The 57,708-nt window shown below is 37.5% G+C and overlaps 4 protein-coding genes and 1 non-coding gene across 6 annotated transcripts; 2 read left to right on the top strand and 3 right to left on the bottom strand.

Moving 5' to 3' along the window:
• Nucleotides 1–10,324: 10,324 nt before the first annotated feature.
• On the top strand, nt 10,325–12,569 carry LOC114160556 (dexamethasone-induced Ras-related protein 1-like). Its single transcript, XM_028043209.1, has 2 exons — nt 10,325–11,571; nt 11,683–12,569. Exons 1-2 carry the CDS (start codon nt 11,301–11,303, stop codon nt 12,204–12,206), a joined length of 795 nt encoding a protein of 264 aa, XP_027899010.1. The 5' UTR covers nt 10,325–11,300; the 3' UTR covers nt 12,207–12,569.
• Nucleotides 12,570–12,736: 167 nt separating this feature from the next.
• Nucleotides 12,737–14,744, bottom strand: med9 (mediator complex subunit 9). The gene is made up of 2 exons (XM_028043210.1): nt 14,609–14,744; nt 12,737–13,289 (listed from the first exon to the last, which is right to left on the bottom strand). The coding sequence occupies exons 1-2, from the start codon at nt 14,686–14,688 to the stop codon at nt 13,064–13,066; spliced, it is 306 nt and encodes a 101-aa protein (XP_027899011.1). The 5' UTR covers nt 14,689–14,744; the 3' UTR covers nt 12,737–13,063.
• A 6,902-nt stretch (nt 14,745–21,646) lies between these two features.
• On the top strand, nt 21,647–50,752 carry LOC114160021 (ubiquitin carboxyl-terminal hydrolase 22). 2 transcript variants are annotated; one of them, XM_028042361.1, is made up of 14 exons: nt 21,647–22,107; nt 22,856–22,888; nt 35,581–35,713; nt 38,917–39,030; nt 39,139–39,240; nt 40,290–40,456; nt 41,581–41,740; nt 42,161–42,266; nt 43,235–43,393; nt 44,746–44,872; nt 45,360–45,451; nt 46,638–46,700; nt 48,681–48,830; nt 48,912–50,752. In XM_028042361.1, the coding sequence occupies exons 1-14, from the start codon at nt 21,988–21,990 to the stop codon at nt 48,952–48,954; spliced, it is 1,569 nt and encodes a 522-aa protein (XP_027898162.1). In that variant the 5' UTR covers nt 21,647–21,987; the 3' UTR covers nt 48,955–50,752. The 2 variants fall into 2 exon arrangements, with proteins under 2 accessions (XP_027898162.1, XP_027898163.1); XM_028042362.1 differs by lacking the exon at nt 22,856–22,888 and having other exon boundaries at nt 21,648–22,107.
• Nucleotides 34,621–34,692, bottom strand: trnad-guc (transfer RNA aspartic acid (anticodon GUC)). The gene has a single exon. It is a non-coding gene; the product is annotated as a tRNA-Asp (tRNA).
• Nucleotides 50,753–52,928: 2,176 nt separating the features above from the next.
• LOC114160022 (somatostatin receptor type 2-like) lies at nt 52,929–57,032 on the bottom strand. The gene is made up of 2 exons (XM_028042363.1): nt 56,646–57,032; nt 52,929–55,086 (listed from the first exon to the last, which is right to left on the bottom strand). The coding sequence occupies exon 2, from the start codon at nt 55,047–55,049 to the stop codon at nt 53,937–53,939; it is 1,113 nt and encodes a 370-aa protein (XP_027898164.1). The 5' UTR covers nt 55,050–55,086; nt 56,646–57,032; the 3' UTR covers nt 52,929–53,936.
• Nucleotides 57,033–57,708: the final 676 nt, after the last annotated feature.

Raw genomic sequence — 57,708 nt, 5'->3', positions numbered from 1 at the left:
CATTAGTAATGGCTGCTCAGGGCCCAGGAGTTCCAATTAGGAAATGACACACAGATAGTAGAACATGACCTTGTGTTCCTTTGTGGGCTAAAAACCTACAAACATTACTGCTGTTTTATTTTTAGCAGCGAGAGCATGAGAGGATATTCTATTTTAGTAATTCCAAAATGGAAAAGGGGGTAATTTTAGCCCTCCTCTCAAATTAACCTTCTCTAATGGTATCCATTCTTGTCCTGAAACACAAATTATATCTGCATGTGTTTAGTAATTGCTCCCTGCATTGTCCTTGCATCTATCAGCACGCTAAGATAAATAGATGCCAAGAGAAGGACAGACCTGCTATTTTTATCACACAGCCTGTGGTCTTTTTCCTCTTTTGGTTTTAACATTCTGAATTCATCTGCTGTTATTTGTGTAAAATGTTTTCTGTCAAAGCACAGGTATGCAACCTTTACAATCCAGAGATCCATTTTGATCTCAGTCCACAATAATGATAAAGTTAAAGCTGCAAATGTTACATAATCTTTTGAAAATAGACAACTTGTAATTTTTGATAAGTGTCTAATAAAAAAAAACATTGGCATCTTTATAGAACTACCATTTTGATTTCATTGTCAGTGTTCTAAGCTAAAAACAGCCATTAAAATTATGCTAAAACAGGATATGGGATGCTGATATTCATGAAAAAGGAAAGTAGATCTTAAAAAATATTACAGGTACATAGTGTCATTCTATTGTCATGCAACTGTCATGTCTGATTCATTATTTAATTATTGAATTGGGGCATAAGAAGCCATCAGAAGGTGGGCATAAAGGGATGAATATAGTAGGCAACAACAATAACATTGGTTGCGGTGTTTAGACGTTTTTCATTTTTTAGAAAGTGGCCCAAAATGAGCTAGAAAATATTGCCCTCAGTGACAGAAATGGGATGTATTCATGTCTTAACGTTGTTTACAAAGAATTCTCATCTGAATGTTGGCAGCAAGACCGCCCAGCACTAAGGAGGGGAAACCACATTACCAGACCACCAGGTGAGCTAGCCTCTGAAATGTCAAGGGAGAGTGACGCCCACCAAATTGCATAGCCCCTACAGTCCACTGAACACATACTACAAGACATAATAAAGCAACTTTGAAAAACAAACACAATATAATTATTGCTCCTTTTCATAAGGACTGGACTATGACCACTCTTAATTGTGAGTGGTTTAACTCAGAGTTAACAGTTACCACAGTTCCTCTATTACTGGGATCATAGATTAAACCCAGTTTTAGTACTTCCCAAAGATCACTTTGCAAATGTTTTAAACCAAGAGAGGAAACAAACAACACCCACAAAAAAAATAATCATAGGAAGATAATTGTTTGTTTTTGTGACAAACAGAAGGTGGACAGATGGTTCCCCAATACAGCCATCATACATGTGTCATATGTGCTATTTTGCTGGGGAAGCTGTTGTACTTTATACAAACTTTAAGGCACTGTGAAACTGTTACAGCAGTTTCACAGCAGGGTGTAACTGCTGTAACCAAAGTCCAAAACATGCTTCAGTCTTAAGCACTAAAAGCTTTAATAATAGTAGAGTAAAATATTTAAAACTCATGTTTTAAAGAAACAAAATATTTTATGTGCATTAATATTTTGGTATGCTGATTTGTCTATCAAAATGTAATTAGCTGTCATCCACTTGAAGCCCTCCTGAAGGACATTAAGGAGGAAAGCTTTTGGCTTTCATGTAATACGTCATTTGAAAATGATTTTGTCACAGGAGGGTGAAACTGTTAGTCACAGTTCATTTTCATTTATTAAAAAGGTCAAAAGCTTTGTTTTCATTTTAACCATGTGGCTAATAGTTTACATCTGCTCCACTCATAAATGAAATGTAGAGATTTTTTTTTAATTATTTTGTTTTTAATCTTCGATATTGTACCTCCTTGGGTACAATTTAAACAACACCCTCTGGAAACATCTATAATATTTTCTGGTACGTTTCTTAATCAAAAAGCTTTTAAAAACAAGTCAATATGTAAATAAGAAATTGCAGGATCTTTCAAACAAATCATGAATCATTACTGAAACAGATAGCTGCATTAACATTAACTGCCTCTCTTATCATAGCCACATGTACTTTGATATCCTTGTGATGCTTTTCTGTTTACACACTTGAGAAATCATACAGACAGACAGGGACACACACTTTGTGGATATCAGCTGACAATTCCAAGACTCAGTTATGTTTCCAGCATGAAGATCACCAATGTAGTGACTATGCTTGTGCATGCGTCCTATGTAATTATTTGAATGCAGTATGCATATATTTCTTATTAGCTGAACAGCAGGGATATCTGAGTATGCTGCTGTGTAGTAATTGCCTGAGCGGTTTGCTAAATCAGCATCAAACTGGGTTGGAATAGGCACCAGTTACACAGCATCAAGGTAAACAAAAACAGAGAGGATGGGCCAGTACAGACGGGGTCTGATATTCGTCTTGTGTTATGAAATACTCCTTGTGCTATGTGAGTCATATCAGTGACGTGCGGTCAGGGGAGGCAGGTGAGGCAGTGCCTCACCAGCCATCATGGAAAGAAAGAAAATATATAATCATAAAGTAATTTAAATTGTTATATTCATCCGGTGGTTTGTACTAAAAAATATTTATTTTTCATGTAGCTTCACCAATTTCGATTTTTATTTGTTCAAAATCGCTGAATTTTCTTATTTTCCCATTGAAATGCTTGGAAGCGATGCCGGTGAGGCAGCAGCGAGCTCTGCCTCACCTTGGATTGCGCAACCCCTGGCTCTGCGCTGGCTGCTAAGCGGAGAGAGCATGTTGCTGTACGGCGTCAATAAAATGGTTTAAACAAATTTAATATGTGAACTTATTTCCAATAATTTAGCTTATGTATATAATGTACAGTGCTTTTTGTCACCAACTGTGTTTGTGTAACGTGTTTCGTGTAATGAGCGATTATAAACGGCAGAGAACAGGTTCGAGGTGAGGCAGGCAGTTCTCTTGCCTCATGGCAGGGGGCGCTCAAGATCCCAGACGTTCGTCTTGTTCACTCCTCAACTGCCGAGTAAGTGACAGCGAGCTAGGCTAAACGATTCGGGAAGCAAGTCAAGTGCAGCGATAGATTATAATAGAGATAGTGATTTTTTTCCTCTCGCTTATCCCGACTTTCGACATGGATGACTACATTACAACACTAAAAAAGTTTTCTCAAGTGGACTTTCAATCGAAGCAGGAGATAATAACCAAAGGAAGACCAACGCCGGAGCTGAAAGGTTTGTATGTGTAAGGATGCAGAAGTGAAACATAACCTGTAAACTGCTGTCAATCTATGCATCTATTTGCAAATCTGATTCTGATGACGTCAGTGCCTCACCAGCTATGAACCTCACCGCACGTCACTGATTAGGGGGGTATTTTTCTATTGATGGAGTATGAAAATTTTAAGATTAATATTAATTTAGTCTTAGATTTCTTTTTCTTTAAATGCAAGTAAATTAAATGGATTGGCAACCTTTAAGGGTGTGCCCTGCCTCTTACTCAATCATTATTGGAGATACATACGGACGGACGGGCGGGCGGGCGGACGGAGTTGAGTGGTTTTGGAGATGATTGAATATGCCAAGCTTTGAACATCTCACAGAGTATTGTTTAATCCATCATGTGAAAATTGGGTTTGTCAAGGCAATCATAGCTTACATATACTGTAGTAAGTCCATAGTAACTCCAAAAAAGCTGTAAAGACCCACAACTCAGGAGGGGAATCAGTTCAACTTTATCAAGTCAACTTTATGTCATACAGTTTACATATTTGGTCTTTATGGTGGAGAGACAACTTGAATATTGATGCTCACAGACACGCTCTCTGCCCAGTCTTGCTAAGACTGAACTCTTTAAAGAAGATAGTCTCCATAAATACCCGCAAAGAGTTGCAGTTGTAACTGAGAAAAATGGTGATCCTAAAAGGCATTGGCTCATGTGAACTGAACTCAACATCAAAACATCAAAAGTTTCAGATTTTTATCTGTAAAATAATTTTGAATTGTGCACCATGATTTTGAATTTGTTTTCCAATTTAAATGCATCAGATTTGTATCTACAACATGGCATAATGTAAAAACATGCATAAATACCATTGTGCTGTCCTCGCCCTGAGATTTCAGGTTTTCAGCAGCTAGACAGCTAGACAACGACGCTCCAATAACCAAACTTCTTTCTTTTCTACTAGTTTATTGAAGAGTGGCCTCTGACCACTTGATTGACCACAAGTTGATTTATTCTTTGCTTCAAACAGCTGAATGCTCTTCTGACTCAAAATGAAATTGAAGTGCATCAAAGCTTATCACAAAAACATGTATATATATATATATATATATATATATATATATATATATATACAGTAGTGGATAAACAACAGAGTAAAGCCGTTGTGGTAGATGTAGCAATACCAAGCGACTGCAACATCAGGATAAAGGAGCACGAGAAACTAGAGAAATACCAGGGCCTCAGGGAGGAACTGGAGAGGGCCCGGAAGGTGAAGACCACAGTGGTGCCTGTGGTCATCGGGGCCCTCGGGGCAGTCCCCCCCAAACTGGACCAATGGCTACAACAGATCCCAGGAACAACATCAGACATCTCAGTCCAAAAATGTGCAGTCCTTGGCACAGCCAAGATACTGCACAGAACCCTCAAGCTCCCAGGCCTCTGGTAGCAGACCCGAGCTCAGAGGATAAGAACCACCCGGGGTGGGTGAGAAGGGATTTTTTATATATATATATATATATATATATATATATATATATATATATATATATATATATATATATATATATGAAGAATATATTTTTACTTCATGCACTGTTTTCTTTTTTTTCTCTGTTAATTCAGTTTCAAATGTTTGTGCGAGACTTCTTTTTTCCTGGTTGTCTTTTTTATGTAAAGCAGTTGGGTCTTGATACTGTTTTTCATATTTCCGAGATGGGAAACATGTTCGATAAATATTTTTGGGAGGGTTATAATATTTGTTACTTATGCTAATTTATAAGGGTTTTATGTAATTCACTGGATGAATTTCTGTTAGTAAAAGTCACTGTGAGAAGCACAGGTATCATGTGTGCTTCTCACATTTATACCTGTGAGAAGCAAATAAAAGTATTTTTCCCCTTTTTTGCTTCTTTCTTTTCCCATTTGTTGACCATTAGCGTTACATAGACCGAGCTCCAAAGGGCAGTGGTTTTTTGACGTCTACAGTTAAGCATTTATAAGATCACTCAGTTGTCGCCATATTTCCTGATGGCGGTGCTCAATGAAGTACACAGAGCTGGAGGTGACTGTTCCCACTTTCATAAGTCAGATTAATGCTTAAGGGAAATATATTAAATCACATAAAGCCAATTTTCCAAAAGCACTTTTACTGAGTCTCTTTGTATACGGACTCACTTTCTGCTGTGTATTCATTAAATAGACTTTTACAGTCCACTTGTCACTATTTTTGCCAAAGCATTTCAGCACAATGTCTTATGCAAACTTAACCTTCTTAACCAGTGTTGCTTTCTCTTCATCTTTTGATTTTGCTTTATTGTACAAGAAGCAGATTGCACCTCTACTGGCATTCAGTGATACATGCCCCCATTTACAGATTGTGTGCTTAGTGAATATCTATGCACTCTACCATTTTCAAAAAACTGCAAAAAAAATTAAATAAATAAATAATGCACTTAATTACTGCACTGGTTTGCACCAAACACTATGCTTTTTTTTTTTTGCTGCAGGCTTAATGCCAAACTAGCAGTCTCAAAGGAACCTAAACAAAATCTATAGATATCAAAATACCATCTGATATCTGTAAGTAGACTAATGACAAAAATATCCATGTTTCCAAATAAAATACATTTTGTCTGACCGTTTTCAAGAAGGGAACATGAATATTGATCTGACTGAAATCTTTCCAGCAAAGACTCTGAGCCAAGGATAATGAGATGAATCTGCACAGATTGCTTGTAAATCCATTATGAAAATAACCACCTGGCAAAAAGAAGTTCTTAGTCAAAAAGGTCAACTGAGGCGAACCCTGTGAACTGCTGTTTGTTCAGTGCAAGTGAGGTCGACAAGTATTCACAAATCATTTCTGACCCCACGAGGTTGTAATGAAATGAACTGGAAAAGTGAGGATTCAAACATATTATGTATTCAGCCCCGAGCAGAGGTGCAAAGAATACCCAAATGTTCTGTAGTTAGAATAGCAGTAATAAAACATATTTTTGTTCAAGTAAAGTAAAAAGCAGCTGTTCATTAAATTACTCAAGTATGAGTAAAAAAATATCAAAAAACAAGGTTATTTGATTGCAAAGGAGCTGATAACCATCTGCTTTTAAAACAGATTTTTTTCAATATTAATCAACATATTAATCAATGATAAATGCATATATAAATTATATATATATATATATATATATATATATATACATATATATATAGTATATAAATATATATACTGTATGTATATATATATATATATATATATATATATATATATACAGTATATATATATAGTTTATTTAATTTATATTTATATTAATTTATATCATTCTTTTTTAAAGTTACTCAAGTAAATGTAACTAATTAAATGTAATTAGCTACTACCCACCTCTGGCCATAAACTGATACATAAAAGGCTCATGAAGATGTTTATGTTTACCTTCATATATTTACAACCTTACACACCATGCGTAAAATCACTGCTCATGTTGCTGATAAAAACACAGCTGACAGATTTTCAGACCACCAAAACACACAGGTGTTCAGCAAGCTAAAGCCTAACTACAGTCTCTAAGCTGATTGGCCGTGACGTTTTTAGGCTTTTGTCCTGGAAATCAAAGGATCATGCTTCATTCATCGGATTCTCTGCAGCGTGGCCCTGACTGACACGCAATGGACTGAGAGCACACGCCATGTAAACACACCATTCAAAACATATACAGCATGAGGTGGCCTTGTCTGTTTTCTCCAGAATCTCACTGAACACAGGCAGCCCCTATCTTTCTGTATTCAACTGCTTTCCTCTGACTCTGCTGAGTTAAAACTGATAATTTAGACTTACATTGTGGAACATGATTTTATTTCCCAGAATGTTATTTTCTTTGTTGCCATAATACAAACGCATGACCAATGTTGCTGGTCAGATAACTTAACTTAAGTCTATTACTTTGATTTTTAACCAAATGCGGTTGCTGTGGTTTATATGTAGTTACAAATCATACTTTTGTAGACCCAGGTATAATAAATACTCCTATACATCTTTTTAAAGAATTTTGTTTGTGCTAAAGACTTTAACTTCTGTCACTAGCTACTTGGGTCCAGGAGTTCTAGTGCCTGTCATGACAACAATGGCATTGCCGACACTGTAGGTATCTCTTAATAGAGTGCAGAAGACTACCATGTAATAGTTGCCACTCCTAAAACTACTGAAAGGTTAACTTTTGGGTTTGCAGACATGTCCAGATCAAACCTGTCTGCCCAGTGAGAGTCCAGTTGGTGTTGGAAGTGCTTTCCTGAATATGCCAGACCATATGATAGCATACCGAACTGCACCGGCTAGTGCTATACCGCACAGTGGTGATGAGGTACTAAATCCTTATTTTCTCTGTAAAATGGGAAAATAAAAATAATTTTCATTTCCTCGCAAAGTCTTAAAAGAATGCTGATAGGAGTTCTTTCCCAATACATCACAACCTACGTTTGGTGAGAGGCTGTGAAAGCTTGACCAAAACAACAACAACAACAACAAAAATATGTTTCTTCAGCTGTGAAGCGTTTTGTCCTCATACAAGAACTCCAAATGTTTTGCCTTTCAGAGCTTTCCTGTCCTCGTTGCTAATCTGTGAAGGCAAACATTGCTGAGAAGAAAATTAGTATAATGTGTATAATTGTTCATGGCGTAAGCAGGCTGCCACCGGTGTGTTTGCTCTTCTGGACCATGTTGCCAGGATGGTGAGTGTGCAAGAAGTCCATCTATCTAGAAAAAACAAGACTGGAGATTAGCTTAGGCACAAAAACACATTTTAAGAGACTAAGCATGAGGACACTGAAGTCTATACTGAAGTCTGTTTCTATATAAAGTATCACAGCATCAGTACAGTGTGAGGCATGTAATTTTTTGCCGATGAGATCCAAATTTTAATAAACAATAAAAAATCATTCTATCACTCTTTATGTAGGTTAATGCTAAGCAAATTTAAAGTGTTGATACTAGTCAACTGAAATGCACATTTCTGTTTCCATGTAATATGTTTATAAAAGCAGTATCATGACAATGGTGTCATTCTGAACGTGATATGTTTTATGCAACTCTGGGAACACACTGGCTTAAATTTTCAACCAATAGTCAGGGATGTAGCACAGATTCACTCCACCTCACATGCACAAATCCATCACTGAGGCTTTGAACAACCCTGGCTTAGGTGTATGCGTATCACATTTCAACCTGTTGCCCCACAGAAGGCTAAAAAAGGTCACCAATGTTGGCAGGTATGAGGTTTCACAAAATATAATTAGATAAACACAGAGACTTATACGGCTAAGCTTGTCCTCAACTTAAGTATCAAGAATAAAGATGTTTTTGCTTTTTTCTGGAGCAGTTACAGGATACTTGAAGCAGAGAAGGCGACATGAAACTGTGGTGCAGAATGTTTACGATGAACAATGTCAACGTCTTGAACGCGGCTGACATTGGCTGTACTGCTTCGATAAACAATAAAACAATGACGCAGGTTTGTAAACCCAGTGAAAACACGGGAAGCAGTAGGTTGGCCTACAAATTACACTGAGAACTCCCAGCAACACAGGGCACCTTCAGTTAAATTAAAAACATGTTGACAATAGTCTCAACAACATTATATGGCTCAACATCAGCAGCCTCAGAATAGCCAATGAGTGTTGTTGTCTGAGGTTCTTTCTTGGTTGGTATTACAGAACATTTCCATAGTATTCAAATGCCTGCGACATTTTCACATTCAGTCTCAAGCTTCACTGCATTTTATTGGAATTGCATGTGATATGATATGATAAAATGTTGTTGCCTATGATAGGTGTTCTTGCTGATGCATTCAGCTTCAGCCCTTCTCTCAACTATGAACAAAAGTATCCCCATTGTTTGATACTGTCACTAACATGTTTTTTTTGTTTGTTTGTTTGTTTGCTTTGTTCTGAGTGATGCACAGTTAGTTTTCCACTAGTTATGCTGTCAAAATATTCTTCTACCTTCTACATTCAAACAGTATTATCTGTGACTTGTCTGGCAAGTTTCTTTGGTGCAATGTATTGCTTCAATACAATAAAACAATGACGCACCCCACAACATTGTGTGTGGGGTGTGAATACTTTTGTGATGCACCTTATCTAAAATGTTGTTCTACCCAATATATAGAAGCTGAACACATTAATTAAGTGGTCAAAAATCAGACTTTGAAAGAGAAGAACTGAGTTCCACAAGGTTTATCACATGTGCCAGCACACTCGACACCTAAATCATTTTCAAGGCTGTCCCTTTTATCAGAAATCTCTCTCTTCTTCACACTGATTCACAGGTGAGAGGATAGGTTAAAGGTGATGAGTGCTTAAAGCGGAAAAGTGGATGAGCAGAGGCTGAGTCACAAGCGGCAGGCTCTATCTTGGGCTACCTTAATTAATAGGCCATATGAGAAAGTCGATACAGATTGGATTGAATGGCTTGCAGGCAGTAGTTAAAACCAGCTGGACTTCTCCTTAGATTTTTTTTCTGCCCTTCGAGCCACTATGACGTTTGCTGCCACTGTGTTTGCATTCTGACATTTTGTAAAACAGTAACAGTGATGAAAGAGCCAACTACTGGGATGTGATGAATAACTGGGCTAGTTTTATGGCTCCTAAAAGAAATGCTTAAACATATGTGGTTTGCATGCTGCACCAGTTTTTCCTCAAAAGGGTAATATGTGTTTTTGTTTTTGCTCATGCATGGTGGCCCATCAAAGGGGGACGCCATCAGAATCTGTACTGACTTACTTCATGTATTTAATCACATTTGTTCTTTATTGTTTTGATTTTACATGGAGATAAAGGGCACATATTTAGATACATTCACAAGAAAAACTTTTTTTCTCAGCATAAAAAAACATTTAAAAAATATTTCACTGCCCTGCGACAGACTGGCGACCTGTCCAGGGTGTACCCCGCCTCCCGCCTGGAACGTAGCTGGAGGTAGGCACCAGCAACCCTCCCGACCCCATTAGGGACAAGGGTGAACAGAAAATGGATGGATGGATGGATGGAAAATATTTCACACTATTATTCAGATGAATAGAGATAATTAATTATATATTCCTGTCTTTAATTGATCTTAAAGTTTCCACTATAACTGCTCAATGGGATTTGCTGCATAATCCTCTCAGGTCTACCTTTATCCATGCTGTTTGTCAAGGTTTGGTCACCACAGTTTTTTCTTCCACTCAACTTTTCATTATATCTGAATACCACTTTCTCTTAACAGCTAGACTCTTTATTAGAAACAATACTTTTCTTATATTACTAGGGCAGGGTTTTAGTGACTACTTTCTGGACAACTGTACATCTGCAGTTTTCTCTGTGATTGTTTAAGCCTCAACATTTATCTTTTTTAATTATTCAGTTTGTCTAGTATTCCAATTTTCTAGAACACTGAATCTTCGTGTAATAGCTTTATGCCACAAATATCAAATCCGACAGAAACAAGTGCTTAAAACATGTGATTCAGGATGTGAGTTAAAGATTCTTCATTATTATAAATACATACATTTTTAATAAAGTTTACAATTCACAGAAAATGTCGTCTCAAGGCAACATTCAATTTATACACAGAAATGCAGTCAGTACAGTCAATCCAACCCAACCCAATCCATTCAAATTAAACATTTTTAACAAATGCTGAAATAAACCAAATTTTCGATGATTTTCGAACTCGGTGACATGTGTATGAGAACATAAGTTTGTATCTGATCAGTTTCTCTTTTGATATGGACAGAACTGACGCAGAACCGCAGCCTTACTAAACACTAAATCACTAAAGTTGATTGCCGCTCTCCGCTCTTGCTCCTACGGTGCTAGGGTGACGCATGACGCAATGGAGGCGCGGCGATCTTCTCCAATAAATTCTCAGCCAGCAGTCCGTCTCAGCTTCAGACAGAGCGCATTCAGACCTTCCCCATCACTGCTTGGATTTAAAACTATCCCCACACTGACAAGGCACCGCTGAAGACGGGGTGCAACTTGCTGCAGCTATGATTAAGAAAATGTCTTCATCCGAGAATGACTTCGACATTCCTGCCAAGAATTGCCACAGGATGGTGATTCTTGGCTCCACTAAAGTTGGGAAGACGGCCATTATCTCCAGGTTTCTCAACGAGAGGTTTGATGACCAGTACACACCGACTATTGAAGACTTTCATAGAAAGTTCTACAGCATCAGAGGGGACGTTTACCAGCTGGACATCCTGGATACATCTGGAAACCACCCGTTCCCTGCAATGAGGAGACTTTCGATTCTCACTGGTGAGTTTAGAGTTAAATCAAAAATCCAAATTACTCTGTTCGGTGGTTTAGATCTGACTTTGTGAACTCTTCTTGATATTAAAACATGTTCCTTTGTGTTTGTTTTTACAGGTGATGTTTTTATCCTGGTGTTCAGTCTGGACAACAGAGACTCGTTCCAAGAGGTGCAGCGTCTGAAGCGCCAAATACACGAAACCAAGTCCTGCCTCCGCAACAAAACTAAGGAAAAAGTGGACGTCCCGCTCGTTATCTGCGGCAACAAGTGCGACCGGGACTTTTACAGAGAAGTGCAGGACGAAGAAATCGAGAAGCTGGTAGGGGGGGACGAGCACTGTGCGTACTTTGAGATCTCTGCAAAAAAGAACACCAACGTCGACCAGATGTTTCAGACGCTCTTTACCATGGCCAAGTTGCCCAACGAGATGAGCCCTGACCGACACTGCAAGGTTTCCTTGCAGTACTGCGACGTTTTGCACAGAAAGTCATTCAGGAATAAGAAGTGCAAGGATGGGAACGCATACGGGATAGTGGCACCGTTTGCGCGCAGACCAAGTGTGCACAGTGACTTAATGTACATCAAAGAGAAAACAATAGGTGGCAGTCAGGCCAAAGAGAAAGGCTGCGTTATTTGCTGACGTCTTTACCAAATAGACTGCTCAAAACTCTTGCAGCCAAATAAATAAATAAAAATCATCCGGGCTGCAAAAAACACGAGACCAAATAGAAAAAAAAAAACAAAAAAAACTGTAGACTGCTTGACCAAATAGAGGTCGAGACGCGGTGCAGTAAATGCTCTGGAAATGCTGTAAATGTGACTGCGTTGTCTCTCCAAGAGCAGCATTGAAGGGAAGAAATGTTTACATTTTGCTATCGTTCTCACGTAGAATGGCACTTTGAATGTTTTGCAGAACGAACAAAAATAAATTCATATGTATTTATCATGTCCTTGTCAACATTTTTTTGGACAAAGAGAAAATAAAACACTTGATACTTTTTTAGCCTCTTGTTTCTCTTGTGATTAATTTCATGCATAACGCACTATATTATGTACTATTTCATCCCGTTCTTTCCATTTTTTTTTAATAAAAAGAAATCTTCAGTATTAAGATTACAATATGTTAAAGACAGAATTTACATTTCTTTATAAACAAGTTCACTGCCTTCCTTAACATCTAGGCACTTTAATTTTGTGCCAACAGTGGATTTGTTTACAATAAACACAGCAACTCATAAGTGGTAGTAGATTATGTTAATAACAACGTCTAGATAAGGTTTTCAAAATTGTTTTAATACAAAAAAAAAAACAAGATTGGAAAATCCAAACAAAATCTACAGAATCAAACACATCCAAAAATAATAAAATAACTAATGATCCTCAAAATTGTCGTGCATTGTAGGAAAAAAAATCCCGTGTATGCCATGTCCTTGACCAGCATGAGTTTCAATTTACTTTTCCCTCCAGTTTGTGAAGTCCAGTCCAACCTAACTAGTGTTATGATGCTTTGGGGACATCGAACATGCATAGGCTTTTGTATTTCTGAAGCAGTTGGTTCTTGGTGCGCACCTGCTCTCTCAGAGTGGCCAGCTGCTGCTGCTGCTCCTGTGGACTGCTGTCTATCCCGGGCATGTTGGAGATTTGCTCCCTAGCTTTCTGAATCTTTGTTTTCAGCTTCATCAGCTCTTGATGAACATCCTGGCCATCCTTATCCTTGTCCATGCTTGAAAAGACAAAGACAAAAGTAAAATAAAACAAAACCTAAATGTCAATCTGTTGCATTTTTAACCTGAGAGCTTCCTATAAGAGTAACATCTAAACATCTGTCCAATGTAGTCCGGTTAAAACCCAGACTACATTGGGCTTACAAATGAAAATGATGTTGAAATGGCATGGATGCCTAAGACTTGTTAAATTCCTGAAACACTTAAAACAACATCAAATGCATTACCACAAAATAAGAGGGTTGTCTAAATCTTTAAAACAACGAAGGAAGTTGTATTTTTTCTTATTTTTTAACTGCTGGCAAAACAAAAAATTTATTTATGGGCAAACAAAATTACACTCCAACAAATACAAGTGAAATTAAAAGCTACGGTAATTGTTTAATCAATATATAAATGTGTCAAAGTGACATTTATTGACCGTTTAAATTCATTTTATAAGCTTGATGGAAAAAGACATCTGATTGGTCAACCAGTGGAACAAGTCTTTGGGCATCGAATATTGATCTGAATAAAATTACAGTCTTGCCAGTTTCACCCACATGTTTTGTAAATTCATCATTTAGAATAATCCTGGAACCATTAGTGACACTGTGATTTTTAAATAAGAAACTGAATATATCATCAAACTTATTTTGATGGCAGTAAACAGGTTGTTAAATGGATCGTGTTCTAAATAGCAGTAATATGTTACGTGATGTTTGCTATTTAATACATCACGTACCGGGTATTTTTGAGTCTTTAAAATCTTCTGACAAAGTTGACAGAAAACTGAATTGCTGTGGAACAGATGTGCTTACGAGCCAAAAGAGCAGCTGTAGTGACAAATAATAAATTTTTTTTGCTTGTTGAGATGATTCATCAGATGTGTTTGCAGTAGATACAAAGCAACAAACCATTAACACAGTTAAGCATTTGATTGTACATCGTAAATCTTAATATCTCCGCAGCATTCCACAAGTTTGTTTTCCAGCGCAGTACTAATATCAATATTGCACCTTACAAGTCGCGCTTCCTACAGTCACTTTGTTTGTATATGCGATGATGACAAATAAACAAGTGTTCCAAAATTAGCCAGACATATGCAAATCTAAACGAGCTTTATTGCCTTACACAGGTCCAAAATCGAATCTGCGGCTCAATGAGACTTGCTACGTTACATTTCCAGCTGAGAGGTAGCCATGTTAGCTTTAGCTAACAGGTCATCAGTATGCTCTGCAACGCCACGAAACCATTTCTTTCAGACGGAGTGAAGAATGAAGGTGTACAAATGTTTACACACATAGGAAGCACATTCTCAATGTAACCTTGCTCTTACCATTTGATAACATCGTGAACTAAAGGCAAAAGAGAGCAATCCTCGCTGTCTTTCTCCACCCTCGGTTGAGACACCGCCATCGCTCGTTGCGCAGCTTTTTCTCGTCACATTACGGTCTGCTGACGTCAGAGATGGGGAATCAGGCTCTTTTCTAGGATCCAAGTCATTTGGCTCAGTTCACAAACGAGATGATTCTTGCGGTTCCCAAACGGATTTTCCTTTATTGTTTTTTTGAGTATGCTTTAAAAAATGTATATTTTGATAACATAATTTTCGACACAATATTTTCATATTAAATGAGTGTATATGCAAACTGTCACATTTGATTTCACCAACCCGCCAACTGTAACTGTTTTCGTTCCACACAAACTCCAACCATTTTTTAAGCTCATTGTCTGATCTCGTTATATCACTGTACCTGACGGACTATTAATATTATTAATGAGAGCCTTAAACCAATATCAAGCAATGTGGTTAATAGTACCCTAAAATGCATAAGAACATCATACAGCATTAGGTGGAAAAAACGGGCAGCCAGCCAGCCGTATGCGTTGGCTCGGTCATGAACGACCCATCACTAGATGAAACAACTACTTACAGTTCACCAATAATCTAACCCAGAAAATAATACAACACAAATTAATTCACCATCAATGTATATATTAGTATATTTCTAGCGATACTAATTTAATTACATCATTTAAAATATCACAAAGTAGATTGTAAGTCAGATTTAAATTGCTCAATTTATGACTGTGATGCTTTCACTTGTCCTGAATGCATGCTTAATAATAAAGTGTGGAGCACCAGTCGTCTTAGATATAATAGCTTTACACACCAAAACTATTAGACCATAAAAAATGTGTGTCTGTAAATGATTTCTTAAACATACTTAAGTAGAATGGTGTCCTTTGTTCTGATTTTATTCTTAATGATCATGGGGGGAAGGCAAATTACATCTAAGCCATAGGGTTCTCACTTTTTGTGTGTTCCACACATTTTTCTTAGAAGTGACATAAAAAGTTTGTTTTTTTCCCCCAGTTGTTTGCAAAAAAGTCTCAAATGTAATGTTTTGTGCTAAGAAATTTACAACTTTACAAAAAGTTTAGTATAGGCAAAAATATCTTCTCTGTGGAAACATACAAACTTTAAAATATCAAACATAGCTAAATGAAAACAGAACATCAGATAGAAGTGGTAGTATAATCAAAAAATGATAATAAATACTCTAGTTAGTTTGTCAAATAAGGCATTTGACAGACTTAAAAAGAAAATAAAGCTATGATTAATTCTAAACTGCAATTTGGATTTTTCCACAAGTTATGCCCATACATAACCTCAAGTAAATAGGCCAACAACTGTCTACCATTGCACTTTGAAGGAGAAGGGGAACTTCACAGCCCTATATTTTGCTCCCTGGCAACTTTAAGAACATTGACCTAAAGCCACTGCACTATGTTCACATGCTTGACACATGATACACATATAAAGTCCAACAAGGGAGTCTATGTAAGTCTATGTAAGGGCAAATCTAGTCTATCAGGTGGCACTATGTTGTAAAATATGCCTATTCTACAGTCAATTGACGTGATGTATTTAGGTCATACTTAAGTTGTTTTTACTTGGTTTCTCATCTGTTTTGAATCATCATTTTGTATTTATTCTAATCATCTCTGATCTCAAAATTAAAAAAAAGGTATGCTTCCTGTTTACTATGATGTTTTCAATATAACATTCAATACCACAAGGTGCAGCTGAAGCAGACTATTTCGGGAAGCAGTGATTCTGTAAGGACTATAAGCTCTGAGCTCTGATTAAATCCTAAAATAGGCACACAGGAGGTCTCTAATGGCATTAGGAAGATATTTTTTTATTTATTTATCATCAATCAACACATTCTGTTCATATCCATGCACTCCCTCCAGGTCTCTTTTTTACTTCCACCAAACTTGGCTCATCTCAAGAAACAATATGTGGAGGAGGAAATTTTTTTCCGTTGAAATTTTAGTGGGTCAGGTTTTGTTTTTATAAGTATTTGATTAGAAGGAGCTGAATAAATATACCCTCCACACTTTTCAGTTTTTTCCTCGTCAAAACTTTATATTCTTTTCAATCACACACTACGTTTTGTTGGTTATTCTGTAAAATTTGAGACATATATTGAAATAGGGACGGCGGAGTCCCAGCTCGAAATTCCGTGAAAGAGGTGTACGGAGCCTTGTGCCAGAAGCCCATTAAAATGCTGTCTGAAAACTGTGTGATTGTGAGCGTGAGTGGGAATGAAAATAGCAATAGGTATTTTGTTCCATATAACAACGTAAGTAGGAGTGTAACAGGTAAACCTTTTATGGATGAAAACTCGACTAAAAACCCACCTGTTTAGGATTGTATTTGAAACGTAATCAATTACAAATTTATTGATAGAACCTGACTTAATGTCGTATTTTGATTGTTGATTCTATGTTGCATTGTGTTTCTGTGTTTGATATGATGTAAAGCACTTTGAAATGCCTTGCTGCTGAAATCTGCTATACAAATAAAATTTGATTGATTGAAATATTTTTAAAAAGGGACAGAAGTTCACTTGAATGAATGCATATTGAATGAATGCATATTGGCATGATTTATGACATAGTTATGGTGAGTATTACAGTACGGTAATGTATATTTGAAATCCCTTTTTAAAAAATATACTTTTTATGGTTATTTGTGGTTCATGTTTTGGCCCCTGCAGAATTTCCCATGTTTGAGAAAAAGTTAAACATCTTGTCTCACATGCAGTTCAGAGGCCTTATGACTATCAGGGGAGTTTTGGATAACTTTTTGGCCTGGGTGACATTGGGAGACTTCCGTTTGAACCCATCCATAGCACTCCCCAAGTGACTGGGCTTGCCCTGCCCACACCTTGTAATGACGTAAAAGAGCAGCTGACAGTTTCCAACAGATGGGTCATATCCCAGCATCTCTGGCTGACAGCCAGCAATATGCAGATGTCCTGTCTGACAATATGCTGGCTAATCTTAGCACGCTTTTCTATGTGAAAGATGTGGCCAATCACTGTTGTTATACGCTATTAAAATCAGTGTTTAAATTTTGTTTTCGGGACTATTTCAATTAAATGCATCCTATGTGACAAATTAGACACAATCAAGCCCTTTGTAAACACTTGATTGCAAATATGAACTTAATTTTACTTTGAGTGAATATCCAGTATTTATAGATTAAGATGGTCAAGTTTCCTGTTCAGTGCCACTAAAAATAATTGAACCTTATTACAACAGATTTCAAACTTAGGCTTGATTATTTAACAAAGTTCTCCACTGATTCATGGTTCAACTTTTTCTCTTGTTCATCCATTCATTGTTTGTGATTGCTTCGGTCTGTAAAGGCACAATGTGAAGAAATAATTTCAAAATCTTTCTGGAGTAGCTTTTTGCAATCCAGTTATGTGATCTGAAAAGAAGTTTCCTTTGTGATCTATTGTATATATACAGTATATGTATCACTCTTACAAAGCCTACAACATAAGTTATTACATTCACTTAGGCAACTATAGACTCTTCTGTAGTTAGTAGCTAGAAGCAATGCAAAACAGACAACCATCTTTGTCTTTCCAAATCAAAAATATGCACCACTTTGTGTTAGTCTATACATAAAATGTCATGTGTGTGTGCATGGTTGCTTGTCCTGCATGTCCTGTGTTGGCTTGTGATGAAATGGTGAACTGTCCAGATTGTACTCTACCTCTTGCCTGATGACTGCAATCCTGTGAGGATTTTATTGTGTTGCACAGTTTTATTGTGTTCAGCAACAAGGTAGTTCAAAGTGATTTGCATGATATAGATAATGGATGGATCAATAAATGGATATTGAAGTTTGTGATTGTAACTTCACAATATGTGAAAAGTTATAGCTTGTATGAATGCACTTTACACTATGATTCTGATACTTTGTCTCTTATATTTCACCGATTCTGATTCTAAATAGCAGATGGGCTGTTTTGTTCCTTCAAGGCTTTGACAAACAAAATATATTGACAAGAGGGTTTAATCTGTTCTCTTTCCTGGAAAATCACAATGAAAAACATTACATAGAAGATTCATCAGGTTTTTTTATTCATTCCACGTTCGCAGTCTAACCCCAAACTCCAGCTTTGGTTTCTTCTTACATGGTAAAAAAAATAAAAAATACACACACACACACCCACCCACGCACGCACGCCCTCGCCCCCCCCCCCCCCCCCCCCCCCCCCCCCCCGCCCCCCACACACACACACACACACACAGGCACACACAGTGAAGATCGTCCAACATGTTTCCCGGAGCGAAACTTTATTGGGTGCGGTTAGGAAAGTTTTGCTCAAAAACATGAACTAAAAATGTCAGCTTCAATCTAAACAGTAAATGTCATTGAGGAAAGATGTGGAGATTGATTAAAACTTATTTATTCAGGTTATATTTAAAGGACGTAAAGGTTGCCAAATAACATGTTTGATGCTGATTTGTATTACGGACAATGAGTAGCCAGTAAATGTGGGCGTGAGTGTCCATTGATTGAAAGAACGCATGAAAAATCTATGTGTCCAGACAAACTCAAAGTAGTAGGCTATTTCAGTTTCTTGTTGCAGACTGACAGCAACTTATTAACTACAAAGACCTATCGGTAAAATAAAATTGACACATTATTTAAAAACTAAAGGATGCTCTTTTTCACGAGAGTCCAAAATTTAAACTAGATCCACACTGCCCCCAAGTGCAAAAACCTGGGAACAACACGACAAAATGCATCGCAATTCTTTCTTTCTTTTTTTTCTATTATGTTTTCATTTGTTTATTTTTTGTTTCTTATCCCAGAGTCTACCCTCTTTGACGTATAATACAGATATGGCAGTAAATATATTTTGTGAATTAAATAAAGGCCAATAACTTCAATATTCCCAGTTTACTTTATCTACCAACCATCTGACATTTCCCAGGAGACAGTCATAAATTAAAACTGACTTCCAAACAGTATTCTATTCTGAGTATCTTTCTTGTAGCTAAAGGTCTTTTATTGTACTGTAAATTTAGGATTTACATTTAATCACCTGAATATTAACATGCTACTCAGTTGTTAGTGATATCTTTACCACAATAGACTTTAATCTTAAAGTTAAAGCGCTCGTTTTATGCAAGTTGTTCCTGAAAGTAGAGAGTGCTGCTATTTAAGATTTACTTGACATTTCAAACTGAGACAATAGTGACTAAATTTTCTCGTTTATGCCTCGTTAAGGCGACCTTACTAACCTCCACTAGGTGGTAGGCTTTAACTAGTGAATCCAAATATCGTCCCCCAAGTGGATATGAGGATTCTCTTCAGGTTTTCATTGAATCTGTGCCTCTGATTTTTCGGCAGAAAGAATTGGTTAGTGAAACTCATTAAACAGGATTTGTGTAATGAAACAGGCCGTTTTTAAATGGTGAGCATAATTATGCGAGGTTAGATCTGAGAAATAAACCTTGGACTGAATTAAAGTTAAGTTAATTCAAGTCAGGTTTATTTCTTCAACAAAACAGGTCAATGTGCCTTACACCATAAAAACACAATACAGTAACTAATTATGAAGCAGCAGTAAATATTAAATTTTTGTCAAATGCAGTAATCAAAATCATCAAGCAAATATTAAAAATATTGATTTTTATTTATATATATATTCCAGTTATTATGAATCAAAGGCAATTCTAAGCAGGTGTTACTTAGCCTAAATTTAAAGGAACTCATTGTTTTAGCTGTTCTGCAGATTTTTGGAATTGTATTCCAGATAAGTGGAGCATAGAAACTGAATCCTGCATCTCCACATTTGGTTCTCTGAAAGTCTAAGTGCTACAGCAAGAATCTATGTATATATTTGGTATGAAACTCTGCACTAGAAAATGACATCCCTTTAAAAAGAAAAAAAATAAACTTTACTGCTAGTGAACACATCAAATGTTAGTTTATTTACTTCTAATAGTATTGTTTGTGCTCCTTGTTTATGTGAACTTAATTGTTTGGGCTAAAAGATACCAAAAGTCTCTCAAAAATTAAAGTCCAGCAGGGAATCAATGCTCTCCTGCTCCAATACAACCAAATAAAATGATTGAATTATTTCTTCAGTATGTCATCAAGTTTGCCAGGGTCCTGGTAATGAGCCATTTGTTTGTTGGAGCAGTTACAAAACATTTGTAAATCAATAAAAACCTATTAAGTCAATTTAAATAAATAAATAAATAAATAACTAAATAGCATGTTTCACAGAATGGGGTTATTAGAAAATAGTTTAAAATTACTACCACTACTCTATCTCATAGCATAACAGTACAAGTTATATATAAAGAACAAACAAACAAACAAGCAACTATTTAAATAAAAAAGTAAATCAGGGGACAGAAAGAAAAAAATAAGAATTGATTGACTCAGTCAAAGTAAGTGTACAAAATAAAGGAAATGGCCAACAACATTATAAGAAAGAAAAGCTTGATTTGGACAAATTAATGAATAAATAAACTATTTTCAAGTTAAATGTCAAGACTTTAAAATAATCTTCGCACTTTCAAGGGTATTCTGATCAGCAAACTATAAATATATTTACTTTTCAATTATTTTTAACATCTGGATGAGACACCTAGAGGAATATGTAAAATAATTGGGTTAGGAAACAAAATTGCAACAACAACTAAGAAACCTGTCAATCTGATAGAACCACGCGACCTTTCCTTATTGATGATTGGGCTGCGATGCGACTCTTAAATTAAACGGGGCAAACTCTTGTACTCATGGAAGCACTTTACACCATTCAAGAATAACACTGTTACAAATTCCTGATTGTCCATATACTCCCGGTTATCCTGAATGGGAGGTGTGTCATTTCCCGCAAATGAAAACGTCATTGATCAAATTCCAAACTCCGAAAGACGGAACACGCCGGGCGAAAAACCCAGCGCACCAAGCGTGCAACAAAGTTGAACGTAGCTACGTCACATCTTTGTGTTGACAAATCATGATCCACATGGGCGGGCATTGTGAAGCTATAGTTGAGAGTTAGCAGGCTAACTAATCGTGAGAGTGGAAGTGGAGCTAACGTTAAAGGAAAAGACAACTGTCAAAAGAGAGAGGAGAATAGGAGTCTCAGAGGACTCAGGATTCTGCTAGATGGCTACATGAACTGATTCAGAGTTAGCTGATAACGACTGAGTTTATCAGATGCCTGAGGAGCATTTTGGATACTACACCGATTGTCCCGTTTCCAAACGGAAACCGTTTCTGGACACAGACAGTAGTGCTAGGTAGCCTAGCTGAGTGAATAACCCAGGAGACTCCTTATTGTCACCTCAAACTCCATCCTGAATGTTTTGTCTGTCATGAGTCCGGCCGGGTGCTCCCATGTGAACGGTTATAAGGTGGACAATTGGAAACAAAACCTCCGAGTCATATACCAATGCTTTGTTTGGAGTGGCACTGCTGAGACCAGGAGACGCAAGGTAACAAAATAAAAATAAAACACATGGAAACTGTAACGTTTGCCACTGAAACAGAAGGGAGATGTATTTTATTTGGCACCGACACGCGTAGAGCCGTGGTGTCCCGCATGAAGCACAGCCACAGCTGAACAGAATTACTGTATAACTGGAACTGCTCAAGTAGCTAGCTCCGCTGTTAGCCACCGGTAAGTTAGCTGCTGTGGGTCTGAACTGCGGAAACCGGTTGCTTGTTTGCAGCATTAGAACTTAAAAACTTCAGTTTGTCTTAATGTGGTGCAGCGGAATGTCTTCGGTTTCGCTGGGCGGTGATGTTTGCTGGATAAGTAAACTTGGGGTTTGAACAATTGTGGCCACGGACTAACATTACCTCACCAAATATGAACCCATTGTGTTCCCCCTTCCTCTTCCCCACGCACGAGTAGAGTGGAGTTCTTCCTCTGGTCGGCGTGGGTCAGATCTCTTTCTACCCTGTCCCTCCTTCATTTTAACAGAGCAAAATGAAGGAGGGAGTTTGAGTTGATTACCTTATTATCACAGTTTGTGTCTGAGCCCGGCCTGCACCACTCCCTGCAGCTCTCGACAATACGATGTCACTACTTCACCCTTTCTGTTCCCCTTTCATTTTTAAATCTTACTTTATGATTTCAAACCCCGTCATTGCCTTACTGTAGTAATTTGTTGTTTATTAGACCAGAACTGATCTTCTCTCATGAGTGTTGTACATTTTTATGTCGTTGTGATAAATCAGGTGCCTCAGAGTGATGCAGGATGGACAGATCTGGTGAGTTGATGCTGCTTGTACCCCACCTCATCTTCACTGACATAATGCAGGTAGAGCAGATGCATAAGAGCGAGCTTGCTCTCTCTTCCCAAGCATACCCGCCTTCTCCAGTACCTCTTCACTGAACGGATTAAAAAAAAAATAAATAAATAAAAATAGGTGTAACCTAATGTAGGCTGGAGGAATCTGACCGGAAGGTTGCACTGTTGAAACCACAAATACACAATGAGATATGACTAAGTTGAAATGTGTACCTTCAAAAGAATCTCCAAATTTGTATTTTAAAGGATTACACTTGAAAGTGTATTTAAAGAACTTTTAAGTTATATCAAGATTGTGTATGTAGGTTCAAATTTAAGACAGGGCATCTTAGAAAAAGGAATTTCAAAGGGAGTTATTCTCATTTAATTTATATTTAAAACATGGAATAAAAGGGTTCAGTTCAGGATGTTGTAGATATGGCTGGGAGACATTTAAAACAGACCTTTTGATGGATGGAGGGGGCTCAATAAGTAGCAAACAGACTTTCACAGCACAAACCTGTGATGTAATTGCTGTAGTTAAGACCATAAGCAAAACTGATTATGCAAAAATATTAAAACACATTTACTATAAAAGTTGTAAAATGTATGGATATTAATTTTGTGGTATTTTGATATTGGATTTTCAAGAGTTTCTTGATGCAAGGCAGGATAGGGCTCCTGTTCTGGTAGGTCATTCCAGCATTGTGGAAAACATGGATCCTTACATTAATTCACAAAATTTTCAGACAGCTGTCAAGATTTCCGAACTCATCATAAATTAACATGTCATAAGAGGTTTAAAGCTCAAACGATCCAAACAGACCTGCTTTTATGCACTGTGTTTAGCCACTGAATCCCATTCTCGTTGCCTGAATGAACCACACACATTTTCTATTTACATGCAATAGAAAATGGTTACTTTTCAAATAGATTAGTAAATTTCAGTGATCCATCTGACATAATGTTTAGACATCCTATTGATGCAGAAAGCAGCAAGCTGCGAGTCTTCTTCATTCCGTAATGGCGTCCATGTTGTCAGCATAGCGTGGTAGTGCTTATATAAGCTGCATTCACTAATCAGGAAAAACATCCAGTTCCACAATGGCCGATCGAGCTGAAATGTGAGATTTTTCATTGCATTTCTAATACAAACTCTGGTGAAAAATGTCTACATTTTTGTCTCTCACCCCAACCACCTCTGGACATTCTAATGTCTTGGGCTAGATTACTCCACAGTTTGGGATTTTCCCCTCCATTAGTTCATATAATTTGTCAGTGCATTTGCCAGAATCTCTCTAATCAGCACCAGTTGTTAATTTAACTAGATGCTGCAGTAAAAAAGCCAAGCAATAGGTTTTCCATTGCTTTACGAGCAGCGTACGTTTGCTGAGATAAAATGAGTAAAGTCGAAAAGGAAGACATTGAAGCTGGGTCTGTTTAAATTCCATGTTGGTGATGGAATCAGGAGTCTTGTGCCTCACACCCTCTCACTGAGCCTTTTAGCCGATGTGACATGCAGAGCAGCAGTCGTGCTGCACACAAGCAACGTGCTCTCGAGAAGCGAGGCATTCATCTATTTCATCCTTGAGTTCTCAGTTCTCTGGGATCTTATTATAAACGCATACACTAAACCCGCATCGACGCTTTCAGAAGTGAGAGAAATGGATGACAGTATCATGAAGCGTTATGATCACCGTCTGTTGTTGAAAAGACAAGCTTTATCGCTGTATTGCTCACCGCTTATTCATCCTTCAACAATGGCACAAATGAAAATCAGCTCAAATTTAGCACTGCGTTCTCCATCGTGGATTTTAAGACTCAATGATTTGTTTTGTTGCTAAATTGCTGTTCCACATATATATTTTTTTCTCATTTCATTTTGTTTTTCTCTTAAAGTTTGTTCTTGGCTGCTATCATCCTCTGTTCCCTGAGGCTTAAATCAATTCCCAAGCAATGTGCAAGAGCTAATCTGTCACCTGCTCTGTTTGCACAGTTAAAAGACTGCTTGGGTACTATAGGTTCACTGGAAACCTAAAGTAACCACATCATTTGTTTCCTTGCCCTCTGAGTCTATGAAACCTCATGCTTTCATTTTAAGCTGCAGGCTTTGTGCTTGTGTTTGTCATTGTTGTTGAAAAGAAATTTCTGCATGGCCATAAAATGTTTAATGCTTCAGGTTTTAGAGAGAAATGTGAGCGTGTTGCATGTGATTTTAATGGCTTTGAAGCTGATTGTTATGCTTACATAATTTGATTCATTATGTCCTGCATATTGGAGTTAAATCGCATGGCCTATCAGGTAGTCAAAGGTCTAAACTTAGTCATACCTGAGAGAGACTACACCCAAGTTTACCAAAGAGACTGGTAAGGAGAAGAAAAAAAAAACATCCAATAACCCTTTTGGCCTTTTCCTTTTGTTTTTCTTTTATTCTGTTCTTAAGTAAAGCTGTTTCTCAGACTACTGTCATGTAATATATTGATGAGATTTCTGGGCAGCTTTTCATCAGAAATGTTTTTGATTTAGGTGAAACAATGTTCTGTAACAATATTGGTTAGTGATGTTGCAGTATATTTTTGCTTGATCTATATGATGAAGCGGTGAATAAGAAAAAATTATTCAATTTTAACTTTCACAATTTATAACATTATGACTACAAACTTCCATGTATTTTTATGGTGATTTGATGTGATAGACCAACACCAATTGTGCAAAATTGTAAACTGGAAGAGAAATTACTTAGTTTTCAACTAAGTCATGATATATTTTTGCAAATATGCAAGTCTTTTGAGGTATTACTCTACCAGCTTTGAACAACTACATTATTTTGGAAAAGCATGAATGAACCAGTTATTAAGCCTGGCTAGAGATTAGATCTGTTTTCAGTTTTCAGTCTGTTTCACTGTAGCTCCTGTTGTATGTTCATGGTTGTTGTCTTGCTGAGACTTCCACACCAGTCTCAGGTCTTCTGGAACCTATAGGTTTTCATCCAGGATTGACCAACCATATAAAATCTATATAAACCCAACCATCGTCTAATTGACTCTGATGAGCTTTATTGGCTATGTTAGAAAAAGAAAAAGTGTCCCCTGAAGCATAATGCTGCGACCACCATTGGTTCATGGTAACGTAGAGTGCATTACTAATGGTTGTCATGCCAACAGTATTTCAGCCTTGAGTTGTAAATCTCTTCAGCTCCTTCAAAATTACCACAGACCTCTGGACTCCTTCTCTGATTAAGCCTCTCCTTGCCTTGTCTATGTCTTGGTGAACAGTCATACCAAACAAGTGAGGTCTTCACAGAAGAGCTAATTTTATGTCTATATTGAGTTGCACACAGATTAACAATTGAGTTCTGTACTACTAATAGTTACACAGAACTTAATCTAAGGATTTCAGAGGAAAGGGGACTGAATATCTTTGTACTCTACAAACGCAATGTACAATATATCTTCTACTTCACAGTCTCGTAAGTGTTGGCAAACAACATAAAGTCATAATTAAATAATTAGTTCATGGCTGTGACTTGAACAAATGTTAGCTATAGGGTTACGTATACTTTTGCAAGGCTCTATATGGAACATGCATAAATCTTACTATTATCAAAAGGATTGACCCCATCTGTATTTGAAAGTGATAGTTTCACATTAAAGATGCACTTCAAAGTATTGGGTTAGCTTGTATATGACATAAGATGAAAGTGGGTTAGCTGGTACTGGCAGTATTTAATGTCATATCTGCTTTGAAGAGTTTGCTGTCACTTTGATTAAAGCAGTGAAGTTTTGATTACAGACCTCTCTGAACTAGAAAGGAAAAAAAAACAAAAAACATCTCCACCCCCAACCCTCAAGTGTTAAACAAGATGCAAGATAGAGCAGGGATTGTTAGGGGTAGAAATGAATATTTTCTTAAGGATAAAACATTTATGTTGCTCCTCCTCCCCCTTCTTTTACTTCACTTGACGCGTGCATTCTCAAACATAAATGAGATGAGGCATGATTTAATCCACAGAGTGGTTGGTTTTGGTGCTGTGAGCAGATCTTTGTCAGATCCGACTCCATCACATCGCAGGCCTCCTGCTCTGTGACTCATCGGCATACATTTGGAGCAGCGAGATCTATTCCTACAGACTGTTCATACTGCTTGCTTGTTCCTCTTCTTGCTTCACTCCCACGTTGTGGCTTCCTCCTTTATTTTTTCCCCCTGCTTTCATTTTTTTTTTCTTTTCATTGTCAACCTAGTTAAAACCATGATTCATGTTGCTTCCTGCATATCTTCTTTCGGATTTTTGTGCCGGGAAAAAAATACTCATACAGCTCACATTTTATTAAATGTAATGCAGTTTGCCCAAGACCAAGAATGGTTATTCTGAAATGTAACAGAGGTTTTTATATGGTATTTTTATACGGTATTTTTGTATTTCTCTCACACACTATAGCTGTGGTGGTGCTGGATTTGGCCCCTATCCAGATCTGATTCCTTCATCTCTGTATGCTCTCCATCACCCTGTCTTGTCTGTTGTGGCTTTTGGTTTGTCAGTCATAGTGACTCTGGTAGAATGACTCAGTCTAAACAAATGTAAAGCCCTCTGGGGGTAATCGGTGTCCTGATGTGTCTTCTCGTGCTGTCCTATTTGCGGTCCAGTTCTTTAGATATTCCATTGTAATATGTATCTATATTCAGCATTTTATTGTGGTTTTAGGACACTTCCTCTTCTGTCACTGTTGTTTGATTTTATCTTTCTATATGTTAAAGTCCTCTGAAAAAAATCAGTATGGACATGTCAGACCTTGAACTGAAACTTTGTTTCAGCCAGGAAGTGCATGATTGGTGTTTCTCATTGTACCACAAAAGAACAATACCAACCAATTGTTTTTATTAGTTGGTATTTTGTAATGAGCATCATTGTCTGAGCTAATGAATAAGAAACTTGTCTGACTGGAAAAAAACACAACTGTCTCCATATGACTCAATCCTGCTTTTCTTCTGTCTTTTTTTGTTCCTTTGACTTTCCCCGACTTTAAATGATCCTCCCGATTTGACTGTTCAGACAGCTTTGGAAAGGCATTGTTGCTACAAAACATGGTGGTCATGGTTTGAGCCGGCCCTAGGCAGCCATCCAGCCCCCCTCAGAACTGCCATCTGGCTAATGAGCTGTCCATCACTTGTCCATGACTGTCCAAGCCCAGAACCTAGAGGTAATCAATCTCTTTTAGTGTGGACACTCTGTTATTCCACTGGTAATGCCTCGAAAGCAAGTAAAAGTTTCTTTAAACTGTCTAGAAATGGTTGTGTTTATGGAAAATGTGAGAATACGTGGCAGTAGACTGTTGAAAGATAATTAAATAGGACTTCTTTTTATATTTTCACTTTTACCGCCATTGTTAGCCGCTAATAGTTCCATTGTGCCTCTATGCTGTGCGGCTTATAGATTTTCCAGAAGGTAATAGCTAAGGCCTGATTGATCCTAATTGGTACTATGGGAATGCACTAACATTGAGTCTCATGTTCTTGATGCTCATTCAGACCAATGGCACCTTCCTTGTAAGTCATTTTGTTTGTCCCTCTTTAGTTTGTGTGGATGAACTGGTCTAATTTTTGTAGCTCACCTAGGTATGGACATGTAGGAATTGTGTGTTGTAGATTTTTCTGTGTTTTACTTTTTGCAAGTACATTTTTTATGAATTTGCAAGAAGTGTTATGAACAAACACTTGTGTGTTAAAAAACCTGAATTTCTTTACCAAACACTTTAATCTCAATGAGATTGGATGGAGACCATCTATGAAGATCTGTTTACGTTTTGACAAAGCATCACCATGGTAACACATAAAAATGCTTTCTGTTAAACCATTTTGTTTTTAACTGTATTGGTATGAAAAGCATTACAGAACTATTGAAAGACCAACCTCAGCTCCAGTGTCAAATTTTTCTGCATATTGTCACAGGCTTTCTTGAGGGATTACCCAGCTTCACATTTTAAACTGAAGAAAAGCATCTCCACCAGATAATGCTGCCACCATCTTGTTTCACCTTGAGGATGGTGTGCTCAGATGGTGTGAAGTATTAGTTTTCTTCACTATAAAATGTTTTGCACATCGGCATAAAAATATATTTTATGGCTGTAAATTCCATACTGTGGCATAAGATCAGAATAGACTGAATGCATAGATTTTTTTATTCGAAAGACAAATCAATAATTTGCCTTCCCTTTCACATGAGGGGAAGGCAAAAAGTGGCAGTTTTTTAGTTCCATAAAAAAACTGCCACACTTGGCATACTTAATTTTGTGGATTAAGTGTGCCAAGGTTTAAAAATGTTGAGAATGAATGGTTGTTCACAGTAGTGTCTATAACTTCAAAACTCCTGAGCACCATCATCAGTTCACTTCATATGTTTTTGTTCCATGGAGCTTTACTTTATGGGCTGGTGTTTATGGATCACTTTGACACAGTACAAGGAGAAGCCACACACTCCAGCAATCCCTCACATCTCCCAACTCCCAAATTCATGTGGACGATGCGGAAAAGCGTTCTCACGCAAAGCCTCACAAATTGTCAACAGAGATCACAATGAGCAAATGGAAGGCAGACAAAAGGAAAAAGGGAATCACATAGAAAATTTGTCTCAAGGGCGTTTTACTGGCAGCGCATATTGATGACATTTTGTGAAGGGAGGAAAGACGGGTTGCAGTCCATAACACCGTCCTGGTAAGGCGCTGACAGACACCATCCCATGGGATCAGTTGGCTGCATAAAGCATCACTGCCAGTTTCCTCATTCTATTGTTTCTTGCTCATATTAATACCGATTCAGAGGCTGATATGTGTGCTGTTTTGTACATATGTGTTTGGATTTGGATTCTCCCAACAAATATCTTAACATGTGGGCTTATTGTGGAAATATTTTGTAAGTGTTTTTAGGCCTTTAAACACATTTCAGCTCGATGCATTGTTAATGCAGTTAACGGTTGAGCTTGTGTGTTTTGCATACATTCAGAGGCTTATAAATGCTTGGCAGAGTGGTGACTCACTGTTCTCATATAGCAATGCGCTCAAGCCTGTATCAACTCTCCTCCACTCCCCCCCTCCCGTCTGTGTTTTTTGCAGCAGCCGGAGCGTGCTCAGTTGATCCAGACCTTCATCCACAATGTAACTGTCATTTTCTCTCCTCCTTAGTTTCAGCGCATCACATTACTGCCTACATGAATGCATTAAGTTGAATACTAATAGCGGGAGGGTGTGCCTATGTTAAAAATGCACGCAAAAGAGCAGAAGATCCAATAGAGAGACATTAAAGTGCTATTAAATAAAATTATACGATGCTGGATTGAGAACGTTGGAAGATTTATAGATTTGCTCCCGCATCGTCTTAGCCAAGATCACTCAGAACCTCAAAGGAGCCTTATTCTCTTTTTATTAACAAAATGATTTATTCATTCAAATAATGCGTCTCTTATATAGATGCTCCAGCAATCAGCAGCACTAAGCTTTTATACAGCCATGCAAAAGCATTCACTCCCTTTGAGCTTTTTTATATAGCAGAACAAAACATTTCAGTTGATTTTATTTAAATTAAATGCGATACAATTCAAACTAGAGTATAAGTGAAGTGGAAAGGGTAGTCATACACAGTTTAGATTTTTACAAGTGAAAATGTAGCATTCTTTTGAATCCCTTTTTCTCTTGTACCTTGAAATAAAATCCAGTTCAACCAAGTAGTTTATGGACAAGTGGCAACAGTAAACTAGTTGCCACAGTAAAGGAGCCATAAGACGATCTTAATTGCCCCAAGCTGTGTCAAGGGCACAACATACATGTAGAAAAGAGGCCAGATGGCCTGCATGTGCAACGCTGTGGTGGAAAAGTAACACTGCACATCACCTTAAACATACCATTACCCAGATGTAACATGGTGGTGGCTCAGTCATGCTCTGGGAATGCTATTCTTTGGCAGGGATAGTGAGTTTTAGAAGAAATCTGTCAAGAACAGCTCTTAAAGCCAAGGTAAAAACCTAGTACAAGCATTAAATTAGTGTAAACCTTACACAAAATGCTAAACTTTTCCAGAGTTCTGGTCTTCAGGAGAATTCTGTAAATTCATTCTTCTGCTCTTGAAACGAGCTGTTCAACCACAAAGAGAGCATCCCAAATGGGATGCAGAGTTACACAGTATGAACAGAAGGTTGCTACCTGTGCGACGCTGGTCTCAGTAATCTGAGCTACCGGCTGATCAATAGCCGATCTAATAGAACATTAAAAGGCCCCCGGCACAGACATAGAGGCAGGACTGCTGAAACTGAGGAAGAGATGGCCACTGAACCATTGTCAGGGGAAGAAGGCAGAGATAGATTTTCTGCTCTCTGAAGAGGTGTAAAGGAAGATAAGAAGGAGGGCAAGGCGTGGCACTCACTGGCTTTTTTGTTTTGGACTTGTGGTGCATGGAGGGGAAAAGGGATGAGTAGTCTCCCTCAAGTACTGCTTTGGAATGATGCGCTTAGACAGGCAGTGGAAAGCACCCATTTAGGGTTTTGCTCTTTTTACTTTTAACAGATGCAGGCATGTTCTTTGATGAATTGAATGTCATGTTTTATGTCCTCCAGAAAATCTTTTTTTTTTCCCACTAATTCTTTCTGGTTTTGCTTGAGTCACTGTTTAGCCAGTTTCAATAAAACCAAGCTTAGTGTTAAAGAACTTAAATATCCACTCAACTGCAGTGTTGTTACAATCCATGCCTCGTACCGATATACAAACCAGATTGGGAGCTTTTCTGTGAGCCTCTGTACGCCACTGTACGTAAAATGTGACCTAACATGTAGTTCAGTGAGGTGTGTCATCTTTAACACTATGAACTAATTTGCAACATTTATTTTAAACTGATCTCATAGAGGCAATTGTTTTGATTAATTGTGCAGGAACTTGCGTACTGAACACACTTGTTTTTGTACATTAAAGCTTATAGCAGCACTCTCACAAGGCTTGACATGGTGAAGAGCGGTCATGAATTTCAACATATCTCAGTCAAACAGAGTAATCACGTTAATGGGTAGCTAAGCACATTAGCATTGGGTTAATGTGTTAAAAGAAGTATGATGAACTGTGATTAAATGAATAAAGCACAATCAAAACTCTGCCACAGTGGTTTTACAATTTCAATCACCTACATTTATTATTTTATTCACAGCGCTACAGCCAAATAAGAATTAACATGATTTAACACAAGATATAAATGTTGACTGATGTTGGCTCTAATGAACTTATGAAGCTGTTTAATGTTATTTTTCATGTGTTATGATGGTTTTAGTATTCAAAGAAGATGTAGATACAGAATGTTAGCTGAAAAACATAAACATGCATGTTGTGTGGTAAAGTGTTAAAAAAGGCAAACTAGTTGTGCTAATCTTATATAAGTAGTAGCTTGTTTACACTATAAACTGCCCACATCAGCCCTCTATTACTTTGACAACACACCAGAATTCCTCAGATTCTCACACTTTTACTTTTCAAATATGAATTGCTTATATCACACTACTCTTCAGGTGTATAGAGTGTATTAATTGATCTTGTGTCCACGTACATATTTTTTGACATTTGCTTTTTGGTTGCATGGTGCAAGAAACTGCTGCCTGAGTGGTGTCGCCTCAGGTCAATGGGTAGCCAATGTACATGCCCCTGGACATATTGTGTTCAGACAAATGCATGCAGTTGTCTCAAGCCACCCCTGATGGCTTGTGAGGAAAACCATCCTAAAGTATATTCACTTGCCAAAGTATCAATGCAATCGGATCACTTCGAATGTGAATGTCTCCATACCATGCACAGAAGAAAAACAGATTTAGCTGTCTGGAAAGATTTCTGATCACAAAACCCCCAGTGTTTATGTTCTACTAAGTACAGTCGCTCTGCCCATCTCTGCTATTGTGGTAACATTTTTAAAATGACTGAGTAAGCTGTTTAACAGCTGAGTACAGGCTCGGAGCAAATGGCACTACTAATTACCCTGCTAATATTGGTTCTTTTTATACTTGTGCATTGGGTTAATGTATTAAAAGAGCCAAACCCCCCCCCCCCCAAAAATCCAATTTCTATGTAGTGCGATTTAAGTCAAATTCTGCATAAGCCCTAAAACTATTTACTTAAGTTTGTGTATGTTTAAAACTTAAGTCTACGAGTCAAGATAATGTTGAATGCTAAAGACAATGTTATTAGAACAGAAATAATCACTGCTTTTAATATTTCTTTTTAGATATATTTTGATAATACTATTAAGTGAGTTTGTGGTATATTAACTAGGAATGTACCAAAATGAAAATGTGCTAAAATCAATATCTGGTGTTAACATTGCTAATATGGCTACTAATCTATATTTACCAGTGTTATTATATTTTACAACACCTTTGAGAAACTGATATTACTTCTCTGCTTCAGTTAAAATCACCCACAATCACTGTTACATGTCCAAATAAAAACCACATGGCCAACTCCTTCCTCTGACTATACTGCTGCAAATTTTTGATGAGGATATATTGTGCATCCCTAATTTCAAGTCAAGTGTGAGAATCTCGGCTCTGCCCATGGCAATTTCAGTTGTGTTGCACACACTTCTAATATAATTATACATTTTTTATAAATTATACAATTGTAATTTGCATCTCCTATTAAAAAAAACTTTGGTTTGTGTACACTGTTGCAACTTTGGCAAAATGAGATTTGGAGAAACATTGACACAAAGAACCTCTATCAAATATATGGTATTAGCATGGAAACTATGTTTTAAACTAGGTTTTAATATAATAATTTAAATCTAATCTTGAGTGCAAAAACTCTCATATATAATAAAGATAGATGAAGTCAAAATGAAAAGGTTTGTGGAAATATTAACCATTAAAAACAATAGAAATTGGGAAAAATTTAATTTTCATGTGATTATCTTTAAGAATATTCAATTATTTTAAATTTTTTTTGTTTAATTGAAAATGCAATTGACTTAATGAATCAGTTATATTAAAATGAGACAAGTTTTCTACAGAACAGCCATAAGTCAAAAAACAGAATCTTTGCAACACTGGTGGTTTTTATGAGACAGAGACACATGCATGTAAAAATCAACTAAAAAGAAATGCAGCATTTTTTGTTGTAAAAGACAGATTATACCTCACTTTTTCCACTACTCAAAATGTATAACTTGATGAACCATTGGCGATGATTCCTTAGTTCTTCATGAAGACAGCTAATGTAGTTATGAATTTCCTTGCCGAACATACGTAACTCTTATTTTGGAGATATTGGGGTTTTTTTTTGCTAATCTTGAGGGAATATTTAGAGTTTTTAAATGATTGGTAATTACCACTATCAAAGAGAAGTATCTATTGTACAGTTGATTTTCTAAATTATGTCTTTTGAATCATGCACGGAGAAGAGGATGAAAGGGATGACTCCTTGTTTTCCCATTATACCAAGGGTTGATGTTCAGATGGAGTTTAGTTACTCTATTGTATCTCTAGACAAAAGTGAACAATATGTAGATAATGCTGGTCAGATTCACTGAGCTTGTTTTCAAAAGCTTTAGATGTTTTTGGGTGCAGGTTCATCTTGCACTAAATTTCCACTGTTTATTAGTAATGGGTAACTGATAATATAATATTCCTTTATTTAATCAGGTAAACCCCATTGAAATCTAGATCTCATTTTCAAGAGGGACCTGAAACAAACTTCACTCCCCGTCGGGGAATCGAACCCCGGTATCCCGCGTGACAGGCGGGGATACTCACCACTATACTAACGAGGAGATATGATGATATCTGAGATACGAGATGATAACTGGCTTGTATCAGATTTAGTTTTTTCTGTGCATCTTCACCTGCTTCACACCTACTTTCCTCAGTTCTCACCCTCTTTCTTCCTTACAAAGCAGACATTCTGGTGACTTTTCTGCTCTACCATGACTCTGAATGTGCTTAAAAAGGATAATTGGCATAAAACTGTAGAGAACACAAAAACACAGATGTCTTTATGCTACTCTTATAAGCCTTAATTTGAAGTTTAATTTGAAGATTTAGCAATGTCTACTGTATTTAACAACTTGCCATGTCTTTCTGCAACATTTGTACACATTAACAGTTGTACTGCTGAACGCAGTGGGAATTGGCGGGACTTGGACTGGCTCTCGGCACGTTTGCCAGTAGTGTCAAGCTTTCAGATGCACAGTTTTGCAGATTGCTTCAACGATATAAGCCAAACCTATCACCCACACACATACGCGCACACAGCCACTGCTGATGTGGTGCCTGTTTGCCTCAGACAGATCTTGCTCATCTCTTGCAGTGCGCCTGCCAAGCAGTAAATCCCATCATCGTCTGTGTGTGTTTTGGAGAGTGAAAGATTCTTCGTGGAAATATGTTGTTTTTCGACTGTATTTGATTTGTCAACAGGCAGAGCAGTCGTCAGTCTGCTTTCATGTCAGGTTTATTCAAGCAATGTGTTCTCTGAAGTGTTTACGGGAGCAACTGGAAGATAGAAATCTGTTTCAGCTGGCAAACAGTTCCTCTCTGTATACTTCCCACTTACCATGAGTATTCTGTTGTCTCCTCCTTCACTCTCACTCACTAGCTTCTCTCCCTTGTTTTGATCCAAACCCCCATCCTCCCTGTTTTTTGTTTGTTTGTTTGTTTTGCAGGCCAAGTCGTGCATCTGTCACATGTGTGGCGCCCACCTGAACCGACTCCACTCTTGTCTCTACTGCGTCTTTTTTGGCTGTTTTACAAAGAAACACATTCACGAACACGCAAAAAGCAAAAGACACAATCTAGGTAAGTGGCCCATTCTTCCATACATACTACTGCCCACAATATGTTTTACAATAGATACTTTCTGGAAGTTACCACATTCAACAGAGTTACACTGAAAGTTTACTTCACATTTTTGTTTCTGTCTTGCTGTAGAATGAGCCATCATTATATCAGACTAGTATTAAATTATGTTGGTGTCCACATGAGACCAATGTTCCCAATCCAATTTAAGGAATGTCAGATTTCACTGTATATACAAATGCAGTGCTTGCTTCTCAGCTATCTTGTGATGTCTCCCAGTCGACTCTTCATATAGACATACTGGTGGATGTCAGTAAAATAGAGCATTATAAAAAACATTAAACTCACTGATAAATTTAATGGCTTTATGTCTTAATTTTTACATTAAACTCCTTAAAGTCAGTTTTTCAGAAATGTATAATATCTCACACAACCAATGGTGTTTATTTTATTTTTTTTATTTATTAATTTTTTTTATGTTGTTTTAAATAAATGTATTGCATACAATCACGGGTTAAAACGCCGACTCTGCAGATTTCCAGTATACTGTGAATGAGACCTTCCAAAATGATGGTACGCAACAAAATGTCATTAAGTTAAATCTTCTGGGTGAGTTCTGTACACTACCCTATTAATAAAAAGTTTAAAGAAAGGAAGAACTTGCAGAAAAAGGATTACAAGCAGCAGATGTAATGCAGATGACGCCCTTAGAGGTGCCATTGGCCAACTGCCACACACTGAAGTGCTTTTAACATTTCTCTATTAAATTTCACTAATTGCTCAATTCAAATAACTTTTTATGGTCCTTTTTAATAAGGTTCAGATTTTTGTGGGATTTTTTTTTAATTAGCCATGAGTCAACATTTTGAATTGAATTACTGAAATAAATTAACTTTCCAGTAATATTGTCATTTATTGATATGAAGCTGTACATTCTATTTGAAGTAATCGGTGTTGTCTTCATGTTGTTGCTTCTGGTGATGTCTTTGTACTACACTGTTGCTATTTCTCTCACCGATATGATGTCAAAAGGTAGGCTAGTCTTCAGTGCCATCTGAAGTGAGATCTTCTATACTGATCAGCTTTTTGGGATTGGGCGAGCCCAATCAGCATTTACAAAAGGCATTTTAATATAAATGTTTCATTGTCCCAAAAATGTCTTATTTGTCAGCCATTGGTACACCGTCAACACTCCCTGGCATTCTAAAGTTAAAGGCATTTTAACTTTGGTACTCCAGAAGTTATAAAACAAGCTATATGTCTTTGTTTTTATCCATCAATGAAATTTAATGTGGAAACAATTAAAAATGCATTAGCACCACAAGTAAAACATTTTATTTATTTATTTTTCTCCCACTCGATTTGTTTTTGCCTCTTTTGAAAAGGACTTAATGCACATTACAGGTATTGGGGCTAACTAATGCAAGTTTGTGCTGTCTTTTACTCAATTTGCTTACTGTTTGTGAAATGTTAGTAATTTTTTAAATTGTTTGAATTAAAAGAAATCTCCAATTAATAGACATATGATGATCATCGCAGTCTGTTGCCTGAACACAGGAGAAACAGGTTTTACTAGATACTTAGATTCTTTGAACCTTTCCTTTTTAATTCTTCACTTTTGTGCCTTCTTGTTCACATATTACTTATGTCTTTCCACTACTGTATGGTGCAATAAGATGTTAACGTTTTAACAGGTGTTTCAAGTATCATAATTATAACTTCTGCTTCTAAATCTCATGTTGCAATTGGAGAGGAACAGCCAAAGTCAGTGATGTTACATTCAAGTTAATAGAGCACATCTTAAAATAACAGAAGAAATTGGTTAAAGAAACGAAACTAAATCTTCCAAAAGCCTTGCTATATATGAACATTCTAATTGTGTTAAAAAGATGCTAATGTCTAAGATTTAGATGTCACTCTGATGTAGGCAAATTAACACATAGGGGCAATACTCTTACTTTATTGTCTTTAACAGCTTGAATTGAATTAATGCTGCTTAACAGTTTGGTTAAACACATATACCTCAAGTGAATGGTTATGGTGTTAATTAGCTTTGAGCTACACAGAAGCTGCTCTGACATTGGCCCTCTGCTCATCTCTGCTTCAAATCAAATTAATCCAATCTCCCCTGTGTGCAAAACGGCTTGATGGCAGCTTTACTCTTAGGGCTGCTTTCATGCTGCTTCGACGTGTTTGTTCTAAACAGCCTCACTCTTAGATCTCTTCAGATCTTCAGCCCTTTTCACATCAACTTTTTTCCCCCTCATGTTCCAATCTTTTCATTCGCTGTTCTTGTGCTTCGCTCAGGTGAGGAAAAGTAATCGATTTTTGTCTGTCAGTGAAGTTCTTGTAGTCAATATATTCTCCTCTTCCATCGCCACTTCATTGTGTTGCATTTCTTTTTGTCCTAAATCTGCACATTCGGTTGTTGAAAGGTTTCTGAATAACGCTGAAGCTTACTTTCTTAGTGTGGGTAGTGCCAAAAACAGAAATGCGTCCAGTTAAACTAAAAATAGGTTGTCATGGCAACAGAGCTGAGGTATTGTTGCTGTGGACTTGGAGGATGGAAGATGGTGGCGTATGTGTTAGTACATGGGTGGGAGAGGTGAAACAAGTATGCCTATACCATCACTGCTGCTGTTTCATAGTTACTCAGTTTTTGTAATGTGATCACAAATAGATTCTGGTGAACTTTGACCAATATTACTAGTTTCATGGTACTGAAACACATTTTTTCATAAACATGATCATCTTTATGAAAATCAGATGTATTACTTATTAAGTTTGAAGCATGGATATACACTAAGAGGGCGATGATTATAGTATTTCCACTCATGTTCTTATGTTTCTACTTTTTAAATCAATGTCAATTATATTACTTTGAAGATGAATGTTAAAATTTTTCGTCAAGCTGAAGTTTGGAGGCCTTCTAATATAACTGAGGCAGAAGGCTGCTTAGAACTTCTTTTTTTTTTTACTATTGTATCTTTGTTCACTTATCTATTTTGCACATTTTTAGTAGCTGGAAAATCTAAACAAAAATACAGGATGCTTAAATAAATTAGGACAGATTTGTAGTAGTTTTGAAACTTTCACTTTTAAAGACGACGTAGGGAGAGTTTCTCCTTTAAGTTTATCTGCCTGAACCTCAAACTCAGAAATATGTTATAATGAATTTGTAATGTCCTTTCTTTTCTTTCCAGCAATAGACTTATTATACGGTGGAATATACTGTTTTGTGTGTCAAGACTACATATACGACAAAGACATGGAACAGATTGCCAAAGAGGAACAGAGGAAGGCCTGGAAATTGCAAGGTATATCATTCTGCTTATATCATTCAGGAAACACAAAGGCAGCTTTTTAGTCCGTTTTGTCTTAATATTTCACTGCTGTCATATTTTTGTTTCTTGTGTGCTCAACAGGCATTGGGGAGAAATACACAACGTGGGAGCCGACTAAGAGAGAGCTAGAGTTATTACGACACAATCCAAAGCGAAGGAAAATCACTACAAACTGTACCATAGGTAGGCAATAGAGCGCACTTGTTCAGCCTGCGTATCATAACCAGAACAGTTTTTCATTTTTTGACAGTTATGAGTTGTCATGGTATTTTGTATTTTTTGTGCAAGTGCGCTTGGGGTTAGTCGTGCATTTAAGTGCAATACTCAAGGTCAACTGCACAGAGCAACCCCACAGGCAAAGCACAGCGAGATGCAGAACTCTGTGTTCCGAGTTAGAAGCGCATCACAAGCTTCGTTTTGTCTCTGTTATTCACTGAAGCTACTGTTTTACAGCAATCTGTTGCTTTCTTGTACTCTAGGTCATTTTGTTTTATCCGTTTGGACCTTTTTTCCCCTCAAATTTTAGACAGAATAACTGGTCAGCCTGACTGACTGATAGATTGTGTGTTGTTTGGACAGTTTGCATGCCAGAACCAGTGTAAAGTGTTTAACATCTTACTGAGCACGCTCCTCTAGCACCAAACCTTACTCGGTTTAGATCGCATCCAGAACCTGGCTGTGTTCCACCTGTTCAACCGGCCATCAGAGGAGGACGCTAAATGAATTGTTCACAGCTTTGTGGTCTTCTCCAGGATTCACACGGTTTGCTGGCTTGGACATCTAAACCAAAACCATATTATTAAATCACAAGCCATTTATTAATTAAACTGTTTCAAGAAACATTTGAACACACGTGAGTGGAAACGTCCACAGAGTCCACAGGGTCACAGTTCACCTAGCATGTCCTAACGCAATCTAAACTGTGATGTCCAGGGGAAAATGTGAAATGTTTTTTTTGCAAATATTAATATGAAAAGTAAAGTGTATTTGTGTTCAGATCTTGACAGAGAGCTGATCTAAGTTAGCACAGATGACAAAAAAGCGATGAAATAGGCCTTTACTACACCTACAGCTCGAAAGCCAGCTTCAGTATCACACTGTTTTTGAGCTACCTATCTGATTCCTAAATGAAATAAATGCTTACAGGTTAAGCCAGCAGTATGAAGTCAAATATGTGCAGTTTCCCTGCCATGTCGTTCTCACACTTCTGTTTTTGTATTTTCGTCCTGCAGGTTTACGAGGGCTAATAAACCTGGGCAACACGTGTTTCATGAACTGTATCGTCCAGGCCCTAACACACACACCGCTGCTGCGAGACTTTTTTCTCTCAGACAGACACAAGTGCGAGATGCAATCAAACTCCTGTCTGGTGTGTGAGATGTCGCAGCTTTTTCAGGAGGTATGATGCACTGCTTGCTTATAGGAGGTGTTTGTGAACTTTTAACTTTAAGTAAGAAAAGAAGAATTATTTCACGCAGCCGTAATCTGGGACTTTTAAGAACCATGTTTTTTATTTTTTTTCCCTTTTGGATTTTGTGACTCAGCCTTTTGCAGCGGATTACACTCAGACAGGGAGAGGAGGAGAAATGTTGCCCGAAAGGAATACGAGCAGCTGTTGAAATGAAAGAAAAGGAAGCCCTGTTAATTTTTTGTTGTACCAATTAGTAATTAGATGTCATGCAGCTTTTTCCAGTTATTTTAGCAAACTATTTTTACTTAGTATGTACTTTGAGATCTTGCGATTTAAAAGTATTACATAATGGGTAGCTTGTCTTCTCCCACACTGCCTAACTGTCTTCCTACATCCTCTCTGTTTGCAGCATACATACAGGCCCGCAGATGGCAAGTGGCGCTCTAAAGTATTATGAGTTGATTTGCCACCCCCATCTCAACACCTTTGCAGTCTTGCAACAACACAGACTAGCAGGGCTCTCTCACTTCTCAGTTGATTGATCTGTTAAAATGCATTGGAGTGGTGGGGATGGAAAAAATGATGTAAATTAAACTCTTAAGGTGGATTCTGATCATAGTGATTGTGTGAACCTAATAGTCAGTGTGCCCTTGCTTTATATTTGTATTTTGGAAAAAAAAAAAAGAGTAAATCACATAAAAAGCTAATGATCTCAGTAATTGAATGTCTGTGCTATTTGTGTTTATGAATAAATTATTCCTAAAACACATAGTCCTCATTGGTAAACATGATGGTGGCAGCAGCATGCTGTGGGGACGTTTCTCTTCTGCAGGGATGAGAAAGCTGGATGAACATGGATGGAGCTAAACTGGTCAGAGGTTGTAAAATACTTGATACTGGGACAAAGTTTCCCTTTTTCAGCAAACCAACAACACTAAATATAAATATACAGTGGGAGCTAAAATCAATTGCTTTAAACCAGCATATTGATGTACCCTGTAACAATGGGTCCAGAGGAATTCACTTAATCATAACACAACCATAACACGACAAAAGGTGAAGAGGTAAGAGACATTTTCAAAGCACTAAGCATCTTTCCTTTGTGTCCTCAGTTTTACTCGGGCCACCGTTCGCCCCACATTCCCTTTCGGCTGCTGCACCTGGTGTGGACTCATGCACGTCACCTCGCAGGATATGAGCAGCAGGATGCCCACGAGTTCCTTATTGCAGCATTGGATGTTCTACATCGACACTGCAAAGGAGACACAATAAGTAAGCTCTGCTTGAATCCCTCTGACCCTTGTTTCAAATGAAATGTTTTTTTCGGTTGTACAATAAAAACATGACTTGATTTCTTCTGACATCCTAAAACACGATTTTCAGAGAATAGTTTGCATAGAAAATTGTATAGTGGTAGTCTTAAGTGTAAGAAGGTTGTACCTGATATTATTGGAAACGTACTGAAGGAGACTAACAATGGTTTATACCAAGGGAATTGGATAGTAAGCGGTATGCAGAATGTAAATAGGCCCTGCTGCAGTGTGATGTCAGCCTCACTCACCTCCAGACATGGCAATAATGGTTTCTTTGAGAACCTGAGAGTATTGAAGTAGAGAAGTGATACTGCTACCGGTGAAGTGTAAACTGAGAAAGAAGTCGAACCAGTTTTTCAGATTTCTCTGTTTCCGGCAGGAGATGACAACGGGAAGAAGACCAACAATCCAAATCACTGTAACTGCATCATTGACCAAATCTTCACCGGAGGCCTGCAATCTGATGTTACCTGTCAGGTTTGCCAGTAAGTGTGCAAGACTTGTTTATGGCTTGTAATAAAGGCTTTTTATTCCCTTGGATTTACTTGTCTATCCACCTTTACCTACCTCTCGCCCACGGGCAGATCAAAATGGACGCTGCCCATTTTCACATGGTGTTTAACCATGTGTCTCTCCTTCTCCTATTCAAAGAGCCCGGTCCCTGCAGAGCTACTTTAATGGGGGTTGTCTAGACAGCAGCACGATTGAAGCGCTGCCCGCCTGCCCCCTAGAGCTGTCCTGTCGCATTAATACATGCACGCTGCACTGAACTGCAAAGCACCTTCCCCAAACTAGGAGACAAACCTTGCCCATTGTGATGTTTTCTGCATTGTCTGCTTTAACAATTAATCATTCTTCTTAATTTTCTAAGAAGGCTTTCTGCTTAAAGACTACAAGAGGATAAGCGATTAAGGAACAGAATACATCAGTTTTTTGTACAAGGGAGGGAGCCAAATGGTGCCAGGTTACTGCAGGGTGGCACTCCCATCACCATAAATGCATCCCTATTTGATTTATTGGCCTTCCACTGCTATCCTTTGAGAATTACAAAATCATGACTCATCTTATCAGTATTAGTGATGTGCAGCAACTCTTCTCTTCTGTCACACTATTCATATCAGCCATTAGAAGCATCCATTGTGGGCTGCAGCGCTGCCATTAGGGTGAAAGACAAAAATCTTTGAAAAGTCAATTTTCTTTATAGCCTTACCTATTAAGTGTAAATATTATACACACACACAGTTTACATCTCCCAGCAGAATAAAACAAAAACATGATTCAAATCTAGAGAGGATGGCTGGATTTAAATGTGTAAGTTGCAGCATATGTCATCATCCTTTCATCACTTGCAATAAGTGACAAACAGACCAACAGTAAAACCTCACTCCCATTTATTATACATCGTCCTGGACTAACCTCTCTTTCTTGTGTTTGTTTGCTTTTTTTTCCGCAGTGGAGTTTCAACAACAATAGATCCATTTTGGGACATCAGTCTGGATTTGCCAGGCTCATCTACGCCTTTCTGGCCTCTCAGCCCTGGAGGGGACGGCAGCACGGTCAACGGCGAGAGCCACCTGTCAGGATCCACCACACTCACAGACTGCCTACGCAGGTACAAACTCATTTCACCCCACAAATTACATTTTCTCTCTCTTTTTTTTCTTTCTTTCTTTTTTGTTATTCAGGGGTAGAAGAGAGGGACATAAAGTTTGAAGAGTTTGCACTTTATTATCTGTGTTTCAAAATATATATCTTGTTGTTGTGACAAAACATATTTTAAAGGAAAAGCATAAATTGAAGAATAACGTTGACATAAATTATAGTAATTTTAACCTACGAGTTGTCGGTCTTGTTATCTGACGTTAGATCAGTCAATCTGAGAAGCAAGAATGCAGACAACTGCATAAATAGCGTAAATGTTCCTGTCCCACAGAGAGGAAAAATCTAACCAATATCAGTACAATGGACCAGTGGAAGCACAGAAATAAAGGGAATTTTCTCAAACTCCACTGACGACACAGTCAGAGATCGTAACTAGCTAATATCATAGAACGGCTTTTTTTACTCATTAAATTCATCCGAAATGACAATTTCCACCATCTCACTAACCTCCCATCATTCAGTGTAATAAAAATCAGATAGGTTTAAAGACATTTTCATTCATAACCCTAATTAATTCCTAATTTAGATTGATTTAGAACTACCAACTCTGTCCAAAACTCTGCAGCACATTTCTCTTATCAGACTGAAATCGTTATTTGTCCTGAAAGGCCAGATTAGTGCATCTCTACCACTGATTTATACTGCTGCTACTGGTAATGTTCTCTTTTCTGTTGGACTGGAACACTAATCCTATTTAGACACGGCTGAATAGAGGGAAAAAAAAAACAAAAACATGTTGTTATTCTTACTTATTGCCTTTTGCAGTAGTAACCAAACAAATTTCATTTGTCCCCCCAACTCCCCATGCTTGTACAAAGGGTCACATGTGGTGTCTGCTCAGTCACAACAACCTTGTTATGCTTGGATCTCATCTTCTCCCATCACCAGGTTGACGGAGCAGGTGTGACCTCTCAAATCTCCTCCGCAGCCCCCTCGTTCTTGCGGTTTCTTTTTCACTTTTCCTCATCTTGTTTCATTTCCCTGCCTCTCTACCTAATTCCCTTTCTGCCCATGCCCTCAATCTCTACCTCTCCCATTTGTCTCACCCCAACTCTTTTTTTTTTCCCTTCTTTTTTTTCTTTTCTCGCCTCCATTTTTTTTTCACTGCAGCACCTCACACACCCCTACTTGCTGCAGCAAGTCTCTTAAAGGTACAGAGCAGGCTGAAGCTGTTGCGCTTACTGAACTGAGATGCAACAAAATCTACACTCTGGTTAATGATAAAAGCCTAAGATCATGATTCTGTGATCTGTAATCATGCAGATTTACAGTTTGTTACATGTTCTGTCTTCTGGTCTGCAGGTTTACGCGGCCTGAGCATCTTGGAAGCAGTGCCAAAATCAAGTGCGGCGGTTGCCATAGTTACCAGGAGTCCACCAAACAGCTGACAATGAAAAAGCTCCCCATTGTAGCGTGTTTTCATCTCAAAGTGAGTCAGTAATGATGTGTTGCCAGTTTATTATTGGTCTTCACTCCAAGACAGTTGGTTTCTGCACAGAAACGTTATTATGGACTGTGTATTGTAAGATTGTATTATTTTATTTATACGTGTGGTTGAGTCTTTGTGCGTAGGTGTGTTCATCATCCCATATAGCTGTTGTTGCTTTACCTCCTACTGTTTTAGTGCTTTCATGCTCTGTCCCAGGACACCCATGAATCCTATGACTCATACAGTCCTCCACTGTCCATGTTTTATTTATTATATGGCAGTGGAGACATATAATCTTTGTAATATTCATAGGAACACGCTGTAAAAGGATTGTGCTAAATAAGTACAAGACCATTTCTAGCTTGCCATTATTGTGTTGAAAACATAAATCTAATTATAAATTGTGTTGTAAAATTAATTCATTTTAATTATAAATTTACTTCCTTTTCCCCTTTTTCTCTCGTCATTCCTGTCTGGCCCTCTCCAGCGGTTTGAGCACTCTGCTAAGTTGCGGAGGAAGATTACTACCTATGTTTCCTTCCCTTTAGAGTTGGACATGACGCCCTTTATGGCATCCAGGTGAGGCTGCAGTGAAAACTTGAAGTGCTTTGTTTTACAAAAACTCTGATCTTGTCTGACTTATGATGGACAGATCATTTTTTTTCTTGTGTTCATTTAAGCTATTTTTAGTCTGATAAACGTATCCAAGTCTGAAAACGTATGGGGGGGGAGTAACTTCACAAAAATATTATAAATATGGACATAAATAGCTTTAAAAATTACACATTGTAAGGCTAGATATACATATCTGTGAAAAGTAAGCACAGTTGTACTTATTGTGTAGTTACTGTCTTTGGGTTCATATTTCTTAAATAAAAACTCTGTAATTAAACAGTTTTTTAAGATGGCAGGATTGTAGTTTAAACAGTAATTTTTACACACTTGACTAGAATGAATTCATCCAACTTGAACCTTTCAGCGTCTTTGTCATGACTTGTAGTTTGAAATATGAATGTTAATCTGTTATCCTAAGAATTTGAGACTTCATACACACCTTATCAAAGTTTGGGGAAATCACATTAATTACTGATGATACAATTGTTTCAATAATCATAAGAATGAGTCTTATGATTAATGATAATGAAATTGAGCTTGAATCCTCATATGAAGAATGTAGAAAAAAACCTGACAAACACTGTAATTTTAACTTGATCTAAAGACGAGTTTCAACCAAAAACATGATATATGCTTTGCTGCTGTATTAGCTGGGGTATTACATGTAGACATAACAATTAATGTGTTTCATATAAATTATTATTTTTTATTGAAACTGAACAAAGTGTGGCCTTAGAGGGATAAACATGGTAATGACTAAGATTAAGAATTATTCACAATGTAGCTTTGATACAGAAAATGAGACAAATGAGTATCAAAGTGAGGTATGTCATTTTTCAGCAATGTATCTTTTTTATTTTATTTTGCTAAAATAAAATAACAGCGATGAACTGCCATTCACGTTCAAGTAATTGGAAAAAACAAAAACTTTCAGCCTGTGATTTTTGTTTGCTTATATTTGTTAATGTAATGACCCAAAGAGTCAATTATTCATAAATTTAGAATTTGAAAATGTCTGGAATGTTCAAATTTAGAAAATGTGGCAAGTCTGTTCCTTTGATACAGAAAATTGTGCTGCTCTGCCACCTAGTGGAAATTTATTCTCAAGTAAAATGTAAACCTGTAATTGTTTTTCTTCTGTCATTCACAGTAAAGAGAGCAGAATGAATGGGCAGTATCAACAGTCAGTTGACGTATTAAACAACGACAATAAGTGAGTACCCGTGGTTTAGCATATGAAGGAAGACTGATCTCTAGACATTTTGTTCTCAGTGGTTCTAAAGCAGCACAGTGATCACATAAATTTTAACTTGAGCACAGCAGCACATGCTAAAGACCCAAAGCAGCCAACTGTGACTTCTTCTAATTAAATCAGGCTGTGGTCTATTAAAAGCTGTTTAGTTTTCTTCATCCATGGGAGTTACAATGGCATCTATTTTCTAAGACATTTATGGGGGTGTACTTGTTAATAAAAATGTCAAAGTGCTGCATGGTGGGGACATGCTGAGATTTGCAATGTAGCTTTATTTGTCTCTTGCAATCAACACAATTGAACAATGCAGAAAACTGCTGAGAATCTTTTTGGCAAAATAGATTTAGAAAAAACTATTTGATACATTGCAGTCAGAGCAATACATTTTTGAGTTTTTATTTTACAGATTATGGCTTAGAGCTAATGAAAACCTTTCATAAGACCAATAAATGTAGCTTTTTAATTGTGCATTGTCAGCCTAATAAAGTGGATGTACTCTAAGGTGTACTCACTCAGTACTTTGTCAGTGCGTTTTAAAATTTTTTTAAAAAAATTTTTATAAATTACTGCATTAATGCCGTGTTGCATGGAGTCGATCAGCCTATGACTCTGCCCAGGTGGTATTAATAGCTTCCATCAGCTCATCTGCCTTGTTGGGTTTGTTGTCTTGTCTTCCTCTGGACAAAACTCCATAGGTTGTCTGTGGCCTTTGGTTGCAAGGGTTGTCTGGCCAATCAAACATAGTGATCCCAAGATGATTAAAGCAGGCACTGGTAGTTCTGGCATTTCAGGACAATGCAATCACAGTTCAAAAATCTCCATGGCTTTGGACCTGATGAAACACAATAGAGCAACACCAGCAGATGACATGGCTCTCAAAATCATCACAGACTGTGGAAAGTTCACACTGGACCTCAAGCTGCTTAGACTATGTGCCTCTCCACTCTTCGTCCTTATTCTGGGATCTTGATTTCCACATAAAATGCAAAATGTACTTTGATCTAAAGCAAGGACTTTGGAGCACTGAGCAACAGCCCAGTCTTTTCTCCTCTCGCCCAGGTAAGAAACATGTAACGTCTCAAACTGGTCGAGGAGTGGCTTGACACAATAAATAAAATTGTAACTTCTGTCCTGGGTATATCTGCCTTGTTTCCACTGAGCGGCACGTTTATTACACTATATATATTTTTTTTGCTTCCATTTTAAAAGTGTCCCATATAAAAAACCTGTACCATATTGTTCCTGGACTCCCTTCTATTGCAAGTCTATAGGACAATGGTATGGTACGGTTAGTGTGGAGCTACTCACGTCGCACAACACAGTCCTTTGATTGGAGGACAGAAAAACATCACTGCCTGTGACAAGTAGATGACATACTAGTGCATTATATTCATCACCTCTCTAGTTGGTCACTGTGTTAGTCGTTTGGGTGAGAGTCCTCAGTGAGAGTCCAACTGGCGGTAGAAATGCTCTCCTGAATTTGCCGGACTATAAAATGGTGTACAGCTCAGTGGAAACGTGGCCATTTGTGTAGTGACTCTTAAAGCGCTGGCTGCAGCCTCTGTCCCTGCCTTGTCAAACTCTTGAATGTGCTTTAACTAAGTCCTTTTAAGATTGCTTGTGCACCTTTTTCTTCCACTAAGTTTTCTATTGATATGCCTGAATACAGCACTCTGTCAACAGTCAACTTCTTTAGCAAAACCCTTTTTATGCTTTAACCACCTTGTGGTGTCGATGACAACTGTCAGGCCCCTATGGTTGTGTAGTCTACATTATAGCCGTAGTAAAACAGTTTTCTGTTGATTTTATGTAATACTCAAATTATATTAACTAAATTTGGAGCGTTGTTAGCTGTAAGCCACATATATTTAAATTAACAAAAATAATCAAATAAAGTTTGATTAAGGAATCTAAATCATGGCTGATCTATCTCTATTTCAGGTATTCGTTGTTTGCAGTGGTCAACCACCAAGGCACGTTAGAGAGCGGCCACTACACTAGCTTCATCCGTCAACACAAAGACCAGTGGTTCAAATGCGACGATGCCATAATCACCAAGGCCAGCATTAAGGATGTACTTGATAGCGAGGGGTAAGAACCGAAGCTAGACCTTTGCAGAACTCTGAAAAGAAAGTAATAAAATCTAAATCCGATCCTCGTTTTCCCTCTCAGGTATCTCTTATTCTATCATAAACAGTTCCTTGAGTATGAATAGCTTCTGTGACCACTGATCATGAAGAACCACTGCTTCAAAGGGGAGAGAGCGAAGAGACGAGGGGGCGGGATGAAACGCAAACACACAAACCTACCTGAAACCTTTTAACTACCAGTCTGCTCCTTCACTAAGAGGGATAAAAAAAAAAAAAAAAAAGACATGTAAAATCATGGAAACTGAAAAAAAAAGAAAAGCACTGAGCTACTTCTTGGCATCTACTTGACAAAACTGAATGAAAAGGATCGGTGGTGGAAGAGTCGGGCGTCGCCTGTTCTGATGTGGGAAGAGGCCCCAGATCCCACAGTCTCTCTGTCCCCTTTCCCTTCCTGCTGCAGGGATGGAGTGTGATGCTGGGCACACCTGGGATTTTCTTACAGTATTCTGACCCCCGCACCCCCCTCCATTTCTCTCCCATGGTGCTCTCATTTCAACTGACCAAGCATTTAACTTGCTCAAAATGAGGACAGTATGTTTTCATATGCATATAGGACTGAATGCAAAAAAAAAGAAAAAAGTTAAAATAAAATAAGTCGTATATACAAACCAGTGTATTGCAACCTTTGCAAGGACCCTTTTGAAGGTTTGGTTATGATACTCATCATTTGTGACTTTAGCTTTGAAATACTGTATAAATTCTAGTATACATCTATTTTTTAAGAGCAGAGAAAACATGGGAGAGCTTAGAAACGCTGCCTTTGCCAGTTGCTGGAGAAGCGCTGCCATGGAAACTAAACAGATCTGGACCTGAGTGTTCTCATGTTCATTTATTTACTGTTTTTTTTTATTATTATTATTCTAAAGTCTGGTTGAGGGCAGGGAATATCTATTTTTTTAGCAACTTGTTAAATTTTGAGTTTTTACTTTTTTTTCTGTGTATTTTTTTTCTATTTTTTTTCAGTACAGTCACATGTTCCTTGCTGTTCTGGTACCTGAAATGTTTTTTGGACGTATTATGCTTTCATTCTCGTGGAATTGTGGGTATAATGACGGTGTGGATTTATCAGCTCACCTTTGTGATGTTTAAATATGCTAAAAGAGAGCGTTCATGTGGCATTGTGCAGAGGACTTTGATATGTGAACTTTAAATCTGAATCTTCTTTGCAAGAAAAGGAAAAAACAAAAAAAACTGAAATTAACAACACACTGCATGCAACCAGGCTTTTTGCGATCATGTGTGAAAAATTGCCGTGGATTGCGGCTCAAAGCTTGCTCCGGAACGACAATTCGCAGAGCGAAAAGGTGAATGTGTAAGATGTATAAACACATTGCACATATATGGGCACTACCTGACCACAGCCTGGCTCTGAATCCATCAGTGTTAAACTTCCTTCATTGCAACTGTGGCTGGTGCAGATCACTGTGGTGTCGTTTCCCTCTGCAGATCAGTAAAAAAAACAAAACAAAATGATTCAGTCAGATCTAGATGATGCACATAATCCATGTCGGGGTTACTGAAATTGTTTGTATAAAAAGTACAAAATTTAAAAATATTCCCTCGTGTGAAAAAATGCAAATGAAAAAAATGAGGGCACTTACCTGAGTTGTAAAAAAGAAAAAAGATTCGTATTTTGCTGCTCTGTAATCGAAATCAAACCTGCATATCTTTTTTGGTAAGAGGAATATAATGGTTTTCTGAGAAGTAAAGTTCAACAGTTAATATGTAATGGTCACATTATGGTTTTGATGCATTTTTGAGCAGTTTCAGGCCATCCGAAGGCATTCAGGGAAACCGCTGAAACAAAAGAAGAGGAGAGCTTCATTGTCTGTTTCAGTGATTAAACTCAGAACAAAACTGGAATGGGTATTTTGTGTGCTGTCTTTTGTTTCATTTTCCCTCTGAAGGACTAGATGATGCACTGTAGTACATCTGAGCCAAATCTGTATAGTTTTCTATTGTCGGTTGTACAGTTTCTGTATCATCGATGAGCTATTATCCCAGAAGGGCAAAAGAATGGTGAAATAATTTGTCGACATACAGTTCTATACATGTCAAATTTTAACATTTTGTTTCTGGTCTTTGAGCAACTTTTATGCAGGTGATTATATCGCCACCTTGTGGCTACATTCAGAAGCACAATGCAGCCTATAAAGGAAAAGAAAAAAATCACATTCCAGGCTATAAAACGTATAACTTTATGAATGAGTTTTACAGAAAAAAGTTTTTGCATTATTATACTAAAGTGCTGCATATTTCTGAAGTAAACAGGCATTTATTTGTGATGTGGAGAAGTCAAACTTTTATTTTATGTAACCATAGCTCAGAATTAATTAAAATATGTTCTAAGTAATTAGGCTTTTAATGTTATGTAGAACTTTTTTTAAAAGCATATTTATCAAAGTAAAATACAACTGCTTTAAGTCAACACAGCTTTGGTTCAACCTTGTTTTATTATAAATAAGCAGAAGCTTGAGAAACAAAATCAGGGTTATACAAACTCGATACAGAAACAGTTGCCATGATAACTACACTGAGTAGGACAAAAAAAATTGGCTACATAATGCATCTTAAAGACAAATGTCTGAAATGTCTATTTATTAGCACTGCAAGAAGAAGGCATGAAGAGCTAATGCCACTAGTTAATCTGCTACTGTGATGCAAACCATTTTTACTGCTTTACAGTTTGTACCATCCATTAACAGAATAGACACAATTTTCTGGTTGAATAGTTTTTCTTTACATTGTGGTCATAGTAAAGGCAATTTTCTTTTTCTTCAGATATCTTTGCAGCTTCTACATGCATAATGTTTAACTTACCAATGAATGTATAATTAACTCGGCTCACAACAGTAGAACAATGCAACACAAGAGGTAAAAGCTTTTTTAATGTTGGTAAAAATGATTAAAACTAGATCCACAATGCAACAGGTAGACTATGTAATATATACTGAGCTCTACTAATGAGTTTATTTTGGAGTCAGGTGTGCTGAAGTAGAGACATCTAAAAGTTGCAGGACTCTGGATAATGCAATTTGCATGTGTAAAACAAACGCGTGTAGGGAACCAAAACTAACCCAAGGGGCCACATTCTTGTACAAAGATGTAACTAGTTCAATATTTTTATTTAATTCTAAAAGTCGTTTTTTTTTTTTTACGTGTACCATTTTTGCCAACAAAATTCACTTAGTTAAAATATAACTGAATACTATGTGATTTACAACAATTTTTTGATATTTTTTAAAGCCTTCACAAAATTTTATGTGTAGTTTTATTGTACATTTTCATTATAATTTACAAAGTATAGCTTTGGCTAAGTAAAAAAAAACATTTATAATATAAAAACTAAAACACGTTATTTTAGTTGTAACTTTGGTTGTCACCAATGCATTATGATGTATTTAGACACTAAACTACTTTAATTACATTGTGATTACTTGTGCTCTATAGTGGGAAAAAATGGTAAACATGAAAGCACTACTCAAAAATAGTCATTGAAGTCTGCTTATTAGCCCTCTAGCTAGCATGTTAGCAAAACTCATTATTTTGGGCAAAAGTACCACATGTGTCACAATGTGACAATGATTGCATTAATTGTGTAGAATACATAGTTGACACATTCGAGATATCCTCACCGTAACGCATAACAAAATAGGTGAAACGCTGTTAGCACAATCCATAGTGATGTGATGAAGATCAATGAAATGTAATTTAACTTTTTTATGTGTAACAAATGTAGAGAAGAGGAAACTTTACTTCTGCTGAAAATACTTTGTAAAGACGGTAATCTGGCTGTTGATTCAGACAGGTTGTCAAGGTGATGTGTGGACTTTGCTGAGAAGCAGCACTATGATGACTGTGATGATAAAGGAACACTACAACCTCTTGAAGATAAGTGTTCTAGCCCTTCACAAATTCACATCGCTCACTTACTCAGCGACAGAGAGATTGCTGTCTCTCAAATGGCACTAAAAAGTTAAATTATGTTTGTCTTTTCTTAAGTGAGTCATTGCATTTCACAACATCGATGCTTTTTTTCTTCTTTTAAAAACGATGCACGGCAACCACTAAAGCTCAAGCAACCCCTGACAGATGGGTGCACAGCAAAGACGAGTACAATCCTCATCCATGAAACAGTATCTGGACATGTTTCATATGCTAGCATAACACAAACACACAAAACAACCCAGGGTTCATACTGAATAATTTAGAGTCACATAATCCAACATTTTTGAAAAAGAGGTAACGTGTGATCAAACTGTCCTGTAATACATTTACTTATACACAAGCAGTGATGTGAAACTCTTAATACACAGAAAGTTAGTATAATGAACACCAGCAAGAAAATCTTTCTAGCTTAACACTGTGATGTATGTTGTCGGAGCTGCAGCTTTATTGGGCTATTGCCTCAATAATGCATGGAACAAAAGTTACTCACATTTACATTTGGTATATCACAAGTGAACTACCCCACAGAAAAAAAAGAGAATCAACACAAGATCACTGAAGTTCATTACATTCTGCTACAGAAGGATGTTTCACATTAAACACTGCTAGTCTAGGGTTATAATTATAAGCTGCATGACAATATTGGTCCGTTTTTTAAACAATCTTTATGTCTTGTCCATTATATGCACAGTTATTTACATAAATATTTACTTCCCAGGGAATCATAACTGGCAGCTCAAACAACTATATTCACAGCCCTGTGTTGTTCCATTGTAATTTTCAAACATTGCTGGGAAACTTGATGCAGGTCCTCTGTTGTAAACAACATATATAATACTGAGTCTCCAGGGAAAATCCATGTCACCCAGGGGACCATTTGCCAAGTAGGTGTCACTGCTTGTTATATTCCCTCAGGCCTCCTTCATGAAGAACTCTCTTATAGCTTACTAAGGAGATTTGAATGAACCTGTGATTTTTTGTCTAGGTTGTCTATAATGCTGAGAAGCCCAACTCATATGGTGCCTTGTATTTTTCAGTTTAATGATGCCTAATAATTCAGGTTTTTCAGAGAAGATCTAAAATAGGCTGGTAAAACTTGCTAGATGCTGGTCTGCAGGTCACCATTGAGCAAAGTACTCTGGGTCTCTGTTGGGTCATTCATCATGCGAGATTTGTCCTGCCGACTGTCACTGCGATCAACCTCATCCAGCCCTCCTACCTTCTTAAGACAGAGAACATTCTGGAAGCTCTTCTTGAAGTTCTCTGATAAGAAGGCATAGAGGATTGGGTTGGCACAGCTGTTGGCGTATCCTAGAACCACCACAAAGGCAAAGGTGCTCCTCAGGATGGGGGTGGTGCTGATGCTGCCTGTCACTGAGGTGACGTTGAAAACGTAGAAAGGCAGCCAGCAGAACACAAACACAGCCACAACAATGGAAACCATCCGGGTGACCTTGCGTTCTGATCGCTTCCTTTTGGAGGAGCCTACTCGGATGCCTGAAGACTTTACCTTGATGATGATGAGCAGGTAGCAGAGGCAGATGACCATTAGGGGAAGGAAGAAGCCCAGAATGAAGGTGTAGAACATGAAGACTGTGTAGTAGGTTTCTTGAGGTTCTGGCCACACAATGGTGCAGAAGCAGCCATTGTGCTTTGTAATCACACCACTGTAGATAACGATGGGCAGATTGACTAACAGTGAAACTACCCATACGGCTAAGTTAATAGTTTTAGCGATGCGTGGTTTTCGCCACTTTGTGGACTTTATGGGATGCACCACTGCCAAGTAGCGGTCAATGCTCATTACCATAAGGCAGAAGATGGACGTGAACTGGTTCAGGGAGTCCACAGTCATAACGACCCTGCAGAGCACAGGCCCAAAGGGCCAGTGAACTAGTGCCAGCTGGATGGCAATGAATGGCAGTCCGAGCATAAAGAGCACATCTGCTACCGCCAGATTGAGAATATAGATGTTGGTGACTGTCTTCATCTTGGCATAGCGCAGGATAACATAGATGACCAAAGCGTTCCCACAAAGTCCCACAGCGCAAACTAGAAAGTACATACATGTGATGACCACAGTGCTGGTTTGGTTGAAGCTGTGGTCTATGTAGCTTCCATTAATGCTGGACTCATTCCCCTGCATGAAGCTGTCATACAAAAGGTGCTCCGTTAGGTTTGGTGGGGATGATGGGAACATCCAGGGCTCCATGATCTCTCCCTGTCCAAAACTGATTACGGCATCCCACCTGCACAGACAGAAAAGAACATTGATTTTGATCCTGATTGTTTCTCTGCAGGTTATAATATATATCCAATAATAAAAGCAAGCCTTTCAGCATCAAGAGCATTCACTGACAGATGCTGGTGGCCCACTTGACATTAACCTAATGACTCACTATCAGATGACTATCTAAAATAATGTTGTATGCAAGAGTGACATTGTGCAATACAATACTGTGAGTTCAGCATTTTGAGCTGTTGTATTATGTTTAATTTTTCTCGTTACTCATAAGGACAGCTTTTCCTGGAGGGAATTTATTGATTTAACATCTTGATTGTCTGTCTTGAGAACTTATCTGACTAAAAGTATGTCTGAAGAAGATCCCTGCCAGAACCAGACAGGTCACACCAATTTGTATATTCAGTGAAGACCTTCAGCTATCAAGGGAAATATTTCCATGCAGAAAGCAATAACAAACTCCCCAGGAGGAAATGACAAACGATCAGATGTGACAATTTACTCTAAATTTCCCCTAAGATTTTGTGTTTTCAATTTATTAAGGCCTGGGCATGGCTGTAGATTAATCCCAACCCAAGTAATTGAAAGGAGAGAATCAGAGTACTGCCAGGCTGCCTTTCTATAGTCAGATTAAAGTGCTTCTCACTGCCAGTACGAAAAAGACAAACGCAACTTCAGTGCCAATAACATTAGTGGTTTTATTGAGCCAGTTTCTGCTTTTTTTCTCTCTCTTTGTAGCAGTAGAACGGAGTGGACTGTGGACAATGTTAAGTGAACACACATCCTGATGTTGAAACAGATGTTTGACCTCAGTGACAGCTCAATGTCCATTTCGGGAGTTAGGTGGACTAAAATAAACTTGGATAAAATATGTTTTTCTTTGCACAGGATAATATAAATCATAGTCTAGCAACACACCGAAGAGGAATAAAAAAATTAACACAAATCTGTGATAAGTCGATAATTTTTTCCCATTACAATTAAGACAATGAATCAACAATAAGAAACGATGAAGGATTTAAAAACCTGAAAAAAGGATTCTTTGCAAAAATGTGTAACATAGCAAATAAAATATTCAATAATAAATTATGATGACATAACTTCAAGATGCCGGTTAATTTTTGTTTCTTCTTGTACTTTCTTCCTTTTCACGAGAATGTCATTGTTATTGCTCTTCTTTAGACTATATGAATAAATTCTATTTAAGAGATTGTGTACAGATGACATGCAATCTGACAAAACGTGAAGTAAAACGAAGAGGTCATGTCAGTCATTAACAATGTTGAGAAACTCTGGACACACCATCCGACAATTCTGTTTGTTTATATATATATATATATATATATATATATATATATATATATATATATATATATATATATATATATATCTGGCTCGGAAAATCAAGTCAAATAATTATCCATTTAGATATAATGATTAAAAAAAACAAAACCAACCAAACAAACAAAACAAACATTTGATACATGTGAGCTTAACTGACCTGAGCTTAACTGAACTTCTAGAATATGCGAAAATGAACCCCCCCCCCTCCAACAAAACGCTTACCTGTAGCTGGGTTTAATCGCACCAGTCAAAATATGCGCCACTTCTTCAGAGCTTATGTGTCATTTTTTTCTTCTTCTTTAGGAATTCATCAGAACAATTTCACTGGTTTCGAGGAGTCATGACTCTCGATAGTTTAGATCTTTTTCTTAGCAATCCCATAATGTGTTGCGCAGAGCTCGAGACAAAAAGGACAAGGCAATGCTCCGATGCGCTCCTGGCGTGGTGCGCGCCGTGACTGTCTCCAGTTGGAGGGCGCGGGGATGTAAAAGGACGCACAGGAGCAGCGCCGCGGAGGTGCTGAGGAGACTCACCTCTGAACGAGGAGACAGGTTCTTTTGTAAACAGATAGCCCACTCTTACATAAAACAGGATATTCACGCTGATAGCGGTCATTAATGGTATCTGTAGCGCTTTGACGCACGCACTGGGAAACCTTTCACCACATGAAGAGAGTTGAAGATTTGACATGTCAATTAAGTCAACAGCATTGGATGAAAAAACCAACCAACAAACAACAACAAAAAAAATCCGGGTAACAGAAAGCTAATGGCATGTCTTCTAGCTATATTTGTGGATCAAGACGCAGTGTCATACAATGCCTTTTCTATAATATAAATACGTCAGTCTTTTCCGGGGACAATTCCCTGTTTATTTACCAAACAGAAAAAAATAAATGCAGATTGTAATAAAAACAGTTCCTTGCAAAAGTATCTCTGGAGCTTTTTTCACATTTTGTCACGTTAAAACCTGAAACTTTAAGGTAGTTTAAAACTTTATGTAATTGCCTACTGCGGTCTAGCATTATAAAGTAAATCTTGTCTTTCAAGATATATATGAAGAGCACCAGAAAAAATGTTTGCATTTGTTCAGATTCCTGTAATCTGATACCCCTAATAAAGTCCAGTGCCCTCTATTGTAAGCTGGTAAGTAGATGTAAATGTAAAAACACAGTTCTAATTGGAAAGTGTCCCTTCTAATTCATTAAACACTTTTTCTTATCACATAATAAAATCCATTGAAATTTGTGGATGCAATGTGACAAAAACTGAACAGCTTTAGCTTA

This window comes from Xiphophorus couchianus, chromosome 16 (genome assembly GCF_001444195.1).
Source record: "Xiphophorus couchianus chromosome 16, X_couchianus-1.0, whole genome shotgun sequence".
Lineage (NCBI taxonomy): Eukaryota > Metazoa > Chordata > Actinopteri > Cyprinodontiformes > Poeciliidae > Xiphophorus > Xiphophorus couchianus.
The sequence above is the reverse complement of the archived record's forward strand: the minus strand, read 5'-3'. Positions and strand labels throughout refer to the sequence as shown.

Excerpts from the sequence above, each read along its gene's own strand:
- LOC114160021 (XM_028042361.1), top strand. The coding sequence starts at position 21,988 with ATGAGTCCGGCCGGGTGCTCCCATGTGAACGGTTATAAGGTGGACAAT. Across the intron at positions 22,108-22,855 it reads CTGAGACCAGGAGACGCAAG|GTGCCTCAGAGTGATGCAGG; the intron begins GTAACAAAATAA and ends GTGATAAATCAG. Across the intron at positions 40,457-41,580 it reads TGTCGCAGCTTTTTCAGGAG|TTTTACTCGGGCCACCGTTC; the intron begins GTATGATGCACT and ends TTGTGTCCTCAG.
- LOC114160556 (XM_028043209.1), top strand. The coding sequence starts at position 11,301 with ATGATTAAGAAAATGTCTTCATCCGAGAATGACTTCGACATTCCTGCC. Across the intron at positions 11,572-11,682 it reads GAGACTTTCGATTCTCACTG|GTGATGTTTTTATCCTGGTG; the intron begins GTGAGTTTAGAG and ends TTGTTTTTACAG.
- LOC114160022 (XM_028042363.1), bottom strand. The coding sequence starts at position 55,049 with ATGGAGCCCTGGATGTTCCCATCATCCCCACCAAACCTAACGGAGCAC.
- med9 (XM_028043210.1), bottom strand. The coding sequence starts at position 14,688 with ATGGCGGTGTCTCAACCGAGGGTGGAGAAAGACAGCGAGGATTGCTCT. Across the intron at positions 13,290-14,608 it reads GTTCACGATGTTATCAAATG|CATGGACAAGGATAAGGATG; the intron begins GTAAGAGCAAGG and ends TGTCTTTTCAAG.